At 39.8% G+C, this 72,089-nt stretch overlaps 2 protein-coding genes across 4 annotated transcripts; one reads left to right on the top strand and one right to left on the bottom strand.

The window, feature by feature from the left end:
- The first annotated feature begins 4,109 nt into the window (after window positions 1–4,109).
- On the top strand, window positions 4,110–6,675 carry LOC148017043 (GATA transcription factor 5-like). The gene is made up of 2 exons (XM_087662802.1): window positions 4,110–4,824; window positions 5,226–6,675. The coding sequence occupies exons 1-2, from the start codon at window positions 4,432–4,434 to the stop codon at window positions 6,216–6,218; spliced, it is 1,386 nt and encodes a 461-aa protein (XP_087518928.1). The 5' UTR covers window positions 4,110–4,431; the 3' UTR covers window positions 6,219–6,675.
- Window positions 6,676–45,724: 39,049 nt separating this feature from the next.
- On the bottom strand, window positions 45,725–67,878 carry PDX2 (pyridoxine biosynthesis 2). Of its 3 annotated transcripts, none has more exons than XM_087663469.1 (8): window positions 67,514–67,878; window positions 67,111–67,330; window positions 66,820–66,947; window positions 66,130–66,217; window positions 65,975–66,048; window positions 65,668–65,829; window positions 46,185–46,282; window positions 45,725–46,109 (listed from the first exon to the last, which is right to left on the bottom strand). In XM_087663469.1, exons 3-8 carry the CDS (start codon window positions 66,847–66,849, stop codon window positions 45,947–45,949), a joined length of 615 nt encoding a protein of 204 aa, XP_087519595.1. In that variant the 5' UTR covers window positions 66,850–66,947; window positions 67,111–67,330; window positions 67,514–67,878; the 3' UTR covers window positions 45,725–45,946. The 3 variants fall into 3 exon arrangements, with proteins under 3 accessions (XP_087519595.1, XP_087519596.1, XP_087519594.1); XM_087663470.1 differs by having other exon boundaries at window positions 67,171–67,330; XM_087663468.1 differs by lacking the exon at window positions 67,111–67,330 and having other exon boundaries at window positions 67,514–67,876.
- Between the last annotated feature and the right edge of the window lie 4,211 nt (window positions 67,879–72,089).

Here is a 72,089-nt window from a genome sequence, read left to right as displayed (position 1 = left end):
TTTAAAATTTAGTATAGTTGAAGAGGGCATCTTCCTCGAGTCAAGTAGGAAATTCATTAGTCATCTCAAGTCAACATTCATTGCATTGAGGGCCACTCATAAACTAAGGATTATACAATCTATGTTTGTTTTAGCCTAGTAGTGTATAGGTCAAAGAGGGCTTATTTAGTAGAGTTCTTATAGAATTCTTAATACAAAGTAACATCACAATGAAAGTAATGTTACAAACTATTTTCAAGTACAAGGATAATGGGGGCTAGGCACATCATGGATCCCAAATAGGTTGTCAATTGATACACACATCCCACCAATATTTGAGCACATAAGAATCAAATAAGCCAATTTGATGGCATCCATCGGTGAGCTAGGGAGCTTGTTTGTAAAAAGCTACAATGTTTATGAGATTCTTAGCATAGCCTCATACACATCATGCCATCTCTTCGAAATACAAAATAATCATTTTGTTATGTTTTTCTTAGAAGGTGTCAATGCATTGAATTTATTTATCGTGAACCAATCAATCATGGGTACTTTGAAAGTGGTTTATCACCATCTCACAATGAATGGGGGGGGTTTAAGTCAATCTAGTTTTAAGAACCAATTGAATTGAAGAACAATTAAAGAAGAAGCCATCTAAGAACATGAGTCTGTGCAAGCAAGTTGTGGGCCATTTTCATGGGCCTTAAGATGAGGCTCCATATCCATCACATTCTTATAAGGGAAGGATTTTTCATGAGTATTCAACACAAAGTTAGGTACCATTATATCAATGGCATGTGTAGGTCAATAGACTTGAGTGTGTTTAGCAAGTTATATATGAACAGATATGGTCCATGTGCAACTCATGGCTACGATGGACTCAAGTACAATAGTTGTGAGATGAAGAGAGGGAAATATTGGCTTCTAAAAAGCCAAACACACCTCAACAAAGGCCCATCAACTACATAGCCATAACTTGGTGTACTAAAGGGAGCACTCCCCCTTTTGGGAGTATCTCCTTAAATTTGTAAAGTTCCATGGATCGTGGAGTTAAGTTTTGGTGATCTATCCATGCAGCATTGTATTTGATTACTTAGACTCACATGGGTCAATCTAACTTGCATATGTCATGTCCCTTAATGATTGTAATGCTTTGTGCTAGGTGGCATGCTAATTAGCAAGGACAATTTGTGGGCAATGGGCTTGGGTTCCAAGAGTGTTTTAAAGCTCACGAGTAGTATTCATTCAAGCTTTGTTTGTGTAGGGAAGTTTTCATAAGGACATGTTCCAAGTTGTAGAGCATATCTCTAGTGATGAGAACACCTTCACAAAAAGCTATTGATATTGGTTGGTGAAATTTTTAGAAGTGCAAAACTGTAGCCAAAAGGTTGATTATTTGATTATGATTTATTTGTGGCATCATGGTTAATGACATGAGAATAACATTTGAAGTTTTTATATTGAATGATGAGTGGAGTAAACCACCATTGACCAAGGTAATGGTGAAGAGAGATAATTGATGGTTGAATTGGCTCACAAGTTATGAAATAGGTTTGCACATGGAAAGATGAGTGAGGTAACCCCACAAGAGTTGTAACAATTTGCTTAGTAAAGAGGGTACAGAGATAGCACATATTTGTGATTAAATGAGTATTGAGAAAGAATTCTTTATGCGTGTGGGGATTGTAAGTGCTTATGTCATGCAAGGTAACTCACTTTTTTGGTCCATTGTTCAAAAGCTAGATAGGTTTGAGCTCACTGTAGTTAACATTTAACTAGACAATTGCACAAAAAAACCAACTACTTTTGAATATTGTCCCCCATTTTGAGTTGTTGGGATTCAAAAAAGTCTCATGTGAGCACTTGAGCACATATAGAACACCTTGGACGCTATTGGCAACTAACCAATCGAAGAGCCATTTGACTTGCACAGATTCTAATGGTTGTCATAAAGCATACATGGATGGTGATTTACTTGTGTTCCCTTTTATGAGATTCAAATGTAGTTTAGGGCCACAAAAGGGGGTACTTTGGTGCACTTGGTGAAGTGGATGAGAATATCATGAGTCAGTCAGACAACTTTGCCCTCTTAGTAAATTCCTCGGGTAGTTCACAATGTGTATACCCTCTATATCACTTGCATTCAAGGCATATTTATAAATATCCTTATCTGTGAATTTTTCCTTAATAAAACATAACCCTTTTCTATTCAATTCGTAAGTAACCCCTTATATGGGACCCTTCTATATGTAAAAAATGTGTAAAAATGGTATTTTAAAAATCCCTCATGTTGAACTCGTGTGATACATACATATATTTATGACTGATCTCCCCAAGGTAAATTCTACCTACAAATATTCTATTGTTGAGTAAAGTGGATGCATGGAGCTCCAAGTGTCTTTTGAACTCCATGTATAATGACAATATTGCAAGTAAACTAACTACTTCTCAAAAAACAACCAAGATGAACTTCTATGAGTTGCCATTTGGCATACCAAGGATAGCAATGACAATGAAATAATGAGAGATGGCTCAAGCAGAGAGGAAGAACATACTAATTGACTGCACGCCTTGTCATAGCTCCATGGACCTGCACATGGAGGGGTGCTACTCTCTCTTTCCCTCTGTCTCTGTACCTCTTAGTCTCCCCTATTGGAGAACTAAGCCAATGGGGATCTCGTGATCTCTCAAGACTTGCACATAGATTGTTTACTATGAAGTAGCTTTATTCTTGTTGGATATACTTCGTGTAGAAAACATAATGAAAAAAGGGGTTTTTAAGTAAGCTCGCCCTCTATATTGCAAATAAAATAAAATAAAGATGTCATTGGCCTATAAAATCATCCCTCGTCTCATATCTAGATTTGGCTTTTAGCTCGATACACCATCTCCTCCATGGTTGACTTTAGAAACTAGATATGATTTTCATAATGATGTGACCTTATTGAAAGCTAGGCAAAATTGGTTCTTGGGGTTTGGATTAATGAGAGCATCTCCCAAGAGGCCTTTTGTACAAGCTAAGCACCTAAAAACTAGCAATGTTTGCATGTTCACATAGCTAGTTTTCCTCTATTGGATTGAGTCAATGATTTATAACTTTGCCAAATAGGCAAAGTTTCCTAGATGTGTCAAGAGGATGAGCTATAAATGGTTCTCTTTCTTCTTATATTTTTAAAGAACTATCTATGATGATGAGTGGGAACAATGCCTTAGTTTCAAAAATTGCAGAACCCTTCTCAAAGGATTTTACCCTCCAAAGACAGGTGTGAAAATTTTAGCCCTCCAAAAAGAAAGGTTACATTTAAAAATGTTTCAAGGGCACTGTTTCTAAGTCAATGTAATGAAGGTTACAATTAGATTTCCCCCTTCAAAAGATAATATAAGGTTCCCCTTCAAAAGCAAGGGTGATATCCGACACACCGTTTTTGGGGCAGCATAATTGCATGGCCAGCACAATATACATGCAAAAATCAGGGTGGTTACACATTGAGCAATTAGATGCCCAACCGCTACCTAGGGTGCCGGTGTGTACTCGTGAAAGTCGACGATGAGATGGTTGAACAAAAGGAACACACTTTATACAGAAAGGTCAAAAATGGTATACACACATTTGTTTTTATTGGTTACATTATACTCTCACCAGTTGGCACTAGAGATGCAACTTTCTCATATATTATTTGCTACTAGCTTTGTATGATGTATAATGCACTATTAGTATACCGGTACACTAGGCACCAGGACGGGGGAAGACTTGACTTTTCCGTTTCAGGGAAAGGGCCTTGGGACGGCGCGTGGGAACGGGGGGTGCGGGCGGCAGCTTGACCGGGCCCGAATGAGTTGGCTCCCTCGATGAGAGGCATGTGCACGGAAAGGGGGGGTAGCCAACAAGTCGTAGTAGAAGCAACACGCGGCGCGGTGGGGCCCAGACCATAGAGACAGAGAGAGAAAACAGGCTCTAAAAATAAAATAAATCTACTGTGCGCCAGAAAACTATGCCAAAAAACGTCTGCATTATAAAAAGTCAGGGCCAGAAAGAGCAAAAGAAGTCAGCTAGATTTAGCCTGGTCACCGCTAATTTAGGGCGAGAGTGGATGGATCCGAGGGGTAGAAGACGCGGTCGCTGCCGCTTTTTTGCCCGCGGATGTTTCCCTCTCTTCTCTGTTCTCTCTCCCCGAGTCCCCCTTCTCGCACACAAGCTTTGTGCTCCTCTCTCTCTCTCTCTCTCTCTCCCCTGCGTAAACTCGCAGCAGTAGCAGGAAATATTGGCGTTACAACCTTCCTCTCTCTCTCTCTCTCTCTCTCTCTCTCTCTCTCTCTCTCTCTCTCGCTCTTCTAGCCTGCTTGCTTCATTTCTGTACACTTCCCCCTTCTCTCTCTCTCTCAGACACACACACACACACACACACACTCTCTCTCTCTCTCTCTCACACACACAAACTCTCCCCCTCTTTGATGGAAAACACGCCCCTGCTCTCCCCCCTCTTCCTCGGAGGCCACCCTCTCCTCGACCCCCTGCGCCGGGCTTCCTCCCTCAAGCCTCTCTACCAATCCGCCATTGTCAGTGACCCCCCCTTGCCTCCTTCCCCGTCTCTTGACCCCTGGCCATCATCATGTCCCGACCCTCTCAATTTCCAAGTAGATGACCTCCTCGACTTCTCCCACACCGATGAAGAAGACACTGGCGAGCAAGAAGCTTCCGCCTTGACCCAAGAAGAGCAAGAACAAGAGACTGCTCCTGGCTGCCCGGCAGAGGGCACAGACAACACAGAGAAAAATAGCCCAGAGGCTTTTCTTTTGCCGCAGGTGGTGGCCTGCCAACCTACCTCCAGTGGCCTTTGTGCTCCGGTGAGCTGCCCCTTTCTTTTGTATAAGGATCATGCTTTGCTTGAATTGCCCCTTTGTTTCTTGTTTCCTCTGATTTCTGAGCTTCAGCTATGGCTCCCTGAACAATGATGAGGTTGTGACAATTTGTCTTGAAAGTGTCTTCTAGGTCGTTTTCACAAAAAATATTTAAAGCTTCGAGTAATTGATGACTAAACATGGAGAGAATTGTCATTATCCATCAGGGCATGTCATGAAGAGACTGTTTTGCTCATCAGGACATCCCATGTATAGAGTATTGTGCTGATTCTGTCTGGCACTGAGAGCAATTTTGCTTTGCTACGGGATAGGTGCAAAATTGGTCTGAATATAGTTGACAATGTCTTAGCATTTTGGGTCTTTAATCTTTTCTTTTTTGTCAGCAGCCTGATGAACTTGCAGACCAGCTTGAATGGCTCTCTGCATTCACTGAAGATAGCTCCTACTCAGGTCACTCCACTCTTGTGTCTCTCGCAAGTGCCGGGTGCCTCAGTAGCCATCCTGATAGCACGAGCTGCACCATCAAGGTCCAGGACACTTTCCAAACCTCAAGCCCTGTTTCGGTCCTTGAGACAAGCTGTAGTTCCTACTCCAATTCCAGTGTCATTGCACCTACTGCTGTGCGCAGCAGAGCTCGAAGCAAGAGGTCCAGAACCGGTGGCAGGATATGGTCATTGGACACCCTTATGCCGACTTTGGTGGAGAATCGGCTGGGAGGTGCTCAAGAAAACACTGTGTTCATAGATGGCGGGTGCTCAAGAGAAACGGAGCTATGTCATCCAGTTTATGAAGAACTTCATCATATGCCTTCAAAGAAAGCAAAGAAACCTCCCTCCAACACACATAAGGGTCTATCCCAGAGTGATGCATCTCCCCCTCGGAGATGCTCCCACTGCTTAGTCCAGAAAACACCTCAGTGGAGGGCTGGTCCTTTAGGCCCAAAGACACTATGCAATGCATGTGGTGTGCGATATAAGTCAGGACGGCTTTTGCCCGAGTACAGGCCTGCTAGTAGTCCTACTTTTGTCAGCGAGGTTCATTCGAATTCGCACAAGAGGGTATTGGAAATGCGGCGTTTGAAGGAACTGGAAGCACAGGAAGTTCTAGTTAAAAACGAGGACACCAGCGCACAGGAAGATCTTGATGATCTCTATGAAGTTCACATGCCAGAGGATGAGGAAGCCCATTCACAAAGTTATCCTTACAGAGGGCATTCATTTTCAGAGAAGCAAGAAAGCTTCTCAGCATACGATGATGATGACGACGATGAGGATGATGAAGACCAGCAGAGTAGGTTGGAAATCGGGAGACCTAACCACTCGAGCATGGTTATTGTCGAAGAAGAACCAAAAGAGGAGAGTATCAGTTCATCAGACTGAACCTAGCACAAGGAGCCTTCTCCAAACATTGTACATGTTTTCAGCATAGCTTTTAGTGGAATGGCTTGTCAGAGATAGTGGCTTTTCTGGCCCCTAGTTCCCGATGTTAAAGATATACTTAGGTGCATTGTATCAATCAACTTGACTTGATTGGGGCAAGCAGTAGTCCACGTGAACCCATTGTATAGTTCCAGGATTTAAGTAGGGTCAACTAGTTTTAGTGGAATTTCATTGTGTTATCCTCAATGGGTTCTCTGTAATTTGAAAGCAGTAGGTAGTTAGGAGTTTTCACACACACGCACACACACACAGACACACATTTAAAGTATGTCTCAAAAGTCTGGGTGGTTGCCCAGCTATCTATTGAATTCTGGTGCCGTATGCAGGTGCTGAATCCTGTGTAAAATTTGATGTTAGTGATACTTAACTTGTTAGATTGTCAGGTCATTTTGAAAAATATATATTTTATGAAGCATTATGATCCAGTAAAGTTGATTCACTGGTATCTGCCTCACATGGTTTCTCACTCAAGTCACAAGCACCTAACTGAATGGGATGTGGGTACACTCAGTACCTCGATGCACATGCCTTTGCTATTGTATCACACAAAGGCAAATCCATGGACTACACATGACACCCTCTAGCATTACTTTTCCCACACCTTGGAACTGGGGGGCTTTTGAGTAGGTACTGTGCCAGCTGCTGGCAACTGCACCTCCCATGTTTTGCGGACTCGAGGGGCCATTATAGAAATGGCATCTAGGGGAATGCGAGACAATCTGCGATGGTTCCTTCCCTTGTGCAAGAACACGGCCCATCAGCTTCCATTTGCTTGTTGCACAGCTGCTCTCAAGGCTGGGGAAGGGTGGTCCACCTTGTGGTAGAGTGGTGGGTAGGTGGGAGTGTTGTTGTGTTTGCATCAAAATGTAACAACTATTGTTTGTGTGACATCAGGGTCAGTTTCTTTGCATCAAGGCTGCGAGTAACACATGGGCCAATACCAAAAGTCTTTGGTTGAGTTATGTTGATGGGTGGGTTGCTTGTGAAACAGTTGGAATTAGTGATAACTAAGGCACGAGGCCTCGACGGATGACTGCATTTTGTGCAGAAAAAGTCTCTCTCTCTCTCTCTCTCTCTCTCTCTCTCTCTCTCTCTCTCTCTCTCTCAAAAAGCATGGCAGGTCCGTACTGCGCAATGCGCATGATGGCAAGGTTGCAAGTACCGGCCTTTTGGTGTAGATATTTTTCCCTAATTTTGTCACTCCTTTTGAAATTGAAATTTGGCATCTTCCTGTGTTCTGATCCTTCATTTTCGAAATAAAGAGGATCAAGAAAAGCTGATATTTTTTTCAAATAGAAAAGTTGAATGGCAGGGAGGAGTGTAAGCACCCCAAGATGCACGCACGACTTGCAACGAAGATAAAGGCGATGCCCTCTGATTTTGTGTCGGCTTTTTCCGCAATTGTTTTGCACTCGGTAATTATTATAATAATTATACATCACAACGGGAATTATATTATTATATTATAATTATAATTATCATACATATACTTTTGTGAACTTTTCCGTTTTCGAAAACAATTGGCAGCACCTAGAGAGAGAGAGAGAGAGCGCGCCAGCCACTGCCACTGGTGGAGTGCCGGCTTCCTCTGTTTTTAAAATATCTAGATAAAATAGACAAAGGAGAAGGGCCCCGGGCTTCCTGCTCGCAATTATTCAAAAGGGCAGTGAATCACACGGCATGTGCTACGACTTTTTTGACACGTGGTAGCTGGCCATTCCAAGTAAACGCACGCAAAGTGTAAGCGAGGAGGCGTTATCAATTAAATGGCCTCCTCTAATTATACATAATACAATCTTTAATGTGACTCCGTGCCTAGATTGGTTGTTGTTTAGCTTATTGATATAACGTGTAACGGCAGAGCAGAGACTTAGAAGATGTGGGTGATGACAAGAACTCGTTATTATTATTATTTTTAAAGGGCATTGTTTTGTCTATGCAAAGCAGAAACACGTTTCCTCAGATTTGTAAATATTCCGCTCATGCAATTATATATGCTTTGAAGATATCGTCTTTACAAGTCGCACGAGGTGATGTTTTTTCTCTCGTCTCTCGTGAGTCGTACCGGAGAAAACCATATTTTTCGAAACCGTCTCTACAGGCCGTCGTTTTTTAAAATGTTAGATTTCTTGGAATATCGGGACGAATTTCTGCTGGCATGCTAATAATAATGATCACTTACAGCGAGCTACTCTGAGGTTTAATGATATGCTACTACTCGTCATCACGAGGATTTGCTTATGTGACCAACCACCAAGTGGTACCCAACATTATTGAAGTAACTGCTCCAGTGCAACTTACTTAATCAATTACACCCAACTCATACTTGGATCATGCTTTTGAACTCTATCATGCTTTTTCGCTTGTAGTATTCAACAACATGAAAAGTAAAGCTCGGTGGAAGAAATAGACATATGCATCAAGGGAGACATTGCGACACACGAAAAGTGTATACATTGTATCCATATACAAGAAACTGAAAAGAGGTCATCCCCGCATTGATTGCACATTAATAGAGCAAATTAATATGTAGCCTAAAGTGTATATGTTAAACGAACAAGATTTTCTTTTAATGCCATTTTCAATGCCCCCCTCCGACAAAGTTTATTCATGGTTAAAAACCCACTTTTAACTTGAAGGTGCAAGGTTGTTGAGCAATTGGTTTCAGACCTTTGGCCTCCCACAACTCACGTGCCTTCCCAACCAATTGGAGTTGCTTGGTGGTACTTGACTGTGCTTGGGGCCTACTTTCTTAATCAAAATGTGTAAATTTTTTTCACAATTACTCAGTATGTACTTGAAGAGAAGGTGCAAGGCCATTGATCAATTGGTTTTGGAACTTGGCCTCCGGTAACTCACTACTTTCTTGATCTGCATGTGTATAAATGTTTTCCTCCTGTAACTCACTTGCATTCCCAACCAATTGGAGTTGCTTGGTGGTACTTGATTGTGCTTCAAGCCTACTTTCTTAATCAGAATGTGTATAAATGTTTTCGCAATTATTTAGGCTGGGTTCACACACACGGTGGCAAAAGAGAAAAGGGGAGGGGCATCATCCTATGTGTATATTTTATCTTTGAAAAGAAAATGTGGTTTTTTTTGGACCCACGAGAACTTCTACCAGCCTCACACCTCGAAAAAAGAAAATTAGCTTGATGGAAGATGTTCCACTTTACATGTGGCAAAATTTGATCCAACAAAAGTGTGCACAAACTTTTGTGATTGGTTGCTTTTAAAACATAAAAAATATATTTCCACACACTTCCAGCATTAGTGTAAACACCCACGGTTAATCTCTAAATTGCTAGAACTTTTGCTACCTTAGTGTGAACCTAGCCTTAGTATGTACTTGAAGAAGGTGCACGGCCGTTGAGCAATTGGTTTTGGACCTTTGACCTCCCATAACTCACGTGCACTCCCAACCGATTGGAGTTGCGTGGTGTTAGTTGATTGTGCTTGGGGCCTACTTTCTTAATTAGAATGTGTATAAATGTTTTCACAATTATTTAGTACGCCAAAAGAACATGTCACATGTTGCTTAGTCTCGACATGTTCACAAACGAAGTTGATAAGCAATGGTATCTTCAAAGCACTATGACATTGAAGAGTTGAAGTCCCATTTTTGGCCAAGTCAAGAGAAGGCAAAAGCATTATCAAATGGTTGAATTTTAACTCGACTACTAGGAAAATGTAGAGATGTACAAAAGTACAAAGACTAAGTACTACAAAATTGAAATCATAACTACTTTTTTAGAGATATTACTCACATTTCATCAAATCCTACGAAGAAGCTTGGAATCTATAATTTTTCTATAATGACACTCTTTACATGGCAACAAGTTCTAAGAATAAGCCTTGAAATCTACGATCTCTTTGTGATGTTCCTTGAAATTTCCAAATGCAACAAAGAAGACAAAGTGATAATATTAAATTTGGTCATAAGGGTTCCCTTTAGCTTAGCCCCTTGAGTCTATGATGGAGAAAATCAACTTAACCATGTACACGAAGCCTAAAGAAGAGGTTGGAGCAAGTAGCTCTCTTAAAGGAACTTTGAATTGATTTTGATTATAAGTATTTAAATAATATGAAAGGTATCCCACCTATGTTAGTTAATCACACAGTTTTTATGGAGGCTAATGTCAAAATAGTTAAAAATGAAGACCATCCCCATGAATTTGTGTTATCTTGATTATTTCCAAAATAGAGCACATGGACCAAGTATCCTTCACATTTTTGGTGCTAAAAAAGAATGATGAGATCCCCATATGCATGAGCCTAAATGTAACTCTTTAGAGAAAGATAGCTATCTTTTGCTATACTTTGAGCATATATTGGAGATGGTGGTGGGAGTAGAAGCTTCGAGCTTCCTTAACTATTTCTCTAGTTAAAACAACGTTCAAGTGTGTCCAAAGGAGGGGTGAAAAACAAACTTTGTCATTGAATGAAGATTATTTTCATGTATAGCTATGCGCTTTCGCCCGTGCAATTTCATGTGTACATTTTTAAACCATTTGCTTGAGATGTTTGTGGATGATCTATGCATTTACACTACGTGGTTAGAGCACTTCAAGTGTGTGCCGAACATCTTTGAGAGCGAACATCAATTTTGGAGCCATGTATGTGTTTGGGCCATTGTATGCCAAGAAATGGTATGCTACAGCTATATCCAACATCAAAGTTATCATTAAACTACCACCTCATATAATAACTACAAACAAGTCTAATGCTTCAAGCACTACATATGGCACTATTGACATTATTATCTTTGATTTTTTTCTTCCTAGCCCAACCTTTATATAAGTTTCTTATTCATTTTTGAATGCATAATAAAAGCATCATATATATAATGAGAAGTTAAGAGCCACACCCTTTAACACACCTATCTTATGAAGCCTTTATGGATAATCACATTTACTCATAAATGCATTCAAACGTGCCATGAGCACAAGATGGATTATTGGCCCAACTTTGCAAGTACAATGGATGATTGAGTCAAAGATCAACTATAGGACCATGGAATGGGAAGGTTTGCATCAATTTACCTTGTTAAGATGTTTTCCAATACAGTTTGGCAATACCTTTTGTATTCAACATCGATCACCAAGACAAACTTTAGATAAACTGTGTATCATTGGTCATATCACAATAAAATGCTGCTATTCTTGGAATTTTTAAAGCAATAATAAGAAAGGGAGATCAATGACTTATTCACTTATGAGACACCCCTATAGATCTACTGGAAAATCTACCTAATGCTTACCTTTTCCTTACTAATACTAACACTTACATCTTCAAGTTGATTTGACTCCTTCATATAGTTGAAGTGCTTATATTACTGAAAAAGGTTGGCTACAAAAGCCTATTTAAAAAGAACAAATTTAGGAGATTATTGATCCAAACTTGTCCCTATCATAGTTGATTACATGAAAGCTCTATAAAACAAGGACCAAATGACGTTTTCCATAGGTGTATATATGCAAGCACAAGTATTCAACCATCCTTAAGGAAACTCATGCATGCATCACAAGAGGATATTTTAACATTGTAATATATCCATGATCCTCTCGCAGTCCCAGCTGTAATTGTTGACTTTGTCCAAAGATGTCATGTTGTATGTCAAGAACTTTGAGAAATGCCAAATATAAAATTTCTCAAGCCATGAACAAGATGAAGTTGACTTTTTCATCACATAAAGATAATTTGAGAATTGGGTAATTGACTTTGTAGTGATGATCAAACCTTCTAGACATACCTGGCTTGCTACACTCTAGGTGGCCATGGACTATTTAACTAAGTGGATTGAAGTAGGAGCCTCTTAGAAGGTGGACACATGACCATAATAAGCTCTTTTGGGAACATGTATTATCACAGTGCAATAGCAAATGCCCTTTGGGACTCCTTACAACAACCAAAGCCTGTACTTCATGAAAAATGTCATTGAGCATCTTTTCAATGCCTTCATGGTAGTTCACATAGAATATTGTCACCCTCTTACCACCCTCAAGCTAATGAGCAAGCCAACTCATCTTATAATTTTGGATGTGAGGTAAGAACCTCATTCTCACTTGAAGCATATTATATCTTTCTTTTGGACTCCACCTTCTTTTTTCTCACATCTAAGAGTTGCCATGCAATTGTAGTCGAAAGGAAACATGTGGATTGAGGGATTGTAAAAGATTGAACAATTTAGTGGGATTCCCTACTACATGATTTTGCATTTTCAATAATGCTAGGCATGCGATTTGGAAACACATTGTGCATTAAAAATGCATTTAAAGTTCTTTTGTTGTTTCCACATTTACACCATAAGGATGGACTAGCACTTGATTGCTTCACTTAATTGCTTTTTGTAGTCACATTTTTAGTAACAAGAGAAACACGTGCAATCAAGTCAAGTTAAATTTTACTTTGCAATGAAAGAGAGTGTTGCATTATACTATGGAAAAATCTGTGTATCGTATGTTCATGATTTTTCTCATGTGCAGTGTGCACAATACTTTAACCTTTAGTTTTTGAATTGGAAAATGGAAGCAAAAAAGAGTAGCTTGAAACAAGTAGATCCAGTTTCTTGTCCTCAAAAGCCAACACTTTTTACATCTTGCCGGGTATCCATGCAGATTGTTATATCCAACAATTGTTGATTTCAAAAAATGAATATTGCTTGCTCTAGGCTTCTCACATTGTGTGTCATATTTCTCGTTGCTTTTATCTTGCTCAAAATCCTCAAAGAGCTGGTAGGATTCAATGCCTTTCTTCATCTTTCAAACAAGCCTTCTTTTATGTTGTTCTACTCTTCTTTTAATGTTTCTAGTGTGCCCTATATATACTTTGCTATTCCTCTTACATGTTATGCTATGGACTAAGTGTTTGATCTTGAGTCCTTGCATTTCCACTTTGCAAATAGCTCTTGCATGTCATGAAGGGCTAGCATTGACAAATGAACTTGTACTTGAGGAGGCAACAATACTTGTATTGGTTGAGGTAGATATTATGGCCTTGCTCACAAGGGGGGATTCTCATGAGGTTGCTTCTATGGACTAAGTGTTTGGTCTTGAGTCCTTGCATTTCCACTTTGCAAATAGCTCTTGCATGTCATGAAGGGCTAGCATTGACAAATGAACTTGTACTTGAGGAGGCAACAATACTTGTATTGGTTGAGGTAGATATTATGGCCTTGCTCACAAGGGGGGATTCTCATGAGGTTGCTTCTCTTTAAACTTTTGTAAAGACAATTGATGTTGTTATAGTAATTGTATTTCATTACTTGTCATTTTTTCCTATGATGCCACCAATCGAGTTGTTTTTCTCTTTGTAGTATTTGTTGTAGATCTCCTTATTATTAAAAAAGAAAGTAATCTTTCCACTGTTGAGGATTGGTCGATCGTGATCATGTTTGTGTTGGTTTTCTTCCATGCATTTGATCAATAGGCTTTGGTTCCTTCTTTGTCCTTACTAACAATGGTCTAAGGGAGATGTTGTATCTATAATGCAATAGCTTGCTTGGGTATGTGGAGATACATGTGCTCTTTGTGCCTAGCATGAGTTATGTGGTGATTATTTGTAGTGGAGATGTTGTTGAGTCCTCATATTTGATGTCTAGCTTGTTGGGAAATTTTTTCAAAAGCCTTGCGTGTTAATTGAACTTGTGTTATTTAAGCTTGTCTATTTTCTAATAGAACCTTCAAAGTTTCAAAAAAGGATTATCCCATTTGTGATTCTGTATTTTTCTCCTTGTTGAATGTTTGAAAGTATATGCTTGCACATGTTCATGAATCTTTGGTGTTCATTTCTATCACCATTGAAGCCTTCCATGTATGTTGAAAGTCACTAGCTAGTATTATTTGCCATCCTCATTTACCACATGTCAAGTACCTATGATGCTTTACATTTGTGATCTAGTATCGGGTGCTCTTGTTGTTATTGACATACAATTGGAAGAGTTGCATGCAACAAAGTTTGATGTGGTTAAATTTGTTTTTGTTATGGTAAATGAGTAGATATCACCCATTAAATCTGTTTTTCATAACTTGGTCAAATTCATGTTTTACTTTGTAGGTCTTGTTTATCTATACACAACACCAAAAGAAATTGAGTTTGCATTAAAATAAGGAATATGACACTAGTACCAATCTTTGAAAGAGGAATAAGTACATCTACTTTTTTTGTTTGCTTTAAAGAAGCAAAAAGTTTTCTTTTCTCCCTATTATACCCTACATGTGTTTGCTTATGTGGTAACCTTTTTTCTATGTATGTGGATCATGGTCTCATGCATAGCATTGGAATGAAGGCTAACAAATTTGGTGGATTGACTATTTGTAGGTTTGTTCTTTTGGTCACTCTAGAGAGCATTACATATACAAATCCTATAGAAAATGCATTCTTTATGTGTAGAAGAGCTTTTTGGGCGATTATGAGCCCTTATACTTTGTGACTAGTGATTACATATGCAAATGTCGATGAAAATGCTAACTTGCAGAATGAATTGCTATTCAATGCCTTGTGCTGGTATTTGCTTCATTGCAATGTTCACAGCTAGTTGGTGGTCTGAATTGCAACTTGGATTCCTGTCATATTTTCATCCTTTGTTCTTTCAATCCCCATCAATTTTCTATGTTTTGTCATTCACAACACCTATGGTGAGGTAAATGCTTTTTGTTATCGTTGTTGTTGCTCCGATTATTTTGTCTTCTATGTCACGAAAAAGGTTATATCTTAGCCAATTTTATAATTCTCACTTGCATTTATTTGAATGTTATAATGCTAGCTTCTCACTTGCATTTGTTTGAATTTTGACTATGTGGATCTGTTCTTGGGTATAGTATTTGTGGAAAAGCTACTTGTTATTATAGTTGTACACATCTTCATTATGTGTGCATATTGTTGTAGGGTTTTTATTTACAAATTCTAGAATGTCATTGTCTACAGGGATAGTATTTGTGAAAAACGGCTTGCTATAGTTGACAATGCATTCATGTAGACATTCTTATTTCTCTTCCTTCATTGGTGGTAGTTGTTTAGGGTCGCTACAAAATATTACGAGCTTATTTTTGAATGGGTTGAGCAATGTCCTTAGAAAGTTATTTTGACCACCTTGAGTCTCATTGACAATGTGCAAATCGAATATTTTATTGATGAGTTGGTTATAGACCACATATCGCTCTATTACCAGAGTACAGTAAGCTATTCTTGTGAATTCTTTTCTTAGATCCAACATCTTTATTCTTGCTAAGGCCATGGTATTGAATATTCTGTAGTTAGTAGAGATGTTATGCATAGTATTAGGTCATCTTTGATGAATGGGAATTTTTAGATGATCATATTCATTAATCGATGGGTTTAGTTTGAGGCCAACATGGTTCTTTGTGTGTACTCGATGATGTAGAATTTGGCATCTTCTTTATTCATTACAAAAACACAAAGTTGGCACTCAACATAGTATGATTGTGTTGTGTTCTCATTGCTTATTAGTTTGTTCTCTAATTTGAAGCTCACTTATTACAATAACATGCAAAGACGAAATCTTAAGTTTGATGGCATGGATGAAAATGAGTGAATCATACAAGCCTTTTATGCTCTTGCATGATATCACCATAAGTACCCTATAAAGCACTTTCAAGCCATGATTCGAATATAGTCTTGCTCATGTTGTAATTTCTACACTACTTGTAGAACATGAGGTTATCTAACTTTGGTCATATGGCACAAAATAGGTCAATTAGATATATGATGATATTCCTTGACCTTGTTAGATTTTACTGTCATGTCTCTACAACAATGTGTCTATGTACTCAATAGCCCCACTCAAGAGGCAAATCATAGGGCCTCACTAAGATCTCTAATGAAAAGAAAAGCTATGGATTTAAGAAAATATTTCCTAAAACCATGTGGAACAAGCTGGTAAGATATATAAATCAAAATTATCTTGGGCAATAGAATGCACAAGCATCATCCATGGACTAACAATATGCCCTACTTCTAGAATAGATACATTACAACTCTCACAAAAGAATGTTGGGTATATGGAACAAATGGGGTTTTAAAAGCTCTCTTTAGCAATAGACAACATATTATGTTGAATGGTATATTTGATTTACAAAGTCTCTTGACGCTACTTTGATTGGATGAGTTTTTTGCTTGATATCACTTGAAAAAAGAGGTCAGTCGTCTATCTACATGAACTAGGCTAGATTTCTCCATGATTGTGATACCATATTAGGGAAAATATGGAGTTAAATAGGGCCTTGTAAGACATTAATTATATAGGAATCCTTAACCTTGGATTAGTCCCTCTTTGATGGTTATTATTGCATGCCTTTTTGTCCCCATTGCCCCCCACATTTTGAGGCTCCACCTACTTTTTGTGGTGGACCCTACCTAGAAGGGAGTGGGCTCGCCCTTTCTTTTCACCCTGGTAACTAGCCTTTTTCATCCTCTAAGTTGGGACTACCACTCTTGTAAAAGTGCCACATTAATAATTCAAAATTATTTTTGTCCCAAAATTTGGCTTTTTTTTTAAGTTTCACAAAAAATGGATTTCTTTTTCTCAAAAGGTACCCAATCATATTGCAAGTTGAAATACTCATTTTATGTACACTTTTTTCCATTGAATGCTCTCTAAATTAATTTATATTTTTAATACACACACATGTGGTACTTGGGACCTTGCAAAGGTAGTTACATCAGTAGGGAAGACTAATTATGACCCTTGAAAAATAGTCCTTCCCATTTGCCATGCTCATCCTTTTTATCGTGTACATAGATAATAGATATATAATCAAGGGGTTGCCTTTGCTAAAATGTAGATACCATTGAAATGGATTTGAGAAGAATACTATATAGAAGGAGAGGAATACAAGTAAGAATATTTTAGAATGGTGGTAGATATGGAGATGGAAGAAACATAAAAGTTAGGTGTTGTGTGGCTATGGTGGCTGAAGTTGGAGGCTACGTGAGCATCAAAAGATTAGAAGATTTGTAGAATGGAGGTAAGAGAATGACCATAGAAGAAAGAGAGAAGCTAGGTGTTGTGTGGCTATAGGTAGGAGAAGCTAGGGGTTATGTGACTATTGCTATGTGATCATAAATTTTTGACAAGATTTATGGAATGGAAGTAAAAGAATGACCAAATTGGAAGCATTTCTTGTAGAAAGACACAAACAAATGTTTTTTTAAACTATACATAATGTAAGAAGAGGTTTTTTGGGGGCGAGGGGGGGGGGAGGGGGGAAAGAGAGAGGGAAAATATCTTTTTGGAAAGTGTCATGAAGGAAAATACAACATTAATATTTGCACCTTGGATTAATTCCAGCCTTTGTAAATTTAGCTTTAGCCTATGTGTACATGTGTGAACAACCCTTAAGTTTGGAAGAGGGTTAGAATAAAAGAGACTAGAGGCCAAAGGCAAGACATCTTTTGATCATTCAATAATCTTGGCTTTACCATTTTCTTGGAGTTAGCTTCTTTCTAGCCTATGAAGCACTCAGCCATGGTCGTCATGTATTCTGGAATCCCCAACCATTAATACATGATGAGGATGTCTTGGTGCAATAGATTTGTTAATTCTTTGTTGTAGCTTAGTTAATTTTCAATTTCAGTTAGATTTCATTCTATGGTTGATTGCTTTCATTACATTGGTATCAGAGCTGTAGCTTAGATCCTTGCAGAAGTCATTTTCAAGTACTAGATTCAGTTTCCTAGGCTAGAGAGAGCAAACCATAGTTAGGAATTTGAGTGACAGGACTTGACAGGACATGAAGATTTCAAACCGGAGTTACATGTGAAGGTCTGCTACAAACAAGGAGGAAGATGGTGATTCTTGGCATTACCAATGGAAGAAATGGAAGGCTCCAGCCAAAATAGCAGGACGTGATCAAGATTGAGCCAAAATTTGGGATAAGTGTACAAACAAATGGTAACAGGACATTTTAACTGTGGTTACTTTTGAGAAGGAAGGGTTTCTTCTTCCCTTTCCCCATTTCTTCAAGCTTTCCACAAGAATCCATGGCCAAGACCACATCAGATCTTCTCCTTCTCACTTCTATCATGAGAATGTGTTGGATGACCTCTTTCCCTGCCTCAAGAGCTTCAAGAGGAGTAGCTTATGTAGCTACTTAGCACCATTGCTCTTTCTAGTACGTGAGTATGTACTCACGCTGTTTGCGCCGCCAGTACATACTCCTATACTGCGTGAGAAATTCAGGCTATTGATCTTCCTCTTGAGCATTGCTATTGATCTTTCCACCTTGGACAAGAGATATCTCACCAATTTCTTCAAGATCCTTATCAGTTTGGAGTTTTCCTCTTCTTCAAAACCCTGGTTATGGAGTTTTATGACAGTTCTGGACAGCACTCAAATTTCTCAGATTTCTTCATCAAGATCAAAGGGTTTTTGCTCTATTATACTCCCTGAAGCCTCTACATACATCCTAGTACCAACATTGACTGATCTTGAAGCTTGAAGCTTTGTGGGAGCTTGGATATGGAGATTGCAAACTCTATGTGTAACAGTTTGGGACAGCATTAAAGATTCCTGAAATTTTTAAAGCAATTCATGGGGCTTTTGTGGGCAGAGCATCTCTGAAGCTTCCTCAACCATTCTCCCTCAAGAATCCATCAACATTGGACCGACATTGAAGTGATTGAAGCCAATGGAGGTCTAGGTGTTCAATGGACAGCATGAAGCTTTTATGCCATTAAATTTTGGCATTCCCTCTCAAATTTCGGGATCTCTTGGACACATTGAAGCCCTCTCTAATACCTATTGCAACCTAGTTCAAGTAGAGAAGGTAATTGGTCTTCATCAACCCACATTTGGAGCATTTATGGAGTCATGGAGCTTTCATGGGATTAATGGAGCTGAAGCTTATCAAGGAAGGGATTATCCTTGAATATTGAAGATCTCTTGGACTGATTTTAGTTGGATTATCAAGCTCAGCTCACCTATGTCAAGCATTATGGATTGAAGGTCATTCCATCAACAATGCTCTTCTCCAATCAATTAAATGAGGTACTCTAATCACTCTTAATTTCTCTTTACATCCAATTGTTGCTGATCTCATTTCCAATTGCTGAAGAGAAATAAGAGGATTAAATGAAGCTTTCATTTATAGCCTAATGCATTACATGAAGCCTATAGGTTATCTCAGTCATTGTCTTTACTAAACCTCTTCAATTTACTGAAATGGCCATCTCTAAATGTTTCAAACTCTTCCATAATGAATGAGCATTACCCATCTACTTCCATTCATTGAAATCAGTAATTTCTTGAGCTTCATTACTCAATCTTTTATTGCCTAACCCTGACATGAAATTGATTGCCTATTTTGCCTCTTGATCATAAGAAAATCATTACCCAATTGGTAAGTGAGAAAAACTTTGTAAGCAGTGAGTCACTGCTGAGGTAAATACCTCTCCACTTCTCATTTACATTTCAGCCTTTTCAATTCCAATCTTGCATATCATGAAAAAGGGCAAATGAAAGGCAATTGTATTTCCTTCCTATTCCATGCATATCATACTGATTTTTAGAGCTAGAATTCACTTGCCATGTACTTGCCCACGAGGAAAAGTGGATGCCGGGCGAGTCGGTAGGACAATAGTGAGGTGACCCTCCCCTACCGACGAGGACCCTGAAGGGGAGCGCAACCCGGCCCGAGAGGGAACTTTGCAAACCCCTCGGGTCTCGGATCCCACGTATTTTCAAGTTTAGGTGCAGGTACAAATCTCAAAGGCATTTGAAATCAGCCTACAGCATGAGTTATGGACAGTGAGTTCTTGTGATATTGGCAAATGTATGGTATGGCAAATGTATGAAGACATATGGCTACAATAAAATGTATACATCCTATGGTAAAGACACTATGGTTCAGTCTGAAAGATTGGAACAGAGTATGTATACATACCCTCATTAAAGATTGCAGTCTACTTTGAGTCAGACAGCCATTTTACTGGTTACTGAGGTCATTTTCAGTATGGGCAGACGTATGAGACTCTCCTACAAGGTTATGGAGTTGGTACATGCTTGGTATTGATGGTACAAGCCATTAATTGACTAGAACAGGGTATTCACTGCCTGCAGGAATTTTCAGACAGCAACAGAAAATCCCTTACAGAAATTTCTGTACTCATCCATTTTCTGCATTTGATAGATCATTGGATAGAGGGCTCTTCAAGCTTTGAACAGAGCCAGAGACCTCGTAATTTGGAGCTCTAGAAGTAAAGATAATCAAGTTTTTCTACTACAGGAAATTCAGGACAGAAATCAACCCATGGCTAGAAATAAGAAGAGAGACCCTGTTTTGGATACTATCAATGAAGAATTGAAGGAATATCAGCAGGAAAGGGATGAACATCAACAGGAAAGGGGTGAACATCATGACACTTCTCAAGATGCCATTTACCGAATGCATTATGAGAACGATGAGGTCGATGCAAGCTCCACTCACTCCCCTACCAATCAACCCATAGAGACGTCTCATATCTCAATGAATTCAAACAGTTTTCAACAATTGTCAAATGACATAAAGGATATGAAATCAGGTTTCGAGGGTATGAGGTTGGGTATTGACAAGCTTGTAGCACTGCTTGGTGAGAAAATGTTGCCTACAGCTGGTCTTAATATCCCACACCCGCATAGGGCTGAAGAACCACCTAAACCACTTACTCCTAGGCTGAAGAACCACCTAAACCACTTACTCCTAAGGTGGTAGGTCAATTTGAAGTTGGAGAATCATCTAAAGCTAAGGATTTTGCTCATCCCACTTCACTTCAGCCACAATTCCATCAACAAAAGGGTCACTTTCAGCCACATGGGCAGGATCTTCAAGAAAGAGTGCAAACAAACTCAAAGCATGATGAAGACATCCATGGGTGCAACTCTTTCTACAAGCAATTTTACCCTCAAGCAAATGTTGGTGGCTATGAGCAAGTCCATATTAATTCAACCCCAAACTCTTATGGGCAGCCACATGGACATGTGAATTCAGCCCCAAATGCTTTTGGACAGCCACAACATAATTTCTCTCCTCAAGTGCAGGCCAATAGGCCAAGTCCCATGTCAAATCATGGTTGGAATCAGCAAAATAATGGGCAGCAACCACCTTTCAATTCACCGATGCATGGACAACCTCCCAATGTGAGCAACACATACTTTCATCCTCAAGGACATTGTTTCCAGCCACAAAGTCATGGTATGCATTATGGACAGCAAACTCCTTATGCACAAGGGCATGGAAATAATGAATATCCTAGGCAAGGACCTTTTGGCAATTCTTTTGGGCCACAAAACCATAGTGGGCAGCAGCACCCTAATGGACAACCTCCTCAATACGAGAGAGAGTACAAGGAGAAAATAATTATCTCAAACTTCAAGGGAGAGAACCCTTCACCCACGGAGTTGGAGGAGTGGTTTGACAAGTTAGAGATGTATTTTTCCCTTTACCCAAGGCCCGAGAATGCCAAAGTAAAATTTGCAGCCCTTCATCTAGAAGGCTATGCTCACACTTGGTGGAGATATATGGCGAGGATGGGACATGACTTCTTGTCTTGGGATGCATTGAAAAATGCTATGATTGAAGTCTTTGTTTCCCCTATTGAAAAAGAGCGGTTAGAGAAAAAGTGGTATGCTCTTGAGCAACGTGGTCTCTCGGTTAGAGAGTACTCAAATCAGTTTTTGAACCTCTCGATGTATGTTCATGGGGTCTCCGATAGTGCCAAGTTGAATAAATACATATTTGGTTTGGAACCTATTCTTTCTTCTGAAGTTGGAGCCATGAATCCTACATCCCTACAAGCTGCCATTCAATTGGCTGAACGTTATGGGCAGAAATACAAGGGTTTTCAGCTAAAAACAGGGCATTCTTTTCAGCCTACGTAGTTCTCAAGGACATCAGGCCATTATGGGCATGCTAAAACTGATTTTCAGCATATTGGGAAGCCATCAAATACTTTCAGCAACACTTACAGCAAGATACCCACTTTTCCTACTGTGTTTGGGTCAAAACAAAGCAGTAATTTCAGACCTAATGCTGAAAATAGATTTGATGGAAAGAGGACTGATATAAATGCCAAAACTTCAGTCCCTACTCAAGGCAAACATGTATCGAATGACAAGCTCAAAGATATGTATGCTAAAGGTCTATGCTACAAATGTGGAGAGAAATGGTCACCCGATCATAAGTCCAAATGCAAGGCCAAAAATATGAAGATTAGCATGATCATCGAGGATGATTCCGATGTTGAATCTATTGAAGGAAGCTTGGCTCAGCTTGATGTCACAACAACTCAAGAAGAGGCGCATGAAAATGAAGAGAATGGCCATGATGAGTTCTATGATCCGATGGATGGGTTTCCTTTCGACCCGGGTGGTCATTATTTGGATGATTCATGGACTGATTTACATCCATCGCTATGTGCCATATCAAGTGATGCATGGAGTGGTTCAAGAGGGGATAATACCCTACGCCTTAAAGGTCAAATCAAGGGAAGGACCGCTCATATACTCATAGATACGGGAAGTACACATAGCTTCATTAATGCTAAGTCACTCAATGGGCTGAAATTGAATACGCATGAAATGCCTACATCACTCAAAATCCAAGTGGCAAATGGAAATTTTGAGATGAGCAATCAATGCTGTCCAAATGTACCTATCACCCTTTCCCCATTGTGCACTACATCAGTGAGCCTAATTGCATTAGAAATGGGTCCCATTGATATAATACTTGGCTGCAACTGGCTGAAATCTTTGGGCAGATTTACCATGGATCTCAACAACATGGAAATGGAGTTTAAATGGTGTGGACAACAAGTAACACTACATGGAGCTGAAAAGAAAAGAATGGAGATGATCAGTCCCAAGAAGGTTAAGAAAGAGATAAATGCAAAGGCATGTATGTTCACCATTCTTCTTTCCCAGATTGAAGAGGATCAGCCCTCTTCTCCTACCAACAATATGGACCCATGTCTTTGTAAATTGCTGAAAGAATATGATGATATTTTCCAGCCACCTACCTCTCTTCCTCCCAAAAGAGAAGTGGATCATCCCATTGACTTGCTGCCCAATACAAAGCCCATCAACAAACCACCATATCGCCTCTCCAAAGTGGAAAGAGAAGAGGTAGAACGCCAAGCCAAAGAGCTTTTGGAAATGGGTCTCATTAAGGCAAGCCAATCACCTTTTGCTTCTCCAGTCCTTCTTGTGAAGAAGAAAGATGGCTCCTTTCGAATGTGCATTGATTACCGCGATCTCAACAAGGTCACTATCAAGAATAGGTATCCCATACCTAGAATAGATGATCTCTTAGATGAATTGAAGGATGCCAAGGTGTTTTCAAAAATTGACTTGAGATCGGGATATCATCAAATATGCATGAAGGAAGGGGATGAATTCAAAACAGCCTTCAGGACGGAGAGGGGTCTTTATCAGTTTATGGTTATGCCTTTTGGGTTATCAAATGCTCCAGCCACATTCCAGTCTCTCATGAATAAGATACTTCAGCCATTTCTCTTTAAAACAGTTTTGGTATTCTTTGATGACATTTTGATCTATAGCAAGAATAAAGAAGACCATTTGCAGCATGTAAAAGAGGTCTTTGACATATTGAGGATACACAAACTGTTTGCCAAGGCCACTAAATGCTCTTTTATGACAAAGGAAGTGGAGTACTTGGGTCATATAGTGGGAGAAGATGGAATCAAAGTGGATCCTAAGAAGGTTCAGTGCGTCAAAGAATGGCCTACACCAACCAATGCCACTTCATTAAGAGGGTTCCTTGGTTTGTCATCCTTTTACCGACGGTTTATGAAAAACTATGCTCATGTTGCAGCTCCTCTTACCGATCGGCTGAAAAAGGAGGCCTTCTTTTGGGATGAGATCGCTGACAAGAGCTTTAATGAGCTGAAAGAATTGCTTGTTTCAGCACCCATACTAGTTTGCCCTGATTTCTCCAAGACTTTTACCATTTATGCAGATGCCAGTGGTAGAGGTTTGGGAGCAGTTTTGGTACAGGAGCATGGTGTCATTGCATTTGAGAGCAGAAAATTTGATGACAAAGAGAGAGAGATGCATGTTTATGAGCAGGAGATGCTTGCTATTTTACATGCAATCAAGAAATGGCACCACTACCTCTATGAGACACACTTCAAAGTCAAAAGCGATCATAGGGTCTTGAGATATTTTCTCTCGCAGCCCAATCTTTCTCCCAAGCAAAAGAGATGGTTGGCTACTTTGCAATCATATGATTTTGAAATATCATACATGGCTGGCAAGGATAATGTGGTGGCTGATGCGTTATCAAGAATGTGGGCATGCAGTCTATCTACTGTGTCCACCATCTATAAGGAGTGGATTGAAGACATTCAAGAGGAATATGTGCTTGATGAGCATGCTGCCCATATTTTACAGAAATTACAGCAAGGGTGTGATGCTGAATTTCCAAATTTTAAAGTGCATAATGGCCTCTTATGGTTTAAAGGTAAAGTGTACTTGATTCCCAGCAGTAAATTCAAGCTGAAGGTGCTTCAAGAGATGCATTCATCGCCAATGGCTGGTCACTTGGGCCTTTTCAAGACGTTTGATAGAGTTCATCAAAGTTTTTATTGGAAAGGTCTATGGAAAGATGTTAAAGAGTATGTATCTCAGTGCTTGGAGTGTCAGCAAAATAAGGATTCCACTCTATTACCAGCTGGCTTACTTCAGCCTTTACCTATGCCTACGAGCAAATGGACAGATATTTCCATGGATTTCATAACGGGATTGCCTACTACCAGTCATGGATGGAATAGTATCTATGTGGTAGTTGATAGATTGACCAAATCAGCCCACTTTATCCCAACTAAAGTCCAATATTCAGCAAGACAAGTCGCCGAGCAATTTATGGAAGGTGTGTTCAAACTACATGGTATGCCTATGAGAATAGTATCAGACCGTGATTCGAAGTTTATGGGCAACTTTTGGAAAAGTCTATTCTCTTCTATGGGTACTTTCCTCACTCCTAGCACGGCCTATCACCCTCAGACTGATGGGCAAACGGAGAGAGTCAATCATTGGGTGGAAGTGTACCTTAGGCATTATTGTCATGACACACAAGCTTCATGGGATCGTTGGATCCACCTTGCTGAATTTTGCTATAATAACACGCATCACATGAGCATTGGGATGTCTTCGTTTGAAGCTCTTTATGGGTATAAAGTTCAACTTCCATCAGTTTTATTCCATGAAGACATCAACCCACAAGCAAAGGAAGAGTTGGAAAGAATGGAGTTGCTCATGAGGCAATGCAAGGACAGCATAAGGAAAGCACAAGACGTAATGAAGGTCTATGCTGATGAGAAAAGACGACATTTAGACTTCAAGGTTGGAGATTGGGTATTTCTCAAAGTGCCCAAGACGCATTATGCTTCACTAAAGGGTGGGAATAACAAGCTTGCTCATAGGTTTTATGGACCATATTTGATTCTGGACAAAATTGGAGAGCTTGCTTATAAACTTCAGCTACCATCCTCCACTAGAATACATGATGTATTCCATATTTCACAGCTGAAGAAGTATGTTGGGCCCGATGTACAAGTATTGGAAGAGTTACCACCATTGGATGAGGCAGGACTGATCATATATGAACCTGAAAGCATTATTGGAAACAGAGAGAAAGTTCTCAGAAATCGTACTCTCATTGAGTGTCTTATTAAGTGGAAGAATTTGCCCATTGAAGAGTCTTCTTGGCAACCATCCACTTATGTCAGTAACTTTCCTTGGCTATTACAGGATGATATATGATGCAGTATGCAGTGACTGTGCAGAGACAGCTTGCTGTATGAAATTTCTGCAGACAATAAAACTGTCCTGACTTTATCAAAATTTGATTCTGATGTTATGGGGTGATGCTTGGGAGTGTATACTTCGTTTCCACACCTCGCACGCCTTATTTGGACCAATATATCAAAAGTTATGGCAGTTTTAGTGAATCAGCCCTGTTTGGACAGCAGCCAGTTTTCTCACAGTTTGGCATGCAAAAAGGTTTTCTTTTCATGGACAGTGCTTTCTTATCATTTGGAAGATGAATGGGCATAATTATTATCATTCTTGACTTGGATATAGGCCATTACTTCTTGGTTTTGAGGACAAAACCATCTTCAGGAAGGGATGGTTTGTCATGAAGGAAAATACAACATTAATATTTGCACCTTGGATTAATTCCAGCCTTTGTAAATTTAGCTTTAGCCTATGTGTACATGTGTGAACAGCCCTTAAGTTTGGAAGAGGGTTAGAATAAAAGGGACTAGAGGCCAAAGGCAAGACATCTTTTGATCATTCAATAATCTTGGCTTTACCATTTTCTTGGAGTTAGCTTCTTTCTAGCCTATGAAGCACTCAGCCATGGTCGTCATGTATTCTGGAATCCCCAACCATTAATACATGATGAGGATGTCTTGGTGCAATAGATTTGTTAATTCTTTGTTGTAGCTTAGTTAATTTTCAATTTCAGTTAGATTTCATTCTATGGTTGATTGCTTTCATTACAGAAAGGAGGGGGAACTTTCAAATTTTGGGTTAATACCCAGTGGGATCCCTGACATGGGGTAGTAAAAATGGGGTTTAGAGGGGAGGGAGTGGGGTAAAGGGGATACGGGGGACAAGACTATAAGTGGTATGGACAAGGAAAAAAATAGAGTAGATAAAATGGGGGAAGGGCAAAAAGTGAGCTTTTTGAGCGAGCATTTGAGAAATCTTTTCTGGGGCAACCTCTATTTCTTATTCCATATAGTCCACTTATTCCACCCCTAGATATTTCCACCTCCACCACCACCACCGCTGCCAACCACACTGCTGCCACCACCATCATGGCTACCTCCATCACTACTATCATCATCATTGCCACCACCATTGTTGCCACCTCCACCACCACTACCACTTCCATGACTGCCACCATTATCTTCTCTCTCTCTCTCTCTCTCTCTCTCTCTCTCTCTCTCTCTCTCTCTCTCTCTCTCTCTCTCTCTCTCTCTCTCTCTCTCTCTCTCTCTCTCTCTCTCTCTCTCTCAGTTTCTCTCTCTACGTGTATATTCCCTTTTTCTCTTTCTAACAAACCCACTCAAATAGCACTCTATCTCGTGTAAACAATTCTCTCTCTCTAACACATATTGTGGGTACATTCATGTGATCACCCCAAAACAGTACGCCATGGCCCACTTCTCTCTCTCTCTCTCTCTCTCTCTCTCTCTCTCTCTCTCTCTCTCTCTCTCTCTCTCTCTCTCTCTCAAATTGCTCCATCTCTTTACTCTCTCTTAATTTCTCTTTATACATGCAATTTCTCCCTCTCACTCTACATTCTCTCTCTCTGTGTTGTGTAAACATCTATATATGTATGTATGTATGTATGCACACACACACACACACACATCTCAATCACTCGCTCATTCTCTCTCTCTCTCTCTCTCTCTCTCTCTCTCTCTCTCTCTCTCTCTCTCTCTCTCTCTCTCTCTCTCTCTCTCTCTCTCTCTCTCTCTCTCTCTCTCTCTCTCTCTCTCAAATTGCTCCATCTCTTTACTCTCTCTTAATTTCTCTTTATACATGCAATTTCTCCCTCTCACTCTACATTCTCTCTCTCTGTGTTGTGTAAACATCTATATATGTATGTATGTATGTATGCACACACACACACACACACATCTCAATCACTCGCTCATTCTCTCTCTCTCTCTCTCTCTCTCTCTCTCTCTCTCTCTCTCTCTCTCTCTCTCTCTCTCTCTCTCTCTCTCTCTCTCTCTCTCTCTCTCATGCATGTGATCAATCCACATTGTATAATAATCCCTCACACCAGATTACGGTATGTGTTGTAACAAACACTTTTCTTAAATCATATATATATATATATATATATATATATATATATATATATATATATATATATGTATGTATGTATGTATGTATGTATGTATGTATGTATGTATGTATGTATGTATGTATATCTCACAAATAATGTGAACACTCGTGCAACCACTCTATATTTTTAGAACTTTAATTACAATGGATTGATAGCTCTCTCCCCTCCGCTTCTCTCTCCCTTCCCTCCTCCCCCCAACTAATTCGATACAAGACAATTCGTACAAGCAATCCAAATGTACATTTATATTACGTTAACTCTGACAATAGTGTTTTTGCTTGACAAACTAAGAGATACAAGGTCACTGAAAGCCTGTCAAAATTTTGACGTAAGCTAACCAACTGAATTGTACGATAGTATTTTCTCAACAAAATAAAATGCATTTCTTTTGCTTCCAAATACAAGGTGCAAGTTTTCTTCAATGCATATGGGTTGGTGTATAAACATGTTTGCATTTGTATCCATTCCAAATTCTCAGAGGTACACATAGTACAGGTGCTTACATGCCAAATATGCTTTTCCTTCTGTGACACGGTATATGAAATCCTAGCAATTACATGTTGGATTCTTTGCAATGTGCACATCATAACACTCACGCATGCCACTTGAGTTAGGTGTCTCTAGTTTTGAAAGACTCATGCTTCAAGGGCTTCACCACTATGTGGCCCTCATAGTTTGCATCTAGAGCCAATGCGGAGTCTATCCTTTTCCTTGTAGCATGTGAAACACCTCTTCGATATCTACATGAGCCCTCGTTAGCATCCACCTCTTGTGCCACCTTTTGTAAAACAAACCCACCACTCTCCAACATGTGGATTTCTTCTACTATCAAATTTATGCCTCATCTCACTAGCCATACTTGCGGAACTTTGGATGGTGCATGATAAATGGAAAAATAAATGTTCCATGTATGTTTTGCACTATCATTATAGAACCACATGAACTGGCACCGCATTCCATGTTAATTGCTAGCTTCTCCTCTCGAGCTGGACTACTCCATGATGCCCCAAAACGAAGTTGTAGACACCTTATGTGCCATGTTCTTAATTGGTTTTTTGAATTTTTTTCTTTCTAGCTCCCAACCATCCTTGACATTCCATACGACTACAAGTTATAATCCTTCTTATAGCCCAAACAGTGTCATGAAGGACTATCTCCACCACCATTTTCTTCAAAGAATTTGGTGATACTACCATTGATTGGTCACAAGGCAAAGGATCCTCAAAGTTTAGTTTTCTTGTGCTCTTTTTTCAAAGTATGTTTTTGGTCACATACTCAAGCTTGTGAGAGGTGTTTGCTTCCTCTGACCCCTTTTCCCATCAACCATACATTTCCTCGCTACTGTCACATTGTCCCCTCAAAAATAAGGACATTGATGCAGTTCAATTCCTCCTGCCACCTCCTCAACCATCCTTGTTGTTGCTCAAGGTGTGGGGCTAATTCCTTGTTGTAGTTGACTCAAAAGCTTCTCTGCACAGGATCTTGCACCATGGATTTTTTCGCCAATGAATGCTTGCCATTTGTGCTCTGTAGTAGAACATTGGCCAAATCACTGACACATGCATTGTACAAGTTGATAGATCCTTTGAATCCCTCCCTTTGCCAACCAACTTACACGCATTGGCTTTGCTAGGTTCATGATTGGAATATGAGCAATGTTCTCCACCATTTGGACAAATATCAACACGAGAGGGTATGGAGTGTGAGAAAACAATTGCACCGCACATCACATCCTACTATTACAAATTAGTCTTACCCCAGCAAAGTGTCACCTCCAATGTGAATATTTGATATGCCACCAACTAAGCCAACAATCCATTACTAGTATATTGCAATCTGCAACTTTTCCTAAGGCCCACCAACCCCTAATGAATTAATATTGCACTGTTGCATCATCTTCTGTGGTTGCATAGCTCCACATGTGGCACAAATGCTTATACTCATCTTGGAAACTCTTGTGCATGTACTGTGATGTGTATTTGGAGACTTTGTTCCCCAATGAAATAAGCAAGATCTCTCCCTTCCTTGCATTATGTTGCCCGGACCACCATTAAACACGGTGCAAATGGTCCTCCAATTGGCGGCTACCTTTTTTGCCATGAATCCTCAAAAATCAAGGCTTGGGTGGCTACACTTGGTGTGCAAATCGGATGATGTATGCGTGTGTAGCGAATGCCGAAAGGTCCCCAAGAACAAAGAACTCTACAAACCTTCATAATTGCAAGTAAAAAGCAAAAGGGAATTTGCATGACATGAGACAAAAAGACAAATTGGGTGCAATCTCTCCCCATGCCTTATGTGAGTGCATCACAAGGCATGCATTTATAGTTTTAGTTATATTTAAGCTAAAAGATAGCCCACTTTACAAATAGCATGCTTTTGTTTTTGCGTATGCGTTTTCCCAATTATAGAGTAAGGTGTTCGGGCATCCAAAAGTCGAGCTGTGCCCAAATACAAATATCAAATAATGAAATATTTAACCAAGTGCCTATGCACATGCAAGATAATAAATATTTTGTCAAGCGCTTTAATAAATAAGCACACTTGAATAAATATTGGTGCCACGCTTTAGTGATAGGTGCACGCCCATCAAAAAAATAATTCTTCTAAGCATTTGGATTCACATCATCGCCCGTTTCTACCCAACACCATCGTCGCCTGCTCTACACATCAACTCAAGCATTCACAATTGTTAGAAAATAATTAAATAAAACCCAACAAAAGTGAATACCTAGCAATCTTCAGCTACAAAATAATTGAATAGGTTGAAACTCTATCCTGAACTTAATTTAATTTGAGTGCACACTCTAAATTCGTAAACACCCATTAATTTAATATGTATTTTACGAAATCACCCGCTATGGAATCACCCACATGCACATTCAATTAATCAGACGCTCAAAAAAAGGACAAGCATCCCCGTCAACTTCTCGCACGAGGAATTCACCTTGTATACGAGCCCTAACAAATAAATATAATCACGGAATCCACCGTGGAATATGCCTCATGGCATCAACACTTCATTCATCTTTGTCCAAAAAAGTTCATGTGCATCTATATTCTCTTCCTTCATCTCACATATTGTTAGAGTCATCAACTCTTGTACACTGTAGAAAGACAAGACAAGAATGGAAGAGACGAGAATTATGTTCGTTAAGTTCGTGTTGTGATGGTAGAATCATGTAAGAGAACCTACCTTGGATCATACACATGTGCTATCATGGATATCCAATCATTAATGTAATACACATGGTTGAAGCATATTCAACTATTGCATAGGTCCCCAGTGCCATTCCTTCACATATGATTCACTAAGTCAACCCCTGAGGTTGGCCTAGTTGTTGACATTTTGAATATAAAGCACCTACTATCATTGTCAATGGCTTGTCCAGGTAATAAGCTACCATGGAAAAATATGTATGCACATCCTTACTTTAACTTTAGAAGACAAGATTCCATCCCATGATCACTCTCGGCACGTGCTGCACGGACCATGTGTTTGAATTTACATGCACAGAATATTGATCTTTATATGCATGGCTTTTTTATGATATTTGGGGATGCATTGTGAATGATATAATATGTTACCTATTCCTCTGAATGAGTCATTAGGGCCAAAAACGCTTCCAAAAATGCACTTTTGTTAATCACTGGATTAAGAAAAGGGCCAAAGAGAGTTTGCCACGTGTGCAAGAATATGGTATTCTTGTCTCCTCTTTTTTAGAGGTAGTGGAGTCTATTTCGTGATTCTCTCTTCTTTTTTAGCCAAAATCCCTAAAGTCTGACATGTTTTGGAGTCCCAAAGACGTTATTTACTTACAAATCTGACCAAATACATGACAGAGATGTGATGAAATTAATAATGAGTTTTTTGAAAGTCGGGAGATCTTTCAATATTCTTTTTGGCACCCAATACATACTCATTTGTGTTCTTAGCGCTACTTTTAGTTCATTCACCCCTCTTTGAGCTTCTTTCTCTGCGCTTTCATTCTTTTCATGGCTTCCTCTAGGCGCTCTTCTCATTTATACACTCTTGCACAGTCTATAGCCAGGGAGCAGATGGAAATTGGGAGCCCAAAACCTTTATTGTAAACGATTGGGTTACCATGCTGCCATCTTGCAAGGGCTCTCATAAGGTGAAAAGAAGAAAATGAGATGATATAAAACATCACTGGAAGGGGCGTATCATTGCCTTCAAAATTATGCCCGAAGGGTAGTTTGTCAAGGTGCAACATGTTTACATGGCCAAGGATATGCACTTGCCTCCAAACGAACGTGTTCCCCAACAAACACATTGTAAGTTATTAGTTAAATAATATATATAATTCTTTTCCATTTAGGCAAGTTCTAATAATCGATTCGTCATTGCAGATATCTTTCCGTCAACAAGTATTGAATGGCAACCTGTGGAAAGCCTAAGTGGGACTTTCCATGCCATTCATAAGGTATTAGCAGACATTATTTATCCCGATCAAACTGTGTCTTTTTTTAGTGAATGCAAGGTTTTTATATATTATGCACAGTATGTGGTTCCCTCTAAAGCGGATAGGTATGGGAATATCGAAGATTTGCCATTGTCAAGCCTTTCATCTCTAAACTGGGAGATTCCTGACAAGGTAACAGTGCAGAGTTTCAAATTCAAAATATCTCAAGATATTCAAAAGTCCATGACAGCTGGAAGGATCTCAAGAAGAATACGTTTATCATGGTTTGTACCCCTCCATATCTTCGTGGCTTGCTTCAAAACATCAAATTTACAAAGAACAAAGGTATCCTAGCTAAGTAGAAACTTTTCGGAAGAGGATTTGGACAACACTATAGGGACGCTTTGGAAATCTAGAGAGTGCGACCATAAGGGTGATATCTTGAGGTGTAGTGCATGCCCTCAATCCTTAGCTTTGGCTTACAGTATCCCTGAACAAAGGTATCCTAGCTAAGTAGAAACTTTTCGGAAGAGGATTTGGACAACACTATAGGGACGCTTTGGAAATCTAGAGAGTGCGACCATAAGGGTGATATCTTGAGGTGTAGTGCATGCCCTCAATCCTTAGCTTTGGCTTACAGTATCCCTCGCCAAAGTCTTGCTTTGGGCTTTGATTACAAGAGATACAAACTAAGATTGGGTATTTGGGTTCCCTTGGATTCCGATACAGATTGCACACCGTATAAACTTGCGGTGCACGTTTTGCCGCATGAAGAAGTAAAGAAGGTGAATGTTACTTCCAATTGGAGTCTGAAAGATGTGAGGGATACCTTGGAATTGCTAGACAATACATCCCCTAGATATAAGTTCAAAGTGAATGGCGTAACAATTGGTAAAAGAGCCGAGCGCTCTTTCTCTTGTATGAGTTGTTTGTCTCCCACAATTGTGAGTTTTGAGCCTTGAGAATGAAAACTTTGCAGGAATTTATCTTAATAGGCTGTCCTTAAGATGTTTTTTAGTGGGAACTCATAAGCTATCATGAAGCAAGTTGCCTTTCGAATGTATAGAAATAAATGTATATTACATTCGATTTATAAGTGAAAAAATTCATTACATCATGAGGTACAAAAATATCATATAAATGTACAAAGCCAAAATAATAAGGCTTATGTATGCTTATGTTTGCTCTTTTGATTCTTTATCTGCTACCTTCTCCTTTGTTGGCTTTGTGGCTTCTTTATCGATTTCTTCAAAGATGTTTTTTCTCATAGGGCCTTTCTTTGATTGTTGAAAGAATTTCACATTTACAGGTACTCTCTTTTCTTGGGGTTTAAGAGGGGATGGATCAAATTTCAGAGGAGAAAGCATTGGCATTCCTTTTTTTTTAGACTCTGCAACAGTGGTCTTTGTGGCTGACTTACCATTACCATTGCCATTGCCATTGCCATTGCCATTGCCATTGCCCTTGCCCTTTCCCTTGCCCTTGCCATTGCCCTTACCATTGCCTTTACCCTTTCCCTTGCCCTTTCCCTTACTTATGCCCTTGGCCATTGAAGTTTTGGAAGGAAGAGGGGAGTCAGGATCATATGGTGTGATTGCCTTGTCCAAAATCAGTTCAATGCATCTCTCCCTTATCCACCAAACATATGAATCAGGATAGTCTCTACACTGTAAGAATAAATGTTATAAGTTAGTGAAAAGACATCATGATAAGGGTTACACAAAAATCAAATGAAATTAACTTACATTCACTCCTTCTATTTGTAATAACTTTGAATCCACTGTTCTGCAAATATTTGATTTAACTCTCCATCCACAAGAATGCACATCGCTTTGCAATGGAACTTCTTGTAGAAGAAACGTATAAGGCTTTTGAGGATCAACAAGATCCTCATATGTAGTATCCAAAAATGTAGAAACAAGTCTACCAGCACTGCAAAAGGAAGCTTTGTAAGTTCAAAATATTTTTTGTAAATATAATCAAAGCAAGTAATTTTCTTTCAACATACATTCGTGCTTGGCCATGAACACCGCTAAGAGAGTTCATAAAGATAATTTCTCTAGTAAGACAATTAATATAGATAAGACTCCAATCCCCTCTGCAAATTCAAAATAGAGGTGAGAAAAAGGGTAAAAGCAAATGAATATAAATTTTCCTCTATAGAAAAGAAAAATACATTTCTACATAAGGGAAAAAGATGTGGTAATTTGTCACACTATCAAAAGTACGAAAGAATGGTGCAATATAAGACCCAGATCTTGCAAATAGTTCCACAAAGAGAAGTGGATCAACAACATATATGGCTCTACGGATATCGAGAGTGAGAGAAGAGACAAATGCCCTGCAGTCAATAGCAAAAGCTATTTGAATCAATCAAAATCAATACAAATTACATATAAAATATACTTGAATCTATAAGCCTTACCTTATGCAACAAAAAACAACGGAGTCAGATAGTTGGACATCCCTTTTCTCCAACATGGGCTTTTCCTCGGGAGATATATTAAGGTAATCCTCCTCAGGTTCCATAGAAACATTCACAACTATTTGCCCATACACTTTCCCCATCCTCTCGTTGTTGACGGGAGCAAGTGATGCGGCTTTCCTCTTGTAAACTTCGTCTTTAGTTTCCAACACCTCCTGAAATTTTTCACTCAAGATAGACTCCTGCTGAGTGGCACCCCTTATAGAGTAAAGGTGAGTTACATCCTCAACCTTTAGCTTTTTCCCTTTCCTGGACAATTTCGGGGGAATGTTAAGGATTTCAAGAGCTTTTTGATCGTTGGAAGGCAAGGGCCTCAACATTTTATCGAACCTATACCTGATTCTGTTTGATGATGCTGAAATCTTTATTCATAAGGGTAATTCTATGAGCATGTGCAGCAGCAATGTAAGCATCGTTCATGAAATCAATAACAAAATCTTCTGCGGCCTCTTGTAGAGCAAGAATGGCTGAGAGTTGCCACTTCTTATTTAGACCAGAGACAGTTACCACTTGAGACAATCTATCAGAGATCTCTTTAATAACTCTTATGAAAGCAGCCTTTGGAATCACGTTCTCTGTAGCTCTCTGGGCTTTTCTAATCTCACTAAAACACCTCTGCATGTAGAAGAACCGGGACTTCCTCTTTCTCTTTGTGGCTTGGGAGGCTCAGTGGCTTCAGCAGATGTAGGCTCAGGTGCAATTGGAGGGGATGAATCCTTCACAGGGCAAGTCTCACCCTTTGCTTCTTCAACTTCAGGAGAAGAAACATTCTCTGCACTGAAATGCTTTAACTTCATGGAAGATGTTAGGCCAACACCTGGTGTAGGGGAGATTTCCGTGGCAAAATGCTCTGGGGCCTCTGATGGCCCAGCTTCAGCAATATTTGAAGAGGGTTCCTCCTCAGATTCATCAAATTGTAACTTCCTTCTACCCCCACTGTCCTTCCTATCCACATACACTTTTCTTGCAGTTTGCTTTGTCCTTGCCATACAGGGAAGAAAATAGAAGAGCCAGAAAGATAAAAGTGATATAGGAATTTTCTCAAAAATCTGACAACAACGCAGCAGGCACAATACGGCGCAAGAAGGAACAAACAAAAAAGACGGATCGTCACGTTCACGCCGTATCGGAGACGAGGACATCATGATAGAGAAGGCCGATATGGCGCGAGATGGATATTGTGACGACCACCGAAGGATGCCCTCACTTCGTATCGGCCCACCGACTGAAGACCACCGAAATGAGGAAATCTGGAAAGAGGCAAATACACACTCGCTCTAAATCAAGGACGGGAACCGATATGACGAGAGAGAATAGAAACGCAGTAGACGCAACACTGGGATCTCTCCGTATCGGCAAGCAAGGCGCGAGAGCTCGAGAAATGTAAAGTGTACACGTAAGCAAAATAACCCCTTATATACCCGAAATGCAGTAGACGCAATACTGGGATCGCTCCGTATCGGCAAGCAAGGTGCGAGAGCTCGAGAAATGTAAAGTGTACACGTAAGCAAAATAACCCCTTATATACCCTCGTCAACCATGACATGTGTCAGACACGTGTCTCGCATTGATTGTGCCACGTGTCTGCCTATCGTCCATATGCCACATGTCGACTAACGATCGGTCCACATGTTTGCCACGTGTCGGCCAATGGCTAGTGCCACGTGTCAAAGCCCAACGGCTAGTGCCATGTGTGGAAGCCCAATGGCTAGTGCCACGTGGCATTATTGCGCGCCTACATAAGGGGGTGACCCTCATCCGTACGACTTTTTTCGCTTTCCTTGTGGACCTCTCTTTCTTCTCCCGATATAGCGCGAGAGCGAGTGTTCCTCTTTTGCGCTTTTGCCTGTTCGCGTCATTTCGGGCTTTCCTATTCTTTAGAGTCTTCCTTCGGCGTGCCTCCTAACCCGATACTGTGCGAGGGTGCGTGATCACTGATTTTGGCTCTGCCTTATCGCGTCGTTATGGTTGCGGCCCTTTGCTTTAAGTTGTTCTGGTTTGCATTACCGATACGGTGCGAGTACGAACATCCATGTCTAGCGTTTGAGTCTCATCACGCCGTATCAAGCAAAAGTTGGAAACATGTCTGAACCTACAGATTTTCTAGGCTCCAAGGTTTTGCCAGAAACTAGGAAAAGGAGAAGGCTTTCAAAAGGCTCAAGGGCTTCAACATGTGATGAGCCTATGCATTCTGTTTCTTCTCCATGCTCTGCCACCAGTGTCAGAATGCCAAGCACATCTCCAGGGAAGCGAAAGTCGGCAATGAGAGATCTTGGAGTATTAGAGCTTTCTAATGTCACTCCATCAGAGAGGCTTCTTGATTTTATCCTTCAGAATGGCATGGATCTCTCTTTCTATGGAGTTGTGAAGAATGTCTTTAATCCTGATTGGGACCTTGAGAGTGTTTTGAAATATTGTAAAAAATATTTTTTGGAGGACTTTTTGGAGTTTGAAAATCTAGCAGGTCCTTCTATTGAAGTTGGTACAAAGGAATATGTCCATGTTCCCATTGGGTCAACAAGAAATGAAAAGTCAGTGTTTACTAAGAGGTGTGGTGCCCACTCTCTGGACATGTTTTTTGCAAGAGACATATTGTGCTCCACTCATTCCAAGAACTACAAGATGATGTCAAAGTGTGCTGCTTTTATTGTTTTCACCCTTGTCAAATATCCTCTGAAAGCTAATGAGCAACAGTTGGAAGGAGCAAAGTCTGCTAGCTTTTGCATGTTAGATGATCTGGCAGATGAAAAGGAAACAGAGGAGGTTGTAGATGCAGATTTTGAGGCTTCTATTGCTGAGAAGTTGGATGTTGCTCACTTCAAAGTTGAGACCATCATTGAGGAGAGCCAAGGAGATGCAAACCCTGCAACTGATGAGAGTTCTCACCATACTGTTCCTTCTCTACCATCTATACCTTTCAAGGAGGAGTACATTTTACTGTCAGATATTCAAAAACTTTTCAATCTTAGGAAATCTTATTGTCATAGCATTATTGCAGAGGCTTCTGATGCTGCAAATGGGATAATTGACACAGAGAATGAATCAAAGGAAGAGATACTCAAACTTGATAAAGAAATTCTAGACGATAAGTTTATTGATGCTGGTGAGGCTCTCTCTCTTTGTTTTGAAAAGGCAAAAGAAGCTGAGAAAGAGTTGAGTATTACTGATGAGGACTTGGATCGCATTCAAAGCCAACTTGGGATTTTCAATTTTGGAAGAGAGGAGTTTGAATACGTTAAAGAATTGATTAACACCGATGAGACATCATCATCAATAAATTTATGGAATCCAGTTAAATTGGAGTATGATGAAAACCAAGTTGTAAGATAATTTTGAATTTGCTTTTACACATTGGTAGGTTTGCATTTCACACTCATTCAGTATGGGTTTTATTTGCAGTTGGAGATTGCTGATTCAGATAACTTCTTGGGACGTGGCAAAGGATCGAGAGCTGGTGGTAGTACATTGAAAGACATTGCACTCGGCCACTACTTGGCTAGGATTGACCCTGATTCCTTTTTAGTACTTCATAGTAGTTTCTCATAGGATGCAGCATGGCCCATACTTTGTGTTAAAGCTCTTACAAGGCTTCTAGGTTTCTCAGGATTACAATATAATGCCCACAAAGTAATGTTTTTGGAAAAGACTGCGGCAATTAGGATTTTTGCCTATGGTCCAAGTTACTCTGCTTCTAGAGCAAGATACTTTTTGGCGTTCACATCCTATGCCTTGGCTGCAAACCGAACTGATGTAAAATCTATAGTTGGCTACAAGAGAAGAAATTTTCTACGTTATAGAGAAAAGATTCCTAAGGAGAAAGAGAATATGAGAGTTTTGGAAAGCTAGCTTTGTATATATTCTTTCTTATATATAAAAGTGCAAGTGCTCATGTGTCATTGCCGTCTTTTATCTACATTCTTTGAAGTTGTCGTCGAAAAAACCAATTGAATAGCTCCTCCAAAGCATTGCTTTTTGTAACTCCTCCCCCATGCCTTGTGCTTCGAAAATAACTTGTGCGTGCTTAATAGTGGGATTTTTCCATGCCTTGGTTACTATAAGTTGCTAAGGGGCCATGCTCCTCCACAAAGTAAGGCCCATGAATATAAAGAATATGCTGCAATACAAAGTAATACTAATTTTATACCAATTGAAAAACCTGTCAAAATAAACCCATATTAAATAATTGTTACTTTACCAAATAAAAAGTGATATCTTTTTCTCCCCATGCCTCTTTTATCGCCTGAACAAGATTTGTGATTGATCTTTTGAACTCTTCCGCATATATATATGTTGTCTTATGTTGCCTGAGGAGTTTCAGAAAAACATCAAGGTGTATCCAGACCTCCATTCTAAGAAACGCAAGCCTCAGCGTACTTGCAACATTTGTTGTGATCTCACATAGCTCTCTCCAACACTCCCAAGCCGCATTCACCTGCTTTCCTGAATGGTTTCCTAAGAATCGTCTAGCTTTTGAGCCTCCCATAGAGACATCGGCCAAGATATCTCTTGTTTTTCCTGAAAGGATTGGATCCTTTCTCAAGTGAACTTGGCCCCCATGAAATCCCATTTTCGATAGCAATGCCTTGCATTTATCAATACACTCATCTGATAAAGATAATGGCTTAATGGAATATGCGTAGTCAAGATGCAACCTGAGAAGCTTATCAATTATTCTAATCTTTGCATGCAAAGTACAAATATGAACATTCTTAAGAGAGATTGAAAGAATGGGATCCCAGATGTCTTCTGTGTTTTTAAATTTACTCAAATCTATAGTCTCTATTTGGGGCTCTTCTTACTGGTCGCAAACTACTCCAATCTTTGGATCCAATACTTTCCATGCAATAAAGGCAAGGATATTTTGCATTTGTACCATTACATATTCCAAGCATACATTTGATAGTTTTTAAATCAGCACTCATATGCCATTCCACATTAAAATTACCAACCCCATCAACTACCAACATTTCGCCTTCACTTTGAGACTTAAGGATATTTGGAATACCTGTATGGTTGAACAACCATTTCAACATTTAATGATTTTCAATTGATACCTGGGCTGCACCAATCCACCAAATCTCCATCTCGGATTGGATCTTATGCAATGGAGCTTGGCCCTCACCATTGTATGGTCCAATGCCATGTTCATGAGGCAAATGCTAATTCTTTCCATCTTCTATCCCTTTTGAATCTGTGCTTCATCCAACTTCAAGGCAAACTTTAGAATACCATAACTTTCTTCTACTGTGATTTTATACATGTGAACCATTGCAATTTGCACCTTTTTTTAGATCAACCCATATATTGTTAAACGCATTGTAATCAAAAATTACCTTTTTTTTTGTTTTTCATAGGGCATAGACCTTTCGATGTGAATGTAATCTCCAAAAACATGTGGAATCTTGCGATTCATGGCAATTCTTGCAATCCAAACTGCAAGGGCTCGGGGCAATCCAAATATAGTTACCCTATTCCGTTTAAGATTTTTAAACCATAATCCAGAGATAGCACGATAACCTTTTCGACTTATACCCACAGTATCACATGTCTCTACAATTTCATTTGCTTTCACCGTGCCTTTTAAGTCCTTCACTAACTCTTTGAGAGTTGGACCTCTCAAATCCGCATTTTCAGGTGACTTAAGAATCCTCAAAATATCTTTCTTATTCATGGTTTCCTTCAAAAGTTCGATTCTTTCCTCATTCTCTCAGATACTGATGCCTAATATGTTAGAGACATATTTCTTTGTAAGATTTAGTCTCCTTTTCTTTGCTCTCTCACACAAGTTGGTTATATTTTTTAATGGTCTCTTCCTCTCTCTAAATCCTACTGGAGTTTCTCTCAAGCGTGTTAGCTTATCTTGCAATGACTTGTTAACATTTTTCAAAACATCAATCTGACTTGTCAACTCTAAAATATTTGTTTGTGTAGTTTCTAGTGCTTTTTTCATTTCGTGCATTTGAGCTATATATGTGTAAGATGCAGAGTATAACCTCATACAATAGCCAAGCATCCCATTGTAACCTTCTCCAACATATCTTATATAGTCATGGACATTGAAAAAATGAGGTGGTTTACCTGTAGAAGAATCCTTGGGATAAATATTTCCGTCCACCCACAAATCTATATGCTTCATTCCTTGTGTTCGCAACCTGTTGGCTTCGATCTCATCTATCAATACTCGATGATGTATACTTTTTCAAGATGTGTAAATCGGATCTAGCTGAACAGTTAGCTTGTATTTACGTGTGCTTGCGCATGTGTTATTTGAAGAGGTATTGCTAGACATTCTAGCAAATGAACCGAGCAAGAATCTCACAGTGATAGGAAGCAAGTGCAACAAAAAGAATGGCAAAAGAGAATAGTGTGTAGAAAGAAAACGCGGAAGCAAACAAATGCAAATTTCGTACAAAAATCTCGAAAATACAAAATCTCTCGAGTTCCAAGACAAAAATGGCCGAAAAGGTGACCTTAATCACTTTCTTACAAGTGCCGTTTTTGATGCGTTTTTTGCCCTAATGGGTTGAAGTTCCTCGAGCATCATTGAGAGTTTAGTGTCAGACATGGGAAAACCATGCTCAAAACCTAGGGCGCTCGTCACTAGCCTTCTAGCCACAATCATTTGCAAGTGTTGAGGTCCAACTGTACTAAAGTCTTTTACCATTTCGTATACGGTCTTTCACACCTCTTCGACATTAGCTTCGCAAGTGCCTCTTTGCACCTCATGGTTATGTGTGCCTTGATGGATAAACAGTCTTGACATTGTGCTTACTCACATCACATAATATATTACACACTAGCACTTAACGAGTAGGATGGGGGGGTTCTTACAATAGAAGCATCCAAGGCTTTCGATACCTTCAATTAACATTCCTTCCTGCATGACATGTAATGGGACTTGATTAGTATGATTTACTTGTAATAGGATACCAGAACCAAGTCATGCTTGTAATGGAGCAAATGAAGAGTCTTGTAGCTGTCCATGCCACTTGGTTTGAGAAGCCGGCTAGCACAATTTCTATTTGGATACTCTAGTCCTTCAACACATTTGCTTTGGTGAACAGTACTATGCTATCGATGTTGATGTGGGCTTTATCTAGCAATGGCTATCATAATTTTGCTCCATACCCTCTATTAGACACATATTATCTAGTGGTGGAAGCTCGTACACCACATTGCCATCATACAAAACTGGGATCTCCTCCACTCTCTCTATAATGCTCATATTTTGAAGCAAATGATGTAACACTTGGTGTCAGCCCCCCAAAGACATTATGTACTCAACCACACTTACAACACAAAAGGATGGCCATATCCCATCCCCTTCCACATGAAGCATGATTGGGATGGTTTTGTTTTTTGCAATGTCTAAGGGGGGTGGTGAGGCTTCCATAGTGATTGTAGTATCCTCAACACTGCAAGGGCTCTAGGTGAGGTCTACAGTAGGGGAAGGCTACAACATAGGCCCGTTTCCTTGTTCGACATGATAGTCTTGTGAGACCAAGGTGTCCAGAATATATACCTAGCTAGCCTCATGGTCATTGTTGCAATGGATTAGCGTGCTTTGTATTCATCCATTTGCATGGGTGATAACAAGAACACAGTAGCCATTGCCACTGCAAATGTCTTCCTTTTTCAACATCAGGAACCAACTACTTGTGTAGTACATAATAGGTTTGCCAGAGAGGGAGGATACATATATGCGGACCTCAGTGTTTGATGTAGCACTTGACACTGGATCCATTGTCAAAGCTATCTATACATGTACAAATATACATGTTACATATATGGGTGACATTAAAAGACTTAGTGTGTTTGTTGCTTAATTTTACTACCTGGTAGAAGTTTCACAAAAAGAATAGAATTTTCCATTTTCGTGGAATTCCTTCCCAAATTGATCATAAGGAAAGCCCTCTAAGTAAGAATTTCAATGCTTTAAGCTACAAGTCCATTATGAGTGAAAGGACTAGGGCTTAAAAGACGAATGAGTGGAAAATGGGCAAGAACAAAATTCAATAATGAGAGAAATATCATATGTTGTTAGGTGTCACATATCCTTAAAAGTATCATAGGTTCACTAAACTAGCAAGCCTTGTGGATTTGATTCATGTGCAAGATTGCACATTTGAAAAACTCTTGAATACATTTCAATAAACATTGCTTGATCACACTTCTAGAGAATAAAGATGCAATAGGGTTGATACATAAACAAATAAAATTTTGTTTGTTGCCCACATTATTAGACTCATCCATCAATGTACTAAAAAAATGTAACTTTTTTAGTCCATCCAAATGTTACATAAGTAATAAGTTAGTAAATATTTAATGCACATGGAGGAAGCTCTATGATTGTGGTACATTTATGTTGGAAGAGAGGAACAACCAAAAAACAAGAGTAACTCTCTAACATAGAGGTATACTACTAAATGAAAGATCTTCCCATGTAACTTGCCATATTGTATGAAAAAGTTTGCATATAACAACTTCACACTTGTCAATCATCTTCTCCATAGTTTGCATAATGGGGACCTTGTTAGTATTGTAATGATGAGTTGAAATATGGGAATTCAATTACGCAAGGTTAGAACAAGCACTATTTCAATACTAAAAGAACTAGACTTAGCAAATTTTTGTTGATTGAGTTCTACATCCAAGTTGTTGAGTGAGAAACAACCTAATTTAATATCACTCATATGTTCCAAGATGAGCATGTAAACAAAGGATGAACTCTTTAGGGGTTTTAAAATAAACCCTAGATTTAGAAACGCTAAAGCTAAGCTCAATAAAGATGTATTCTATTTTTTAAAAATTATTCTTGTTGTTGAAATGTCATAATCATGTCAATGAACATCATTGTATCAAATGGAAGTGAAGGGAAGCTGATGATAAGAGGATGAAGACAAGCAATTCAAAAATCAGGATTAGGCCATCTTTTCATCAAGGGCCACCACCAAGGATGGATCCTGAATTTTTGCAAAATCATTGAGAGATCAATGCCTACTAATCTCAATGGCATTCAAAGGTAGGTATTGGATTAAAAAAAGGTGATTTTGACCATACAAGGGTATATTTACACTCGTAAGAGGGGATTTGGGGGATTTTGAAGCCATGACATGACCACTATGTGTTGCGATTTTTGAGAGGGCAAATGATGCTTGATATTGAGGAAGATGGAAGCTTCTATGTATTTGATACAACCTTCTCTTGATGTTAATGAGCTCTTCAATCACCCTATGCATAGATACCAATGCTATCCTCCCTTAACTTGGGAAGAACACACAAGAAGGGAACCTTAACTTGGGAAGAACACACAAGAAGGGAACCTTAACTTGAGAAGAACACACAAGAAGGGGAAAAAAGCTAGAGACAAAGAGTGCATGATACAAGATTGGCGACTGTCCTCACCATGCATAGTGATCACCTCTCATGGATATATTTAGTGAATTGCAATACTCTTTGTGCTCAAAATAATATAAGGCATCCTTTTAGGCCTTTTGCTTTTTCTTGGCTTGAATGCCTTGCATTCATTAATAATTGCTAAGGATCCGATTTATTATTAGGCTCTAAAGCATACATTTAACCTTACAAAATTAATTCTCTTTCCAACCGAAAGGCCATTGTAATAATAGAAGGCATCCTTCTTTTTGCTTTTCTTGGCTTGAATGCCTTGCTTTCATTAATAATTGCTAAGGACTCATACTAATATATAAAAGCACGTCTAGCCTTACAAAAATAATTCTCTTTCCAAAAGGCCATAGTATAAATGGAACAAAAATAATGACAAGTCCTACACACACAAATAATAAGTGCACACATGAAATAATCTGGACACTTATGGTAACACAATAATAATCCATGCATCAAAGGTGCTCCACTAGTAAGTACAAAGATCTTTACATTTGAAGCCATCCAATGTATTCTATTCTATTTCTTTAGATTGCAAACAATTTTTGAAGTAGACTAAGAAATTCATGGACCCTACAATTTCATCCATCTAAGATATTGGCTCCTTTATATGTGGAAAATCTTAACATTCAATCTCCCCTACCCGAGATCTTATTTTAGCAACAAGTTGAATGTTTTCAAAATGATTTGGCGAAATAACTGAAGTGCTTCAAGATTGAGACCATCACTCCCAAGCATCAAGCATCTTAAGCAAAAGATTAGTGAGTCACCCACATCCTACAAGGAGTGTTCGATGCTCCAGAAAACAAGAACAGCAAATCAGCTGCTTTGACAACAAGATATTCAAAAAATCAGTTTTTAATGTCCCAACATTCTCTCTGGTCCCTTCGGCTATTTCATGGTGTTCCATTTTTCATATAACCATCTGCCTATCAAGCTTTGTAGCTAAGAGCAAACATCCAAACCACATTTCAATTCTACTGCCGCAAACACAAATTGTGAGTGGTCAGAGCAAAGCAAGAATTGCCCTTCCTCTTGTTCTTTCTGAGTCAGGAATACCCACTGCTTAGTCTAATATTTTTTCCCCTATAGTGCATATCAAAATAAGTAGTACGGACTGATGCCTCACATTAAATTAGGGAAGTAAAAAAAGCTCCGGTCCTAAAACCTTACCATCTACAATGCAATTCCCAACACCATGATAATTTATGACCAATTAGCTACTCTGGCAAGCCTATCACAAATCTTGGATATTTCAAAGCTCATTTTGATCAAGAAAAACTTGGAAAGCAAAAGCTCACAAGCCTTCCTCCTAGGTGTTATTTGAGAACATAACCTGACAGACAATAAACCTCTGGAAAAGACTTACCACAATCCCGGAAGAATTAAGAAATGCCACCCAGACAATAATGATTATTCTTTAACTCCCAAAGAATGGTGAACAGATTAAAACTTATGACATTCTTAGAGGTGTCAGAGCTCCATGCTTAGATGATCAGTTCCTTGAAAAATAGGCAAGTCCATAGGTTGTGAAGGCTGTCTCACTGAGGCTCCAGGGTCAAAATTTTTCTCTTTTCCTAACGGAAAAGCATTGGAATCTTTTGCTGCATTGACCATCTTCAGGAAAAAGCTGTGCCTGCAGAGGCAAATAAGAATGAGCCATACTGCCATCACATACACTAGCAATCTAGAGGATTCAATAAAACATTACCATCGAGAATCTGATGTTAGCTCTGGATGAAAGGCTGTTCCTAAAAGGTTTCCCTGCTTCACGGCAACAGCCACTTTTTGCACATTCTGGTCTGCAACCTGTTTAACATAGAACAGACCATATGAACAAAGATACATGTACCATAATGCAGAAGGACGTAGCAGTAAAGGTGTGTAGAGAAGATGAATATTTATGCCAAAGCAACATTCTGAGCACTCCATGATCCTCATTCTAGACAGTGCAAATGTAGAATTATTCTCCATGTCTGCAAAACATTTGCAGACTAGATTGGACGTAGAGCAGCAAAGGGTACCTACAACTTGGAAGGTGCTTAAAGGTAGCAGAATATAGCACTTGAACACCAATAAGCGTACACTTGCAATATGATATTTGGAGACACATTGTTAGAAAGTTGGTAGAAGCAGGAACAAAAGACAGAATATTGTATTGGGACAAAGGCCAAGCGGGTACCCCTTGTGTTGATACACATTGTACAATCACATATAAGTGAACATAATGAAGAATAAGGGAATCTTAGTACCCACCAAAACTCGTTGTGTGTTTGCTCTCTTTCTTTCTCATCCCTTGCATGCTCATCACATTGACTCCGCATCCCGAGATCACTCTCTCTCAACTAGTGTCAAAGCAACATCTATGGGAGCTCATGGTTGAAGTGAGTGTGATGTGAAACCAGCCTTTCTTCTCAGATAGGGTAGTAAATAACCTGATTAAGCTCTAATTACAGCAAGCATGAGATTCACATAAATTGAAAATGCAAATATTACCACTAAATCTTGGACAACGAACAACTTGTTGGCCCCAAAACTGGCACCTCTTGTGGTATTTCTTTATCTTGTATTGCAATCTGGATGGAATACATTAAGATTCCCTCAATCTCCTTCACTCTCCAATTGACTCTTGTTGTCAAATGTAACCAACAAGCCTTCAAATCAATTTGGCCCTTGGTTTGCTCCAAGATTGGGCTTCAATTTTGCTCCTTGGATTACAAATTTTGCCCCAAACTTAATGTTACTTGGCTACATCTTGAAATTCACTAAAATCCCCATATTTCGGCTGCTGAATTTCAAGTACTAGGCCCTAAATTCTGAGTATTATTCCTAGGGTGGCTGATAAACCCTAATTTCTGTTGTAAATTAGGGTTTAGCAGCAGAAATTCTTCAATTACACTCTCTTGGGACTGAATTCGACTAAGATCACGAGGGGAGCTGTGAATTGGCTTAGAGAATGGAGAGAAAGTTGTGGAGATAAATTTCCGAGTTTCATTACCAAAATTGGCTGAAATTTAATACTACCCTAATGTGAATGGTTGATTGACTGTAGCCCACCATCAATAGAAGCCCCACATGCAGTCACCTACCCTTGTGGGCCCCAAACTTGCTATCACATGCTTATAGACATTCTACAAGGGCTGTCACTTGCCTCCAATGGCCTCTAGATCAATTGGGGTAGCTCTTTGATAGCCTACAATGGCTGGAAAATTGCAGCCTCACATTTGCATATTTCATTAATAACTTAATCAAATGATAAGCAAAGCATTAAAATTTCACATTCTCCTAACGTGAGGACTCGAGCTTTGTCGTGAATGTGAGAATTTAAGCTTCATTGCAACATTCGTGCTTACTATTGGGATTGGAAAAATGTAGAAATCTTATAATTAGGCTTTCCATTTTAAGTCAAGTGCCAATGGTTCCTCGTTTGTACTTAAAAATGTCTATTTCTAAAAAGAGGTGGTTTGACAAGAAACCCTACTATAACCACTTGCAAGTATTTGACAATGAGATTTATATGCATATCTCAAAGGATAAGTAAAACAAGCTTGATCTTTAGGCCAAGAAGGGCATTTTCCTTGAATATGGAGATTAAAGTGAGACGGGCTATAGTCTCTAGGATCCTGAAGCTAAGAAGTTAGTTCGCAACCATGATGTTATCTTAAATGAGGCGAAGATCATAGAAACATGAAACGGGGATAGTGACGGAACGTCAAATCTAAGGAATAAGAACAACGTTAAAAAAATAAAATCATGAAAATTTTTAATATTTCACTCATAATCCATGTGGAGTATTAAAGCCAAGGTATATAATCCACAAGGATAAATCATTTTAACTTTAAAGATATTATGCATCATTCTAAAACTAGTCACTATAAATTGAACTACAACTTACAAGGCTCAAGAGTCAAGCCACTTAATTATAAATGCATGATATATATGCCATAAAACAATGAACAATGAACTAAACTTTAAAGTCTAAGCTGAAAAAACGTGCCCATTGCTAAAAAAAACTAAAAATATTAAGTCTAATCTCTAGACTGAAGCAAAGTGCAACATGCCAAAATAGCCCAAAGGGCAATTGCAAGACTACAAGTATATATATAAAATGTTGGCATGGCACAACGGCCCACGTGTCACATTGTCATCAATGATCATATAAATGTGTCGTAAGACTCATGATAAGTAGATTAAATCAAATATCATCATGATTTGAGGTTTGCTCCAACTGCTTCCAAAGTGCCAACCTTATCATCATGTGTACTATAAATTGTTGCATCTCCCTTAATATCAGCATGTGTCTCCTCTTCTTGCTACATCTCCCACTCTGTGAATGGATTGGACTTTGCTATCATACTATTACATGACATCTTTAAATTAGCACTAACAAATACTAAATCCTTTGCCCTCTCCACACCAAGACACTTCCTCTTCTTTGAAGCAATGTGAGTGTATGTACTCCACAATCGCTCCAAACAAGAGGAGCTAACTGACTAACTCAAAATACGATTGGCTAGCTACTACAGCTCAGGACCATCTGAACCATAGTCCCAGCCACCACAATGTTGCCCCAATCTTGCAAGGATCCTCTTATGCATCCCCACAACCAAAAGAGCCCCAAAAGGTCCTATAACATGAAAGCTGGTCTATAATCTTTGATCTAGTACTATGATCAAACACTAGACAAGACAATATATGCATCCATAACCTCAATGTCATTCTCCTAACCCTTTCCCTAAAACTCAAGATTCACAACAAATGTAACTGCATGCATGGTTGAGCTATAGAAGTTCCGCCTCGTCACAACTAAATGGTGTATCTCCTCCTCATATGTCTCATCGTTTAGTGCCAACTCTTGCAGCTTTTCATTCAACCTATCCATAGTCTCATATACCTTGCCAATGCAAGGCTACATAGCATCCATAACTCTCAATAAATGCATAACAAGTGATACCATAGCATCTATCCACTTTACATTATCTCAAAAAGCAAACTTATTTACTTTCTCTAAGTATAAGACATCTACCAATGCTGATGAGGTGAACTCATCACTAAGAAATAACTACCTCAAGGCACCACTACATTCTCTTAATCTACTTAGCATCAAGAAGTTAAAGGAAAATCTGGTGTCAAAGTATTTTAAAAGCATCTTCTTCACCCACAGAGAGAACTGATAGCGAAGAAACTAGTGATTCAAAACAAAGCTAATCATTTGAGCTCCTTGCTCTACGATAGGTGCAATCCATTACAAGTTACCAATATACTTTAGTAGGTTATTCAAGCAATAAGCCATACAATATGAAATGGTGATATGTGGATAGTATTCTTGGATGATAGTACCTGCTATCCTATTTGCAGGCTCTCCATCTGCAACAAATCCCACAACATGTTCTAGGCCAATACACTCAATACCTGTAACCCACTCTGTTGCAAGTACATCTGCCGACTTTCCTATCCCTAATGCATCATGTGAAGATATGAAATACATCTCCCCATGAAAATAAGTGACCATGACACAAATGAATCGCCTCCGTATATCACTTCAACCATCAGTAATCGATGAAACTTCATTTTTAGCCTACAGGCTCTTTTCTAGTCACTGTTGCTTACTCAACAAGGCACTTTTCCTTGTCGAGTAAAGTACTGCGTAAGGTCTCTAATAATGAAGGCACAACGAAGGGCCATACTCACAAATCTTCTTGCACATCAATTTAAAGTACTCTAATCTAGCTGCATGAAAGTAAATGTGGTTATAATAGAAAAAACAAGCCACTAATTTATCCACCTCTTCCTTCTTCTTGGAATCCCAACTAGCAATAAGTGTGCTCTATCTACGTTCAACATGGGGTGCTACCGATGCCATGGCTAATACAATGCCTGCAATAGGTATGGAGGTAGCACTTCTTGATACTGATCCTACTCTAGACACATCTAATAGAGGTGGTGTTATGAAAGTTGCAAGGTTAACTACAATACGTCGTGGTCTAGACACAAGATAAGCTTCTTAACTCGCTACATGGTCACGAAGCTCACTTTGCTTGTCCAAGGTCACATTAAGACAAAATTGCACCTTTGAATTTGGCTCGTGTAGGAGATGGGCTTGGACCTAATTATGCATAAAAGAAAACAAGTTGCAATTGGTATTCCATATTTTAATATTTAAATAACTTTTAAAAATTAAAATCAATGAAAATTCAAAATAGAAATGCTCGCTTCAACGGATTACCTTGTTTGCTCCACTAGTTCGCTTGTAGGGGCAAAGCTTGCAAGCCCATAGTTGAGATCCTCTGCTACTCAATGAGTAGTCAACATTTACTTCTTCCCACCATGACCAATCACCGCACCTTTTTCCTCGACCACCGATACGATGAGTGAGACAGGAAGATGAAGCCATTTCAGAATGAAAACCGAAATAGAAATGATTGAAGAAAAGCCAGAAGGACTGGCCGTTGTGAAGAGAGAAGGGAAAAGAGTGAGGGAAAACTTAGAAGAGAAAAGGAAGGAGAGAAGGAAGAAGGAATGAGAGGAGAGGAAAAGAGTGGAGAAGAGAGAAGTAGAGAAAGAAGAAATGAGGAAGTGAAGAGTGAAAAGTGGCAAAAAAAGAAATGAGAGAAGAGGAGAATGGAAAAAAGAAGCGCAAGAAGAGGAAAGTGGAGGAAAAAGGAACGGAAAGTGGAAAGTGGTAAAAGAAGGAATGAGAGAAGAGGAGAAGAATGGAAAAGAGAAGCGCAAGAAGAGGAAAGTGGAGGAAAAAGGAATGGGAAGTGAGAAGTGGGAGAAGAAAGAAGAGAAAAGTGAAAAGCGAAAAGAAAGTGGAAACACAATAGGGAACTCACCGAATAGGGACACAATTCGTGACAAATTTCAAATAGGAATGTCATTTCGGCATCCTGGGGGGCATTCCCGCCGTTTCCTGTTTCTATGGAGAAGATGCACAAACAACCCATCAAGACAATTAAGATACGCAAGGTAGTATTCCAAAAGGATGGATAGCCACTATATGAGTAGCATCTATGATCTATCCCACATAATGATGCAAGGCTAGGACAACTAGGAAATGCATTGGTTACCAAAGAGGATATGGAGCTTATACAAATGGATGTCAAGACAACTTTCTTATAGGAGATCTACGTGATGATATTTGTATGCAGCAACCAAAAGGGTTTGTTGTGCAAGGCAAGGAATAGTTGGTATGTAGCTTTTTGCCAGGAGAGAGAGAGAGAGAGAGAGAGAGAGAGAGTGTGTGTGTGTGTGTGTGTGTGTGTGAAAGAGAAAACACAAGACTCCATATGGATACAATCCTGAAAAAAAGTACCACTTTAGGTTTTTGATAATATATATGTAGTACATGTGTAAAGGTGTGTGCACACCCAAACACAGTAAAAGGCACGATAACCTTTTATTCCCAACAACCTCCCACCTAAAGGCAACATGCCTGAAGGTAGAGGAAAGAATCAGCTATATATGTACAAAGTTGAAATACACATATACTATCCAACCCCCATTAGCTGGTGGCAATAAGCAAACCACTTTGCTGAAAGACTCTTCGTGAGGAGATTTGCAAGATTATCATCGGTATATACCTTGACAAGCTCAATGCTCTTCCTATCAAGTACATCCCCAATAAAATGCTCCTTCACCTGTATGTGCTTTGTCTTTGCATGAAAGGTAGGATTCCGCGCTAGCATGATAGCAATCTGACTATTACAGTGGAGGATAGAAACCTCTGTAATGCTAAGCTCTCTCACCAGACGTGAAAGCCATAAAGCCTCCTCGCATGCCTTAGTGGTAGCTATATACTCTGCCTCTGTCGTAGACAATGCAACACACTTCTACAGCCTGGATATCCAAGAGACTACTCCCCCTATGAACATGAACACATATCCTGAAGTAGACTTCCTGCAATCAAGATGACCAGCATAGTTTGCATCCATGAAGCCAACAACAAATGACTTATGCTTTCCAATGCTTTTTGCCAGGATATGCCATGTACCTACTAACCACTTCCACCGCAAATGCAATGCCAGGACATGTAGCAACCATAGCATACATCAAGCTACCAACAGTTGAAACATAAGGAATCCTAGCCATCTGATCCTTTCTATCATCAGATGTAGGGCTGTCATCTGCACTAAGTTTCACATATGGAGGCAATGGTACACCAATGGCTTTTCCCCCCTTCATATTGAAACGTTGCAAAACCTTAGTAAGGTACTCCTATTGTGACAGATAGAGAAGACCCTAAGATCTATCCCTGAGTATATGCATGCTAAGAATATGATTGGCCTCACCAAGATTCTTCATATCAAAGCTATTTTATGTAGGCTCTGTTTCAAGGAGTCCAAAGCATGAACATCCCTACCTGCAATCAGCATGTCATCCACATACAAAACCAAGAGAATAAGGCTGCCATCTACTATCTTCTTGGTATATAAGCAGCCATCAACTTGAGATCTATCGAATCCCTCAGATTGCATAAATGTATCAAATTCATGATACCATTCTCGTGGAGCTTGTTTCAACCCATACAAACTCTTGTTTGAGTTTACATACCATGTGCTCTTTCCCCTTTGCAACCCTCAAGCTGCCGCATATAGATCTCCTCATGTAGATCACTATGTAAGAAAGTTGTTTTTACATCCATCTTTATGAGTTCCATATCTTCAGATATAACCAAGCCCAGAATGGTTCGCAAAGTAGTCATTTTGACTACAGTATGAATTTTTAAATCAAAATCAATTCCATCTCTAACAGGATTTCCTTAATCCATTTCTTGCTATCTTTTCTATCCATTGTTTCCTTGAAGCATGATGACGACTCGCCACAATCTGTCAACATGACATAATCAGCCACATAATTGACACCAAGAACAAACCTATCTGGCTATCTTTGAATTCTGGTCGACCTACAGACTCAATGATCAAGATTTGCTGGCTATTCAGCCTGCAAATCTGCACTAACTGCTTGTTGTTCTACAAGTTCAGCATGCTGTACAGCCGGTTCTAGCTGTTCCAAAGGCATTTGTTCTTGCTGAAATTGTGATTCATCATGGGTAATGTCTTGTTGATCATTTTCAGCATCGTTCCTTGCATTTTCAAAGCCATTTACAACACGTATTTGCTGCTTTCTAGCGGGCATTCTTTGCTGTCCTATCGGTACATCTTCCCGGAATACAACCCATTCTGACTTCTTCAAATCTTTTCAAGTTGTTTATGCATACAATCTTCTTGGAAGATAACATCATTGCTACCTACAATTTTCCTTTTTTCGGGATCTCATAACCTACATCCAATTTCACCCTCAACACCATATCCTAGGAAAATACATTTACAGGACTTTGGCTCAAGTTTGTTGCATTCTTCCTTGCGAATGTGCACAAATGCCTCACAACCAAACACTCTCAAGTGAGCATACCAAGGTGGCTTGCCCGACCACGCTTCTTGCGATCGCCCCCTCTCAAAGACCTACTTGGTGACTGATTAATCAAGTGTACGGCTATCATAACAAGCTCTACCCAAAATCCACGAGGTAAAGTAGCATGTGATAGCATTATACAGACCCTATCTTGAATGGTCTTATTCATACGCACTACAACACCATTTTGGGGTGGATTGTGAGGGGCGATGAGCTCCCTTGGAATCCCTTTGTTGTCACAAAGGTCCTGAAAAGCTTTGGACATATATTCCCCACCATTGTTAGAGCAAAGACACTTTAATATCTTGCCAGTCTGATTTTCAACAAATACCAAGAATTTTTTAACTTTATCCAAGGCCTCATCTTTACGACAGATTGGATAAACTCATATTTTGCGTGTGGCATCATCAACAAAAGTAATGAAATACTTATTTTTCCCTAGAGATAACCCTGGCATCTGATATAATCTGAATGTACCAACTCTAAGGGTGAAGACTTTAGAGAAAGAGATTTTTTATGTGAAGCTTGAGTATGCTTACCATAAATACAATGATCACATTGTTCAAAATCAGCATACCTCAAAGATGACAAATAACCCAAACAAGAAAACACTTTCATTCTAGTTTGACTCATGTGTCCCGGCCAGCTATGCCACAAAGAAACACTTGGTTACTTGGTTATGGCAACTACATGGTCACGCACACTAGATACATGCAAAGGATACCAAGTATCACTTTTGGAGCCCTTGGCAACAATGTGAGAGCCCTTGCAAATTTTCCATTTGTTATCCCCAAAGATGGTGTGATAGCCTTCGTCATCTAGCTGCCCTATGCTTATCAAGCTCTTCTTGAGCTGAGATACATGCCTCACATTATGCAAAACAAGCACAGAGCCATGCTGAGATTCTAATTTCACACTCCTAATACCTGCAATGTTACATGCATAGTTATCCCCCAAGTGAACAACACCACATGCACTACCATTGAAGTCAAAAAACCACTCATGATGTGGTGTAACATGAAAAGATGCACCTGAATCAAGTATCCAAGTATGCATGTCATTATTAGAATCCGCAATCAATGCATGTACACTCAAAAAGTAACCGAGGAGTACATCACCGTCACTATCATGCTCACATTTACCTCCTCTATCTTCACACTGCTTTTCTTTGCACGTTGGTTGTCCTTTTTCTCAGCCTTGTTGTCTTCAGTCTTTTTGCTTTTGCTTTTCTCTTTCTTCAATTGAAAACAGTTCCGTTTGTAGTGCCCTTTCCTACTACAATGATGACACTCCACATTTTTGCCACGAGACTTCTTGCGTGCTCTATTTTCAAAACTGCCCTTTTGTTGAAATCTACCCCTAGTGTGCAATGCATTAGAAAACTTGTTTGCTGAATTATTTTGCATGTTGAGTTTTTCCATCAACAAAGAACTCTTCACATAAAAAAATAACAGCTGAGCATTTGAGTTACTCAAAGTTGTCCTGAAAGTATCCCAACCTTCTAGCAAAGTGCATAGCAAGAAAGTAGCCTTGAACACATCATCAATATGGAAATCCAAAGCAATCAGCTAACTAAAAATTGAGTTGAACCCATTCAAATGCACAAACATGGTTGTACCTTCATGCGAAGGTCCATCAACTTTTTCAGCCAATACACCTTATTGCCTACATTTTTTTGAGCATATGATTCCACAAGTCTTTGCAACATTTCATATGCAGAATTCAGCTTCTCAATGTTAAAGAGCAAGTTGTCTGACACTGAGAGTTCTATGGTAGAGTGTGCAAGCTCATCCAAATCATCCCACTCTTCTTGTTCCATACCTGCTGGTCTTATTCCCTTCGCTTTGATGGGCTTCACCTGTTTCTTTTGCACCAAGACATTGTAGCATTGTTTTGCCATACGGCAAAATTGTGTGCACCTGCAAGCTTCTTGATGTGCAAAAGGTTGATGTTGTCACTGTTTCCAGCCATGATTTGCAGCACTAAATTGACTCAAATGTCAGCAAATGCAAGCCCAAATGTCACACGAATGACCAAGGTACGCTATAAGTACCAACCAGCAGTGAAAATCAAGAAATTGCGAAAATTTCAGATCTACAAATCGATTTCCAAAATTAGAGGATGTTACCTATTGCACTCCACAATCAATTGCAGCTAGATTTATAGGCCAATGCATCAATTGCATGTGAAATCCCCAAAATTCTGCTGCAATTTATGCTCCAAATACATTCTCGGGCACAAATTTGACGATTGCAATCAAAAGCCCCAAATTTTCAAAGGCAAATCCACCCAAATTGCATCAATACATGTACCCAAGTGCATATACCAAGCAATTCTTGCACAATTTGATGAAATTCTGCAAAAGCCCCAATACTCTCAATCCAATGTGCACAAATTTCAGTAAAATTGACAAGATTTCACTAAAATGTGAAAAACCCCAAATTTCCCCAACAAATGTGCATCTGGAAGAAGGCAGCAGACTGGTGCAAATTCAGTCCATACAGCAGCGGACAAATCTCTCCAAATCAACTAAGGTGAAACAAGCTTGGCACCTCCCCCATCTCTGACTAGAAGGGCAGCCACTAAATTTTCTTGTGTTAGGAGAATCTGGCCCTTCGCTGAGGTAGGGTCCAAATAGTTGAAAGAACCTCCATAGTTACTTAACACTAAAAGCTTCACTTACTAATCACTTTGCCATCTCTCTCATTTGCAATAAGTATCTATCACTTGCCTTAACCACAGCACTTAGGATTCCACTTTGGCATTTTCACCAACACTATCATCATTTGCATACTAGAAGCTTCATTAGTCATTAACCTGTAAGCTTGGGCAATACATTCTTGCATTCTTGAGATTAGAGCATTTGTCAAAATACTTGAAGCAACAGTTTCAACAAGGAGAAGCAAATATTTTAATCAAGAAGTCATCAACAACAGTTTTTGGTAGATCACAACTTGGACTCAACATGACCAAGAGAAGAACAAGTTTCCTGCTACACACAAGAAAGGGTCATCACAAAAGTGCCCAACAATGAACTTCATGTGTCTCGTATGAGGACACCAGTTTTGGCCATCAAGAGCAACAAAGAATAAGATGCTTCCACATCATCTAGACTTCAAATGTTCTTATCAAAGGACCAGCTTCTACAATGACAAATCTATCAATTGAGTCAAAAGAATATGGCAAAAGCCTTTCTAACTCACACAAAGAGTTACGGAAGTATACCTTTAATTTAAAAATTATTTACCATGGTTAAGTTTGTGTTTTAGGCATCTCCTATGCTTTGTAATTCTAGCGTAAACTTCTAGATGTCTCTTTGTCTATGTTTGTCTATCCTGGATCTTGGAGGAAACCAAGAATCTTCATACACTCCAAATGTTTGCTTTGTGTTGGAATCCTGAATGGTGGAGAGAACCAAGAAAATCCATCCATTTCAGATGCTTTGTTTTGACTTGTTTTGAGAGTGAGTGCCAGCCTATCCAATAATCTCTTGAACCAGTTTCGAGCTAGGGAGAGCATTGAAATATGGCTCTTCAACTAGCTTCATTTGAATCCTCTGAGCTCTCCTATTTGGTGGAAAAGGGGAGATGTATTTAAGACCCATGTAAGGCGCTAGTTGGACCCCCGTGTGATTTCATAGTCACCGATGATGTAAGCAAAGCAACTTGTATATGCCTATAAAAGAGGCTCTTTCCCTCATTGTAAATATCACCCTCAATCAACAAGAATATCATTCTATTCTACATCTAGCTTGTGTCCATCTAGCTCTATTTTTCTCTCTCCACACACACACACACACACATCATGAGCACTTTAAGATACAATGCTCCATAGCAAATCTCTCAAGCTCGTGAACCTATGGACTCAAAACCCAACACGAAGATTGCCTACATTCCAAATTTTGGCTTCAACCTACTTCCAATTTATGGACTTACAAATGAGGACCCATGTTGTCTTCACCGAGGAGGTAATAACCATTGAGGATACTACCATTGGAGTTGTTCTATGGACAGGTACACAAAAGGGTGGGTTTTACAAGTTCACAACCCTTTCACCCATTTCTTCTTTGGCGCTCATGCTACTTGGCATGGCCATTATGAGCATCTAGACTTTGATTCTATTTGCCGGCCATCACAAAAAGGTCTTGTTGAGGGTTTAATGGATCTCCCTTTCAAAATCCCCTCTAATACCCTAATTGTCTAATGAGCAAACAGCATCATGCGCAAGGCAGCTACTAGATAGGCATCTACCTATTTAGAGTTGGTTCCCACCGACTTATGCAGCCATATGAGCCAAATATCTTATTACTCTTGGTTGATGACTTCTCTAAATATGTTTGGCCTTATTTTTTGGAGTGCACATCATAGACGTTTTCTAGCTTTGTTGAGTGGAAGATTTTTGTGCGAAAAAAATTGCCTTCATAGTTTGAAGAACTCCAACGGATATTGGAGACAAGTTTATCTCAAAAGAACTTGACAAGTTCTATAGGCAGCATGGAATCAAGTTAGAGTTTTCTCATGCCAGCATACCATTGAAGAATAGTATTGTAGAGTGACAAAATCATGACCATGTTGAAGATAACCTATTCTATGCTTGAGCACCAGGGATTTCTCACACCCTTTGGGCCGCAAATGTTTCTACTGCATTTCACATCTACAAGCCACCGATTGTTCCCTTGAAGGATATGACTCTCTATCAGACCTTTGGTAAAAAACCTTTCGGAGCCCACTTCCGTATCTGGATGTGATGCCTACAACATGTTGATAAGAAAAAGGGGGGTAAACTCGATACAAGTCTAGGTGGAATACATTTTTTGTCACAATCCTAATATCCACAAAGTCATGGCTAGTCGTGATGTTTTTTATGAGGACTTTACCGAAACCTACCCTAATGGTGCTTACTTACGTGGATCTTCTTCAACTCCCCCCTCCACCTTCCGCACCACCTCTCCCTTCCAAGTTACCATCAGCACCCTTTCTTCTTGGCCACCCCCACCTCCCTATCCCTTACCTCCCCCTCCATTGACTTCTTTGTTTTCTTTCCCTTAGTCTTTTTTTAGGGACATTGAGCCGCTAGAGAGGAAGCTTCTTTCACCAAATGTGAGGAATCCCTTTTTAGATACAAGGTTGTTCATCCTTGGAGGTAGGTTGAGGGGCCTCCAATACCTGTGGTGCACCACTACAATTTACATTGAACAAAGAATCTACCCTCATATACATGAATGATCACTCCTGATTTCCTAGTGGTTTCAAAAGTTGATGGAGGATTCTGGAGTTACCTCTTTTCTAGGGAAACCAGAGTGTCATTGTCGTTCAGCAAATTGCAGCAATTGGACATTCGCCGTGCTAAACTATGCCCTTATGACTTAGATCTTGGAGGATTGCAAGCGTACCATTCTTCACAAGGCTTTGGCATAGGAGACATGGTATCTTGCTATACAGAATGAGCTCAATTTCCTTTAGCAAAATGAGAGAGAGGATTGGTTTTGCGTCCAACAAGGTAGAAGGTAGCCATAGGTGGGTCTACAAGACCAAGTACTTGTATAGGTGGGTCTACAAGACCAAGTACTTGTCTAATGGTGTCTTGGACAAGAGAAGGCTTTTTGCCAAGGGTTTTGCTCACATGCTGGTTTAGATTACTTGGAGATTTGTGCTCTGACTACCTACATGTCTACCATTCAACTATCCTCATTCTGCAACCCACCACCATTGGCCCATGTATCATATGGAAGTGAAGCGTGCATTCTTGAAGAATGTTTTCTTTTCGGGCATTTTCATCTCACAACAAAAGTACATCTTCAACCTCTTGCTGAAGGTTGGCATGGCTTTTTGCAAGCCTATTTTGGCCCCACAAACCATGAGTCCAAACTTAATGCTATAGACGATCCCCTTTCGAATGCTAGCCGCTAGCAATGCCTTGTTGAATCTCTTATCTGTCTTATCTATGACCAGCCCGATATTTCACTCATAGTAGCTTTATTGTCTTCTTTCATGAAGGCTCCTCTATAGGCTCACTATCAAAAATAACAAGTATGCTCTGATACCATGTCAAAATGATAGGTATGCTCTAATACAATGTCAAAATAAGCAACGGTGCAAAGAGACCATAGCCTCTGCGGGAAGTAACACAGAGTGTGTATTGCAAACACTAAGAGAGAAGAGAAACTCAAAAACACATGAAGAACATGGTGAGGGAGCAAACCATAGTCCTTTGATACCATCAGAGATGTAGAAGATAATCACCAGCTGTCGAGGGAGTGAACTACAGTCCTCTCATGCTGGGGAGTGACCTGGGTAGCAAAACGCAAATCCTAGAGTATCATAGCTATCAAGCGCGGGGAGAGCAACCCAAATGCTGACATCGAGTGGATAATGATAATGCCAAATAATGGAAGATGAGGCAGGCTGCAAAAACGTAGGTCCCATCAGTCTTTGTGATAGACGAGTGACGCCAAGTGATCGAGGAGTCAAGCTGCAAAAGCGCAGGTCCCAGCAGCCCTTGTGATAGAGGAGTGATGCAGGTGATGGAGAAGAAGCCAAGCTGCAAAAACACAGATCCAAGCAACCCCCGTGACAAACAGAGTGATGAAATCATTGAGGCTCAGTGATGTAGACTATCGTCAAAGGCTAGGATGCCAAGTTGGAGATGATGACGCCAGCCAAGGAGAAGATCTCCATACTAAAAAATGCAACTGAAGGTAGAGCTTGATGGAAAGGGTGTTGACGCCAAGCAGATGATGGCAATGCCAAGTGGAAGATGCTCCAAACATAAGGCTTGATGATGGAACAAGGTGCTGAAGCAGATGATGAAGACTAAAGGCAGCCACGAGCCACCAATCGCAATGTCCTCTTGAAGGGGTGTGAGGGTAGTGAAAGGAACTGGTGAAGGAAAGGGTTTCTGATGACGGAGGAAAGAGGGGTAACGAATGATTAAAGAGTGGTGAGAGTGGTAGAAGTGTAAAGAATGAATGCCTGTAACTCCATGCTGCAAGGAATTCAAAGATCTTGCCACCAAGTCATGACTGAATCTCCAAGGCCCTAATCTAGGCGGTCTCTGAAGATCCTGGGTATCAATAGAAAAAATGACTGTCTGAAGACAACCATCCCAAAAGAGTAAATGGTGGGTGACGAACTTCATGATGAGTAGATGCCTCCCCTAAGGGTGGAGGTGCAAGGGGCCCCTCTGAAGCTAAACAAGTAGAAGCCCCCTCTAAGGGCAAAGAGAGTACATCCCCCTTTGAATCCCCATTTGCAAGAGAGAGGGAATCTAAAAACTCATGGATCACGGACTCCGGATCATCTAATGACGAAGGAAGTGCCGCCAATCATACCAAAGAAGGTATTTGGGGTGGCGAACTCCCAAAGGTGGCCTCTTGAACCTGCGTAGTTGAGGGTGGAGAAAGATGAGGCTCAGACTGAGGGCAATAGTCATTATCTCTCAATGGAGCAGATTGCGGAGCCGAAGTAATAGAAGGGGTTGAACAATCACTGTCTCTCAAAGGAGTGTAATGCCGAGGGGACGGTATCCAAAAATCACCATCTCTTGGGGAAGCAGATTGCAAAACTATGGGTTTTTGAGGTAGCATTCCTAAAACCCTAGAAGAAGTAGAAGCAATCTCCGTAGCACATTGTGGCATTCGTGAGGAGGCTGTGGTAGCAGTCGATCCTCCTATGGCTCCAAAGGGATTAGTACACATCAGATGCATCTTATTGCCTTGAGCATAAGAATCTAAAAGCTAATGCAAAATAAACTTTGTGGCCCAGAAGGGAGAGGTAGCACAACGAGTGTTGGGGGGAAGATGCATATACTTTGGTGAGGTAGGGAGCAAAGGTCCATGTTGACAAGCATCAGTGGGAGTTCCAATGATGTCAAAAGAGGAGCACGCGGTGTCTATCCATCTACCTATGGAGAAGTCATAGCATGGGAGTGCCAACTTGTAAAAGGAAGGATGGGTGGGAGAGGAAAAGGAAGGTATCTCCGTCTCCTGGTGACGCAGCGGAAATGAAGGGAAAAATTAGTAGATGCAACCTGTCTTTGCCTTCTCTGATGAACAAGGTCTTTAGCTCTCTGAGCTCCTGCACTCTGATATCATGTCAAAAATAACAGGTATGCTTTGATACCATGTCAAAAATGGCAGGTATGCTCTGATACCATGTCAAAATAAGCAATGGTACAGAGAAACAATGGGTTTGTGGTGAGTAACACAGTGTGTACAACAAACATTGAGAGAGAAGAGAAACTCAAAAACAAGAACACAGTAATGATGCACTCAATCATGCTATGAGAAGAAAAGTTAATATAGCAGAGCCAAAGCTCAAAAGATAACAGCACTGTCCTATTTAAATCAAGCGGCAGCACCTATGGGAATCTACAATGTGAAGGGAGTGAAACGCAATCCTCCAAGTAGTAGGCTATTGAAGTAATCACTAGAAGGTGAAGAATAGTTGTTGAGGGAGCGAACTACAGTTCTCTAATGATGTCGGAGATATGGAAGATGATCACCAGTTATTGAGGAAGCGAACCGTAGTCCTTTGATGCCAAGGAGTGACCTGGGTAACAAAACACAAATCCCAAAGTGTCAAAGCTGTCAAGCGCAAGGAGAGTAGCCCAAATACTAATGCCAGGTGGATAATGATGACGCCAGATGATGGAAGATGAGCCAGGTTACAAAAACGCAAGTCCCAACAACTTCTGTGACAAATGAATGATGCCAAGTGATAGAGAAGGAGCCAGGCTACAAAAACGTAGATCCCAACAGCCCCTATGGTAGACGAGTGATAAAATCATTGACGCTCGGTAATATAGACTCTTGCTAGAGGCTAGGATGTTGATGCCAAGCAAAAGATGATGACGCCAAGCAAAGAGAAGATCTCCACGTTGAAAAACACAAGTGAAGGTGGAGCCTGATGGAAAAGGGTATTGATGCCAAGCAGATGATGGTGACGCCATGTGTAAGATGCTCCAAACGTAAGGCCTAATGATGGAACAGGGCGCCTGAAGCAGATGATGAAGGTTTGAGACAGCCACGAGCCACGAACCACAATGTCCTCTTGAAGGGGTGTGAGGATAGTGGAAGGGGTTGGTGAAGGGAAGGGTGTCTGATGATGGAGAAAAAAAGGTGAAGAATGATTGAAGAGTGGTGAGAGTGGTAGAAGTGTAAAGAATAAAATGAAGTGACTACCTATTTATAGGCCTAAGCTGTCTAGGGTGGTGCACCATTGTGTGGGTGCCCATTGAAAAAGTAGCCAAAATGTGGCACCCGACCTTTAGGGGCTATCAGTGCAAAACCCGAAATGAGTATGTGAGCTAAAGAAGTGGTTTCTCAACACTCACTAGAGAGCTACTCTCCATGTCTTGCGGTTACATCGGAACTAATTCTATGGGATCATGTACAGAGATGGAGACTCTCTTATCGCATGGAGTGACTCTAATGGGCTAGAGACATTGCATGTGTATTTGTGGGCTGGGCAAAACAATTTACTTTAGGCATTTTTCTAGTGCTTATTTTTATGGTTGTTGGCATTTCTTGGTTGGGCAATTGTATTTTTAGGCCTATTTATTTATGGGATCCCTTCTCCTCAATTATTGTTCGCTTTGCAGACTTCCAATATAGGCACTGTTGGAGAAAGGGAGCCAATGCCAATGTCCACATAGCCAGTGACTCACTATTATACACAATTGTCTCATGTTTGGTATATGGATTCCATTTCCCAAACATATCTCTGAGTTCTCGCTTTGCAATATTCTTGTGTTTTCTCCTCTCATGTTATGCAATCTATTACAGCAATCTTCTACGCTTCCATGCTGCACCCACTTCTGATATGGTATCAAATGTCCATTTAGGTCCTAACATGCTGCTTTCTGCTATTACAGGTCTATCCACGCTACTGATCACGTTTTTCAGCCTTTTGCTGACCAGACAACCTGCTGCTGCCCTCAACTGGCCTGTTTACAGCCTCAGATCTCCACATTTTCACTACAGCTGCCTACGTTTTGACATTGTGTTTTGACTATGTCCACTCTCCTAGGCAGATTGTGGCCTGTTTTCTACAGTTTTCCACTGCATTTACTGCTTAAACAGCTTGCATTTTCTGATGTAACCCCGCATTTTCAATATTTCACGTATCTACAGGCTAGGCAGCTGTGTATCTTATAGTTGGTTGGCTGTTATCATCCTTTTCAGCATGTGGTTGGTCAAATTTTGTGTATTACACTGCATGGGAACACATGCAAGGCAGTCTATGCTATGTTTGGTTGTACTCTCTCTTTACCTCTCTTCTTTCCTTTATCTTCTCATCCTTTCCTCTCCAAATGGCACCTTCCTGCTGCTCTATTGATGACAAACTTCATGGCCTTGATTATTTAACTTGGAATGTTGTCAAGAAAGTATGGTTTGTGCAAAAGTGATTATGGTATGCTGTTTCAAGAGCTATTGAGCATCCCCAACCTCCCCCTCCTATTCAAATGATTGGGACCCTATCAACCATGAGGAAGTTGTGCTCATATGGGATTATGATGATGCCCATGCATATTCTGCTCTTCTCCAATGTATCTCTAAGGAGATTCTACCAATGGTCACCTCCTGCAAAACAACTTCAGCAATATGGGACAAGCTTCACAAGTTGTACAAGGCTCCCTCAACCATGCATGTGACTACCCTCTATGGATAACTCCAACAGATGAAGTTTGAGCCTAAGGATACTATCCAGCTTTTCTTACTTCGTGTTACCCAGGTATAGGATCAACATCCGCCACATGCAGTCTACCCTTCCAAAGACTCATCTTGCGGGGCGTGTTCTTTATAAGCTCTCCCCAAAGTTTGATGGAGTAGCCAATGCTTTGCAGACACACACATCATTGATGCCAGTCAATTTCACACATATGTTGCGTGCGCATGAGGTGTCCTTGAGATTACAGAGGAGGCTTCTATCTCAGTATGGTAGCCACAATGAGGCATTTACAACTTCAAAGAGGGGTGACACGAAGAAGTCGAAGGCCCAATACTATCAGTGTGGGAAGAAGGAACATTTATGCAAGAATTATAAGGAGTTAGCAGCTCCATGGAAGAAGAAGTACGATATGAACTCTTCCGATGCATCATCTTCATCCTCCTCTTACTCCAATTTAGATCTTTCAAACAAGGCATGGAAGGAATGGTCTTTCGCCAAGAAGGGAAAGGACTTGGCAGCACTCTTTTTGCTGCTTTCTTGTGTAGATGATGCAATCATCCCTCATAACTCTCCAGTGCCAAAGAGGGAGTGTGAGAGGGTAGTGAGGTGGGGTTGTTGAGCCTCGTCTATACAAGTATATAGGTGCAAAGGATCCAAAGAGAGACTTCCCTTCCACAACGACTGAAGTCTAGCAAGTTTTGAAATCCTAGAGCTGGGATTGATATCCAAGTTCATGATGAGCTTTTTTGTGATGGAGAGTGGGCTTGACTTTTAGTCCAAGCTCACATGAGGAGCTCACACTTTGGCGGTCCGATCAAAGGCAGGGAATATGGTCTCATATGCTCAAAGGTATTGTTGACAAGATGGTCATGTATGCTACTACGAGGCATTGTTGACAGATATAGAGAGCTACTATGATTCTTCTCTATTTTCACGTTCTAGTATGATCAACATCAACATCAAGTCCTTTTTGAGGCACCTTGGCTACATCTCCCTAAAAGTTACTATAGCATGCCCTTATGGGGCCCTTATGAGCAATGCAAACAAGTTTCATTGCACCATCAGTATATGCAGTAATTGAGAAAACAGCAGCTTGGCTTAGTAGACTACCTTTCCAGGTGCTTCCATGACAGTATAATCTGCAAGCACCTCAACTGCAGGTCCTGTTTCCAGTATAGCAGGAGCACGGATAAAAACTGCCCGAAAATTTGGGGGACCTCCTTCTACTGCAGCTAGTGCAGGCACAGTAAGATCGGTCTCAAAACTGTTAAGCTATATCAAAAAAAAAAAAATAGAGTGAGCTTTCCTCAATATCACTTAACTTGTATTAATGACACACAGAATGATTCCACAACACACACACATATTTTGGCACATTTCAGACATGCTAAGATGGAGCATCATGCAAAAGAAGCACCTGACTACCAAAGAAATTGCGATGCACAGTACAATCTAGACCTCCAAGTAGCTCTTGCCCACCCTTTTTTTGCCCTGCATATACATATAAACCTGAAATTCCTTATTTAAAAACATCCAAGCTAGCCAATACTACAATGATGCGCTCAAACCTACCAACCACGTTATTAGCTAAAAATATGAGACCAGCACAAGTTCCCCATATAGGTTTTCCTGAGACTCCAAAATCTCTCAAAGCAGGAATCTAAGACCACAAGAAATATTATGATTAGAACATCACTAAATTAAGAAAATATAAACCAATGCATAATGCACAATCCAATGACTGAGACGACAGTACATATTGGGACATTAGGAGCCTGTCTTGGTTTAAAATTCATGTGATTGCAAAGGTGAAGCATATTAAAATCAAAATTTGATGCAACACAATTCATAATCCATACAAGTACCAATTTCAAAACATTTGAAAGCTAAGCCAAAAATAAAAGTGATGGGACACCCAAGTAGGAACTTCCAACTTAAATGCTAACAAGATCATTGGAACTTCTTTCCAATGGCTGAAGGCTTAATTTTTAATCTAGCATAATCAAATCGGTACCATAGTGCTTGAGTCACATCTAATTGGGCTTGTAAATGCTTCAATACAACAGGACTGAAAGCCATTGTAAAACATGTTACAAGGTCAAAGTCCTCAATAGTCTGTACTAAAGTGCACCATACACTTATTCACCAAATAAGTTGAAACATATGAGTTAAAATAATGCTACATAAAGATCAGCATGGAAGCAACAGAGGCACATTCTTTAGATCAAACCACACATTATGAGTTCAAAGGTTATCATTTACGAGGTTGTATTGTGCTGCAAGCTTGGCCATGGTTGTGCTCTCCCCTCCTGGGATGATAAGGGCAGAAAGACCTTCAAGCTGGCCAGATTTCCGTACCTCTACTGCTTCAACTCCAAGTTTTCTCAGTACTGCACATGAAAACACCAACAATTTCATTTGTCCAAAGTTTTTACCTATTGTCTTTATTTTCAGGCTTAAGAACTACTTATTTGCAGAAACGAATCACGATGTGCTATGTCCAGATTGAAATAGCAACCGCATTCACAAACGTCGTAAAAAAGCACAATAGACCTATGGCATAAGTCGATAGACCATTCTGATACGATATGACTGCAAGAAATAGAAGTTCACATTGAGCTACAACTTCAGGCTGTCAGAGCTTCCACATGCTTGTTCTGAACCGATGAGCTAGAGGTGAAATGACCAGAGTCTCGTCAGGAGCGTAAAGTTGAGTCAGGAAAAGGAAAGGGGCAATTTGAAGCAAGTCTCCAGAAACACAAATTTCTGCATCCTGGTTTCAGGAATAAGGAATTTACCATTGCATCATTGCCAGATTGAATTCAATTTTAGACGAAATATCCCATCGAGGCAAGAAAACGGATTGGCGCAACGAGAAAAAGGATTCTGAGAAGACCAAACAAGCTACGTATTTTGAAAATCTGGAAACGTACTCAGAGGGAGAAAGTCCGCTTACTGGATATATGCTCGTGGAAGGATCCCTGCAATGCAAGCACTCCAACCGACATGCTAGTTCTGATCTTCTATCCTGCTTAATTCTGCAAGTTTATGTCAAATTTAAGCTTTGTTAAATGCGTGCGCTATCTGACAAAACGCGCTCTCGCTGGTTTTTTCCGTATGGCGAGAGAATGTTCTCTGTCTCTCTCTATACGCAGATATACAGAGAGAGAGAGAGAGAGAGAGAGAGAGAGGGAGGGGACATAAAACTCTGTGTGACTCTTATTCATGCACAAGGGTGAGCATTATTTTAAAGGCCTCCAAGAAATTGAATGGCTCCTACTTCATGTCCTCCACCACCTTAGACTTTAGATCCCTCACCCTTTTGGCTCACAATCCAAATTACTAGATACTAGATTCTAGCCTATCTTCCCTATGGTACAAGGTCTAGAGAGAAGTGAGAGAGAGGACGCACACACACGTGCACACACATTATCATCCCTTTGATGGATGTGTTTTACCTATAGTTTTTTTCTTTGAATCTACTACATGCATGCACCATATCGTTGCTTTCTTGGAGACATAGACTCTTGCTCTACTATTTTTCAACTTCCCCCGAATGTGCTTCCTTGTACATTAATGACCCAATGAATAGTGGCTTTTCAAAAACAAAGTGTATTGGACCATCAAGATTGATTGAAGATGTTATGTCATGCTTACCAATTCCAAAGGGAGAAGGCAAGTGGAGGGGCTAGCTTGGCAAGGTTGCAAAGGTGCATTGTGAGCAGCACAAAGGCATTCGATTGTTGGTCCCTCAAGCCTATTAGAGAGAGAGAGATGTGATTTAACATACCACCAAGAAGGTGCATTCTTGATAGGTAACACGTTGCAATTCAATGCAACAAGCGAGTGTGTGTGTGTGTGTGTGTGTGTGTGTGTGTGTGTACATACATACATATATTTATAGAGAGAGAGAGAGAGAACCTCTCTCTCTCTCTCTCTCTCTCTCTCTCTCTCTCTCTCTCTCTCTCTCTCTCTCTCTCTCTCAATATGTGTATATATGCAATTCCATCCCTACATTAACCAACCCCATCTCAATAATTGGAGGATGATGATGACGATGATGACGTGGTGGTGGTGGTGGTGGATGGGTGCCATTAGAAACTAGGCTACAAGGATGACACAAGGCTATGTTGGGGGGCAATGCACAAAGACCTGAAGCCTGAAAAGAGATTGATTGCTTTGGAGTAAAGTAGCCAAGATTGAATGTTGAAAGTTTGCTGCATAAGACAATTGTGTGGGAATATATACTTGCTCAAAAATTTTGAGTTTCTTAATATTTGTTAAGCTAACTATAGACAAATACATGTGCTTGATGCAAGTCTTGGGGGTAACACACAAGTGCCTTAGTAATGGGATGCTTCATGGATTAATAAGGATTCACATACTTGATTGTTGTTAAATTTGGTTGATGCCACATGACAGAAATGAAAGCATCTCTCATCGATGGTATATAAAAGTGGAATTCAAACTTCTTTATATTAAGTCCTTGCTAAAGGGTCTTAGCAATGTGGATTAAAAGTGGGCATGCACATTTCTTTATGTGTAGTCCTTGACAATGTCCCATCAAGGTGCATACACATATCACAATAATTTCTCATAGCCTTTCCCATGTGTAGGCATGGATCATGTATTGCTTCAATTTGGAATATTATTTACTGTGTTCAAAGAAAGGACCCCACTTTGCATTATATAAACATAGTTTTACCATACTCCCAAGCTCGGTTCCAAAGTGTAAGGATTAATTTTAGAACAAAAAGAGAAAGCTATGGGAGATCTTTAATGAAGGATTTTGCTATGTATTAAAAGCATAAAGGAGTTGCATGTAGCATGACATAATTAAGTAGTCATGAATTTGGTAGGGATTAGATTTTGTAGGTTGATCCCTGTGTGTGTGTGTGTGTGTGTGTGTGTGTGTGTGTGTGGGGGGGGGGGGGGGGGGGGGGGGGGGGTGGGTAACAGCTCTTATTACATATATGTGTATAAGTATATGTATATGGATACATACATATATATATGCGCATGCGCACGTGCGCACACACACACACGCACACACATACATGGAGAGAGAGAGAGAGAGAGAGAGAGAGAGAGAGAGAGAGAGAGAGAGAGAGAGAGAGAGAGAGAGAGAGAGAGAGAGAGAGAGAGACATATGACTAGTTTAAGATGGAAAGTTGGAAGAAACCTACTTTGATGGAATAAGAAGGGTAGAGCAAGAGGAGTAGAGACCAAAGAAAATATTAGTGTAGATTAGATTCCATTTACTTTAGAAAAATCCAACAAACAAAATATAAGAAAAATGATTGCAATCTAAAGCAATGCTATGAGTTCCATTCATATAATTGCTTTGCATAGTTTGAAAGAGTTCCATGGTTTACTTTCTTGAAGAGAAATCTTGTATGCATCCTACCCAACTCATGGAAGGAGCATAAATCTATTAGGTTTTACTATTAGATAGCTTTGGCATTCAATCATTTCTATCTTTCTTATAAAGCATTATTTATGCATAGTCTTACTCGTCCTTACATTCTAGTAGTCAATTAGGAGTTGTATTCATTCAATTGCATGGTATAGGCTCACTTTCCTTATATCTCTACTCTTGGATGGACTTTAACATGCTCTTCACTTACTTTTATCATACTTTTCCCTTTTACATAGGCATTACACATAATAAGTAGGAGTACTTATTTTTCTTTGAACTCACCAAAGAGCTATCAAAATATAAAACCTCGAGGTATTCCCTCTCTAATTTCCACTTAATTCCTCACCTCGTACTTCATAGCTCTAAGACTTCATTGCTCAATCTACCCATACGCATTGTCTTTGAGGGCACTACATGATTATTGCTTGTAATTGCACCATCTCAAGATTCTAATTGATTAATTAAGTAATTAATACACTCATTTTTTAATTTCATCAATCTAAAACACTTCTTTTCTTGACATTCATTCACCTTTAGGAGTCCTCCAATGAATAGCTTGGCATTGTGCATAGTAGACCACCTTGTCTTGACATAAGACTTCAACCCGCATTGATCTTGATTTTCAAACACCAAAAGAGATATTAAAACATCCAATTGAAGATATTGCTACAATTGGATACCTCAATCTTATTTTGGACAATCCTTTCATGCATTTGGAAGCACCTTAAGGTAATCTTGGACTTTCTCCATTCCTATAGAATATATCCTAGTCTAAGATCCTTGTTTGTTGCATCTCCATTTATGAAGAGGATTTAAAACTCTCAAAAAGTGCCCACACTTAACATATCTATTGTTTTAATACTTTGAGAATCATTAATTACTACAAAGTTTCCTTGGAGTTTGGTATGCTTGAATTTCCATTGTTAGGCTTCTCCACTTTCAAAGAAATAGCCTAGATGTATTAATACTTCAACGGCTTGTTTGGCTTGCCCATATCCCATCCATAAAGCATTGCATGGTCTTGTGATTTGACCATACTATAGACAATTGTTTAGAGTAAGTGCATTACCACTGCATGATCCTTACACTGAATTGGATTCCCAAATAACTTGTCCTTTTGCTATCCTTTTGGAGACCAAGAATCATTGCTTGGACACTCTACCATAGAACCCTTGTGGATGACCTTCAAATCTCCAAGTGTGCTTGACATAGACCTTGACTACCCTTGAGGCATTTCAAGTGAATACCTTGAGTTTGCATTTTTCTTACCCTTTCTATCAATTGGAAGGCCTAGTTCTTGAATATCTCACTCCTTGACCCCCTGATGCTATTATCCAAGGACCTTCAAACCTTTTTTCGAGCTTGGTATATGACCTTCTTGTTACTACACTCAAGGTATCCTAGACATCAATACCTCGACTCTTCTAAATCTTGACCTTAAAACCACATTTACACCTTGTCACTTGAGTTTAATAACCTAAGCATCCTACAAAACATTGGCTAGAGGAGGAGCATTCATATCGAGCTAGAGCTTTGCATTTTAACCGAAATCCTTCATATAAACACTCTGAGGTATCCAATACCTCAAGGGCTATGAAATCACTAGACATAAGCTTCCTTCGCAACACCTTCCACAATAAACTCCTCTAGGAGTCAAATTGGATACTTTAGCTTGACTAGGCGTACATAACCTTGCTTGCCTTTGTAAACAAAGACCCTATTTACATACAAGGATCGACTCTCCATGTATGACTAGTAAGAATACCTTGACAAGCTACATTTCTTAGTAGTATACCATCCAAAGATCAAGCATTCAACTTACTAACTCGTGTAGACATCCTAGAACCTCATTGTCACTACTTGTGGTTAGTCTGCACCTATATTGCGAAGAAAGAAGAACACTTGGGCTTTGTAGAAACACATAAAACACAAAGTAATTGGAATACATCAAGCTAGGAAAGTAGAGCCTTTACACACATAGAATTCATCCACTTGGGCCTAATGTAAATCTAAATAGTCAAGTGGTCCATAGCTCTCTCTCAAGTCCCTACTTAAATAGTTGAAGTCTAATCTAATTTTGTAGAAAGGCAATTTACTCTCGGATGGAAGAAAA

This window comes from Lygodium microphyllum, chromosome 22 (genome assembly GCF_053477565.2).
Source record: "Lygodium microphyllum isolate KBCC chromosome 22, Lygodium_microphyllum_v1.1.10, whole genome shotgun sequence".
In the NCBI taxonomy this organism is placed as follows: Eukaryota; Viridiplantae; Streptophyta; class Polypodiopsida; order Schizaeales; family Lygodiaceae; genus Lygodium; species Lygodium microphyllum.
The sequence above is the reverse complement of the archived record's forward strand: the minus strand, read 5'-3'. Positions and strand labels throughout refer to the sequence as shown.

Excerpts from the sequence above, each read along its gene's own strand:
- PDX2 (XM_087663468.1), bottom strand. The coding sequence starts at position 67,565 with ATGTCGGTTGGAGTGCTTGCATTGCAGGGATCCTTCCACGAGCATATA. Across the intron at positions 65,830-65,974 it reads GCAATTTCTTTGGTAGTCAG|CTTAACAGTTTTGAGACCGA; the intron begins GTGCTTCTTTTG and ends TTTTTGATATAG. Across the intron at positions 46,110-46,184 it reads CTAACATCAGATTCTCGATG|GCACAGCTTTTTCCTGAAGA; the intron begins GTAATGTTTTAT and ends TTGCCTCTGCAG.
- LOC148017043 (XM_087662802.1), top strand. The coding sequence starts at position 4,432 with ATGGAAAACACGCCCCTGCTCTCCCCCCTCTTCCTCGGAGGCCACCCT. Across the intron at positions 4,825-5,225 it reads CCAGTGGCCTTTGTGCTCCG|CCTGATGAACTTGCAGACCA; the intron begins GTGAGCTGCCCC and ends TTTTGTCAGCAG.